The sequence below is a fragment of the Leuciscus leuciscus genome (assembly GCF_965113295.1).
Source record: "Leuciscus leuciscus genome assembly, chromosome: 10".
Lineage (NCBI taxonomy): Eukaryota > Metazoa > Chordata > Actinopteri > Cypriniformes > Leuciscidae > Leuciscus > Leuciscus leuciscus.
Genome location: NC_138734.1, coordinates 30,792,628 through 30,864,716, shown reverse-complemented (window position 1 = coordinate 30,864,716; position 72,089 = coordinate 30,792,628). Strand labels below are relative to the sequence as shown.

General features: G+C 35.6%; 2 protein-coding genes across 3 annotated transcripts; both read left to right on the top strand.

Moving 5' to 3' along the window:
- Positions 1 to 26,224: 26,224 nt before the first annotated feature.
- cracr2aa (calcium release activated channel regulator 2Aa) lies at positions 26,225 to 48,106 on the top strand. Its single transcript, XM_082182074.1, has 18 exons — positions 26,225 to 26,502; positions 30,662 to 30,916; positions 32,410 to 32,521; positions 32,667 to 32,856; positions 34,600 to 34,746; positions 35,746 to 35,836; positions 36,291 to 36,386; positions 37,435 to 37,622; positions 39,496 to 39,567; positions 39,644 to 39,689; positions 39,772 to 39,863; positions 40,132 to 40,483; positions 40,940 to 41,072; positions 43,530 to 43,611; positions 43,760 to 43,874; positions 44,984 to 45,085; positions 45,315 to 45,391; positions 46,849 to 48,106. Exons 2-18 carry the CDS (start codon positions 30,722 to 30,724, stop codon positions 46,931 to 46,933), a joined length of 2,175 nt encoding a protein of 724 aa, XP_082038200.1. The 5' UTR covers positions 26,225 to 26,502; positions 30,662 to 30,721; the 3' UTR covers positions 46,934 to 48,106.
- Positions 48,107 to 60,696: 12,590 nt separating this feature from the next.
- On the top strand, positions 60,697 to 64,206 carry LOC309507248 (uncharacterized protein C14orf93 homolog). Of its 2 annotated transcripts, XR_014209099.1 has the most exons (6): positions 60,697 to 61,556; positions 61,646 to 61,693; positions 61,943 to 62,272; positions 62,381 to 62,472; positions 62,561 to 62,676; positions 62,784 to 64,206. XR_014209099.1 is itself a non-coding variant. In XM_082181392.1 (3 exons), exons 1-3 carry the CDS (start codon positions 62,355 to 62,357, stop codon positions 63,018 to 63,020), a joined length of 471 nt encoding a protein of 156 aa, XP_082037518.1. In that variant the 5' UTR covers positions 62,284 to 62,354; the 3' UTR covers positions 63,021 to 64,206. The 2 variants fall into 2 exon arrangements, 1 of the variants encoding a protein (XP_082037518.1); XM_082181392.1 differs by lacking the exons at positions 60,697 to 61,556; positions 61,646 to 61,693; positions 61,943 to 62,272 and having other exon boundaries at positions 62,284 to 62,472.
- The last annotated feature ends 7,883 nt before the right edge of the window (positions 64,207 to 72,089 follow it).

The following is a 72,089-nucleotide window of genomic DNA, read 5'->3' as shown; positions in this document are numbered from 1 at the left end:
TGCATATGTTTAAGAATGGGCATATACTGATTGGTCATACAGAAATGCCCTATAGGGAATGAATGGATATGTACAATGGCCCTGAAATGTATTTGGACTCTTAGGCCACACTTAAATTGTATGAAATAGAAATATCAAACCACGTCTGCAAATGATTTCTCACATAACTAACTTTTAATCAACTGGTCCCAAGAACCAAACTTTTTTCTGCATGCTATTCAAAATTTAGGTCAATGTGCTTTTTTTTTTAAAGAAACTAATATTTTTATTCAGCATGGACACATTCAATTCATAGAACAAATCAGTTAAGACATTTATGATGTCACAAAATATATTTTTATTTTCAAATAAATGCTCTTTTGACATTTCTAATCATGAAATAATCCTGAAACAAATATATGAATAATAAATGAGAAATTAATAAGAAATGTTTCTTGACTGCTGAAGGATCATGTGACACTTACAAATAGAAACTAAAATAGAAAAGTTATTTTAAATATTTCGCAATATTTCTTCATTTTTTGATCAAATAAATGCCTTTGAGCTTATTTTTCAAAAACATACAAAATTCGTACTGACCAAAAACCTTTGAATGGTAGTGTACAGTATATACATATTTTTTAACCTAAAAAACTCTTTGTGTTTTTGAGTTTGTGCTTTCTTTAAAATAAATGGGGTCCACTGACCTGTATTATTTTTTACTCAAGGCTTCACAAAGATGAAAACCCTTCAATGGCTAAGATTGTGGTCTAGATAAGGAAAATCAAAAGCAGCTCAAGTCTCAGCCAAACCTCAGGGTTGTAAAATTGGACCCGCACATAATCAACCAAATCTGAGGTAGCACTAAAATAATATGGGAGGAAAACTGCAAGAATTTGAGCCAAACGGGTAAAACCTTATGTGTACCGTCACATTTTGTCGTTAAAGGAATAGTTCCCCTAAAATGAAAATTCTGTCATTATTTACTCAACCTCACATTGTTCCAAACCTCAATGTCCAGGCAGGGACCTCTTTTGTCCTTTTTGGAGCTTGACAGACCCTAGTCACTATATACTTTTTTCTCATTATTCAAAAATAGAAGTGTGCATTCAGCAAAATTAATCATACTGTATTCATTGGAAGAAAGAAAGTCATACAGGTTTGGAACGACATGAGTGTGAGGAAATGATGACAGAATTTACACCACTTCCCAGCATGCACTCTTGACAGTCTATAAATGAGTGTGTGGAAAAGCATGTCAGTAGTAAATAAATCAGAGGACAGATCACAGCATATTTACATTGAGCCCCGAGCGTGTGTGTCGAGCTCACACGGCTTGATGTTGACTGATTCTGGTCTGCGACTCTAGTGTATATGAGTGTTTATGTGACTCAGTGTCCGTTTCTACGCGTGCATGTGCTCTGGCATTGTCTGCCCATCTATATGAAGCACAGATTTGCCTGGGAACGTATTTCTACAAGTGGAAGGAGCAGCTGAGAAGTCTCCGCCACAGGATTAGAGCCTGTGAAGGAAACACGGTGGGTTTCCAAAAGTTCCGTGCTGATGTAAAATGGATCGATCCTTCATGTTAATCCCAGTATTTACCCAACACACTCCAGTAACTATAAACACTGGCCGGCACACACAGCGAAACGGATATGTGTGATCAATCAGTGAACAACTGTGGGGGAAAAAAACGGGTTTGTTGATAGGTACTGTAAAAATGGCGATTCTATAGAGCTTCATATGGTAGAGGACTTGAATGAGGCTATTTGTCTTGCCAAATCAGCATTACCACCTGATCCATCTCGTTCTCAAATCTGTGACGGTTTCTTAGTAATGCTTGACAGATTTGCATTACAGAATTTTATGTAGGAATAGATCTTACATAGAGAAATCAATCCATGTTTAGTTAATAAATCAAGGAGTGGTTTGTACAACAAAGGATTTTATCTCACCAAATAAAATAAAAAATGAAAAAAATAATACTGCACAGAGGTTGCTCTCTCATAGCTTAGGAGACTTAACAGGGTTCTCATTGTCTTTTAAGTATAATTTGTTTTATTAGATTTTTTACTTAAAATTTTAGTTTAAAAGTTTTGGGTCGGTAATATTTTTAAAATGCTTTTGAAGTCTCTTTTGTTTCAAAAATACAGTAAAAATAGTAATATTGTGAAATATTAAAATATAAAATCAGCATTTTCTGTTTTAGTATATTCATTCCTCTGATGGCAAAGCTGAATTTTCAGCAGCCATTACTCCAGTCTTCAGTGTCCCATGATTCTTTAGAAATCATTCTAATATGCTGATTTGAAACATTTCTTATGATAATCAATGTTGAAAACAGCGCTGCTTAGCCTAATATTTCAGGATTCTTTGATGAATAGAAAGTTAAAGAAGACAGTATGTATTTTGTAACATTGAAAATATCTTTACTGTCACTTTTGATCAATTTAACACATCATTACTGAATAAATAATTTATGTAATAAAATAATAAAATCTTACTGATATGATCTCAAATAGTGAATAGTGTATTGGTCCTAAAAAAGGAAAATAAAAGTGATACAGTGAAACATTTGTTAACATACTTTATAGTAAAACATAAATATTAATGTGAATGGCATATAGTAACCTAGATTTTTGGAAAATTTGATTTACAGACTTTCAGATTGCAAATATGAGCTAAATGTGTGATATTTGTGACATCTCTTCTGAAACTTGTGAGGAGACGTAAGTGTTTCTAAAGAGAAACATCTGAGAAGCAAATTGCCCGTCTAGTCTTGGAGAAATGATTGAGATTTTAAAGAGACCTCATTAGTGATTCTTCTTTCTTACGGGCTATCATAGAACCATCAAGAACTACTACAAAACACGTTATTTTTTATTTCAGCATTCTGAACGGATCCACTCACCAAAGAACTGTTCATTTAAACGCAGCGCCACAGGGATCTCTCAAGGGAAATTATTTCATATGGAAATCAGAGAGGGCAAAGGAAGCCCACCTTGCCTTCATCTTCTCTTATGCTTGTATTTGAATGGATCTGTCAGAGAACAGCAAACGATATGTAATGCATATGCCCTCTGGTCCAATCAAAATGACAACATCATTAATCCATCATTTGCAGGGCTAAAATAAATGTCCACAGGCATAACTTGAAAAGAAAAACAGTGGACACACTTAAACCTTCTAAACAGAACGTCAATGCGATTTTAAGCACACATTAAACACTGACAGAAAATGAAATATTTTCATAGAACTCAAATTCAAATAATTAATAGCATTTTAAGCATTTTAGGGCATGTGTGCAAAAAAAAAAAAAACTAAAATCCACACTACACAGTGTTTGACTAACTCTAGATTTTGACTAGATTTTGTCTCCTTAATTATCAGTGCACTGTAAAAAATATTTTCATGATTTGTTATCACATCTTTTTTTCTTCAGTCAAATCAACTTAGATAATTAATGTGGTTCAGATAACATAATATCTTGAGTTTTGATTAAACCAATCTCCTACATTGCAATAAATCAAAATTCTAAAGCAACCAGGTAACTAAACTTACTTTTTAAGTTAAACCAACAATATTTTTTAACAGTGTGATATATTAAACTTTGGCATACAACTCAACCGAAATTGTTTCTGCAAAAGAAATGATCAAATTAAGCAACTGCTATGCAGATACTGCACTATTGTTCAGCAAGCACTGAAAAGTAGCATTTCAAGCAGAAAGTTTTCTTTGGAACAAAGAAAAAAGAGATTTCCTGCTTACCTTTTCAACATAACCCTTGCTTCATTAATAACATCTTAAAAGACATTTGGCATGTGAAAAAAACAAACACCATCTTTGACTTTGTGAGCTGAACCTCTGCTGTCAGTGGCATTTGTATAAGATGACTAGTGTGATGTTTTCAGCACTCATTTATCATTTGTTCACTCTGGAAGCGATTCAAATTCGACTTTACTTGCTCTCGCATGGCCAATGCTATACGGCCGAGCATCCAATAAAACGGGGTCAGGACTTTCCATAGGTCACGACAAGTCAGACAAAAACATTCCATCGCCTCGGCTGTAATACAACTGTTGATGGATGTGTACAATCTGGCATTATATGCATAGTTTCATACTTAATGCTTATATGAGACAAAGGTAGCACTTTAATTTACAGTCATGTTCCCCATCCCATGTACATATGTACTTATTATAATAATTACAACAACTGGGTAATAATTAGGTACTAACCGAACCTAACCCTATACCTAACCTTAACCAGTTATATTACCCGTTACTTTCTAAGGTAAGTACACTGTAAGTACACATAAGTGCACATACTGTAAAATAAAGTGTAACTGAGAAAAATAGAACAGAAAATAAATACCGCCACACATGGTTTATCTAATGGTGTAGTAAGGGAATAATGCAGTTTATGTTGAGGATATTTAGCAATGTGATTATGCCTGGAGTGGTGCAAAGGGTTTGGGTCTGGTTCACATTAAATTGCCCTGATATTTAAGTCTGTTATCAGACAAAAGTGTCCAATTCAGACCAAACGATTAGTCATCATTTGCGTAAATGCATTGAACGTGAATAACATTAATGACAGAAGTTTTAGTTTTTTGGTCACTTACTGTAATTACATATTTTGTGTTTGTCAGAGCTATCATTGCCCACTGATACTGTTACTGATGTGCATGGGGCAGTGTAATCCAAAGGTTCAAATCCTTGGGATTCCTAACGACCCAGATAAAGATTAGTTTAATGAGAACTGTATGATAAATGCATATTCTTTTAACATATTAACATACATATGTGTATATATAATACTATATATATATACTGTATATATATATATATATATATATATATATATATATATATATATATAAAATCAAAAAATATGTAGCTTCTCTTGCGCTTACGATATTATGAAAACCACACTGTTATCCACACTATAACAGATTCAAAGGTGACCTATGTGAAGGTGAACTCAATGTAATGAGACAGCCGTATTAAAATGTGAATACGCAGAAGTGTGATATACGGAAAAGCCGAAAAATGCTGCTAATGCTACCATCCAATGTAGCTGGATGACAAAATACTATTTGAGGTTCATCCTGTTGGGCATTTTATTATAAGGGTGTGCTTGGCCAAGACAAGTCACATTTCAGCAATTAGCTAGACTCCAGTCCATGCCTTCTCAACATTGCATAAGTGGAAGTGAAAATTAAACCACATTTGCGCACGCATATGCTCAGAAAATCTGGTGGCAAACCGAAGTTGCTGACTCTTTATTTGTTTGTGAAAAGCATCTTTCCTCATAATACAGTAAGGCTTTTGTCTTCCAGTAAACCACAGAAGATTGGAAACACTTATCTATATTGTCCATGAAGCCAGCTTCCATCACAACAGCATGATTAAACGCAAGCAACACAGTTGAATTGTGCAAAACCAGATGTGAACTTGTCATAATGTTGTCACCACTTGAAACAAGCACAGAAACTTGTTCTCCACTCCTAAACCTTTTGCACTTTAATTTAGAACTGTTGTGAAACCCAAAAATCCACACTAGCCATTATCACAAGACATTGTTATGTGATGCTTCATCAATATAGCCATAGCACTGCCATTATGAAATCTTGTTTTGTTCTTTGTAAAATTTCTTATTTTAGCTTAAGAGATCTTCCCTCCCACATTCCTTGGCTCTGAAACAGAGAAAAACAGCGTGATAGAGAGAAAGATGTGTGAAAGCGCAGTATCATGTCATATGAGCAAGGTATAGGATTTATCACCCATGTGGTGACCACAAATCTACCTTTCAGAGGAGGACATTTGATTCATGCTTGTTCACTCAGTCTGATTGACTTTATCTGCTTCGGCAGCTTTCTTCATTCCATAAAATAGATGAAAAAAATGACCTGAAAGCACATGGGTGAACTGGAATATACTCAAGATAACCTGGTGTGATTGTTTGAGGGTTATAAAACCATCTTTGTTGAGTTCTCATTATTTATTAGTAGGGCTGCCAATCGACTAAAACAAATAACGCCAATACACTGATTGATTAAAGGTACACTATGTAACTTTTTTGTTCAAAATTAACAACATTTAAAGGACAAGTTCGGTATTTTACACTTAAAGCCCTGTTTACAGATCGTATCTGATGAAATAGAACGGTTAAGATTAAAATTTGGACACATGCTGCTGTCCCGAGAATTTTAGGTTTATTTCGCTTCCCACCCCCACCCCCACAATGGTTGTCTATATGCACTGGAAGATTCCGTCCTAAAAACACATTAAACTTTCGTTTACAAAGACGTGAAACTCACCGAGTGGTCAGGGGGTGTTCACTGATATGTTCCATCAAAAATCGCTGAAAAAGATGCATTCCAACAGGTTTTATCGTAGTTTTTGTCCAACTCCATTGACTTAATAGGACGTGCTGTGAGACCGCAGCACCTTTACGGTATTACTCCGCCGCTTCTTCTTCTGCTTCTTCTGTGTATTCAATGAAATGCCCGTGGTTTGCTTGCAATTGGCAAAGGTGCATTATCGCCACCAACTGGGCTGGAGTGTCTATTATTCAAGCTCTCAACGGAAGAATCACGGGTGTGACGCGTTTGGCAAAATAGGTCCACAAAAGCGAAATAAACCTAAAATTCTCGGGACAGGAGCATGTGTCCAAATTTTTATCTTAACCGTTCTATTTCATCAGATACGATCTGTAAACAGGGCTTTAAGTGTAAAATACCGAACTTGTCCTTTAAATACAATGTCAATACATCATAAATCCTTCTTCTAAAACATGTTTTTGTCTTACCCTGATTCACTAGTAAGCCTATTATAAGAGTTTATATTTTAGACCTGAAGGGATGGTTTTCACAGGAAATTGCGTACACAATTCACTTTTCCATGTGTGCTTTGTCATATCCGTAAATAGGGAAATGTTGCTCCGGCTACTATGATGCGCGTGTATGGTGTTGGAATATGGAGTTTCCTTTGCGTCTTTTTTATTCAATCAAACATGTGTTTGAGAGTAAAATGTATTATTTTGTTATTAAAAAATTTTTAAGATTGCAAAAAAGTCATCTTAAGGCTCAAAAATCAAGAAGTTGATAACAAAATTATTTGCAGTGCATGTAAATCTTTGAAAACCTTTTTTTTTCTTTGTGCATTTCGAACACTTTTCATCACAAACACACACATTTTGCTGTCTTTTTTGAGGGTCTAAATCCTTTGCTTGCAAGTTGAAAAGTTTTGCTTGCAAGTTGAAAAGTTTTGCTTGCGAGTTGAAAAGTTTTGCTTGCGAATGAAGCTGTGTCTGAATGGGCGGTCTCTACCAACCAGGATGGAAGGCCCTTTTCTATTGGTCACCCTGGATCGAAGTGACACGAATTTGTAACATGGACAGGTTCTTTACTGGGTAAGATAACTGATTTAATACCACTGTGGTGAGCAGGACGAGGCCGGTGGCGTGATTATTGATCAGTGAAGATGGAGAGAGGACAGGCCTGGATTTTACATTGTGTTGTGTTTTGTTTTATTATGTGTGGCGGCAGTCGTCCGTGAGGGGCTGACCAAATGTTGAACCTCCGGGGAATCACCCGTAAAAAAAAAAAAAAACACAGAACAGAATGTGACAGAATGTGAGAATGTGACAGAGCTCGTAATAAAACAAGAATCAACATTGGCTTGGCTTTTCAGAGATGGCGAGAACTGAGGGATCTGAAATGATGTAAAAGCGTCACAGAGATGGAGTTTTTATTATTTAACAGGTGAGTAAGGTATTTTATTGAGCAGATAAATTGCCATATGTAGCTCTAAAAGAATTAATTGTAAAGCATTATATATTGTGAAGGGTCATTTCATTATGTTTGTTGTAGCGCTGTGCTGGAATTTATTTTTAAGGAAATACCATGTATATTAATGTATATAGCTAATCAGTTAAGTAATTATCATTCAGTGCCAGGAAAAAAAACAGGACAGGAAAAGAGGATGAGAACATGCAACATCTACAGTACATGCATTTTATTGGTAACTGCCAGAGGAACTCAGTTTAGTGCTGAATTTCGGTGCCAACACATTTTAGTGTGGATTATTTCCAGGTCTGAGACATCACAGTACTGATGAGGCAGGAAATTGGACTGTAGTGCAGCATGGTGCAATGACCACAGACTCCCATAGGACATTACAGGTGGAGTGACATCATCCTTACAAATAGCCAGCAGAAAAGCAAAACATACTGCAAGTATGGGCTACTTAGAAGGATCTGGCTGAACTTCTTAACGTTCTCTGCAAGAAAGTAGTGGGAACCCTAAGGCACTAAAGGGAAACTAAAGGGCTATTCGTGCCAAATGTGAAGCAAAAAGTGCAAAACTAACTGAGGAAAGGTTTATTCACACAACTGAATATTCATCTGGCTAAATGGAAACCAAATTCATACTTGCAGTAGGTGGAGCGGATCAATAAACAAATATATTTAATATATCATTTTGGCAAAAAGCACAGTCTATCTGGTTTCTTTGCTGAATTATGATACGCATAAAAATACAATTACCAGACTTTTAAAAGTTTATGTCTGTGCAGTACAGAAAAAAAAAAAAAGTAAAGAAAAAATATGATAGAAATAGTAATATGAAAAAAAGCTGTTTGTAAAAAACTGTGATTGCGAATCCATTGTTTTTAAAGAGCCCATATTATGCTATTTTAAAAGTTCCTCATTTTGTTTTAGAGGTCTCATTCAATTATGCATCTCGGTTCAAAAAGACCTTTAATTTTCTCATAATATATTGCTGAAACACCTTAAAGGATTCGGTGTCTTAAAGGATTCGGCCTCTAAACCCTCCTTTCCAAGAACCTACTCTGCTCTGATTGGTCAGATCTGTTGCCAAGTCTGTTGTGATTGGTCTACTGCTTACAGCGTGTGTCGTAAACAAAAAGCCCATTACCACATCTGAATATCAGCTCCGGATCTTCCTCAGCACTTGTATAAAAAGTGATACGAACAGTAACAATGACGTCGGTTTTACTATATCAGTTCGAGCCTGAGTTCTTTTCGCAGCGCAGAAATGTCGACAACACAAACCAAAGTCTTCCAGCCCTTAGCAACAACTACAATATTTGAGCGCAGGTCAAAGTAGACGTTGTTCGTGGGCAACCAATAAACACCATACTATTTGCATTATGCAAATTTTTTACAAACCTACATAGATTTGTGCAGGAAGTAAGACTGGAATTATTGAGGACTTGTTTCAGGCAGTCCAGAAACGGTTCTTTCTTTTGGGAGACAATAACTCCATTTGTCTTGCACTTTAATCTTTCAAATGCTGCAGAACTTTTACATTCACAAACAGATAATTACATGAAAGGAAATATCCACTTTAAACAAAATATTGTTCACAACAAACATTTGCAACAAATATTCATTCTTTGTGTGAATAGACCATAATACTTGAGGTTTTAGTTGTCATAATCATACTTTAAAACTATAGCAGACTTCACACAAGGAACCCATCAACTCAATGAGACGAATTAGAGACTCTCTGCACCCAATCAGGCAGCATCTGATTCGTATATATAAAAAATTGTTTAACTGACTTAAAATAAAGAGGGTTATATAGTCATCCAAGAAACACATAATTAGAAACCTCTTGCACACTGACAACTGGAATAAGCCATCCAGAGTAACAGCACAACAACAGCAGGGTTTATCATATGCACAGATTGGCAGTTCATTTTAGTTTTGGCTTTGCATAAGAAAGTTATAAACAACCAATTTATGATGCCGCAGTCCAAGACATGTCTCCCACCAACACCTATAAAGAATCTTCAGTCCGAGATTTATTTCCTCAGAGTTTATGTATAATCTGCCAGAGTTTGTGTTTCCAAAATATTTCTTTTTCCATTGTTTTTTGGCTGCTCCCAGCAGCTGCCAGGATCTAAAGCATATTCATGTTTTTCTTGACCTCACAACACCTTTGACGAACACACAGGCAGAATTACAATGTTCACCTTCAACTAGGATTTTGAATGAGCTATCCATCACAACTAAAATTCAATAATATGTTTGGAGACTCGGGTTTGAGGGTCTGTCTGAGACATATTAGTTTGTCTTTCCCAGCAAATGTCATAATATCCAGCTCACTGCTAATGTAGTATTGTGAATAAAGTGTAATTTCCCAAAGTGAATTCTGCTTGAATAGACATTTACCTTCAACCCACAAACCACTGCAACAATATTCAGTTCAATCTTATTTTTAAGAGTATCTCACGGGACTCTAAAAATAATTATAGGGAATAACAGAATTAATTTGTGTAAGTTCATCATAAGTTTGGATATCAAAATACATAGACTTTTTGCACAAAAAAAGGAGGGTTCTATTTCTGTCATTTCACATTAAACTGCACGGAATCATTGTGGTGTTTTTTTTTTTACAGTAAATGAGAGAGTATCCTCTCCTAAGTCCTCGGCTCAACTCGAGTAAAAACGTCAATTGAAGCGTGGGAAGCAAACGATTCTCAGCCAAACATTTGTTTTCACTTTAGTCTGCTAATCTTTTTTTTTTCTTTCAGTGTTAAAATACTTTCTATCCTAGTTTCATATGCAGAGTCAACCATAAAGAATTCAGAGGTTGGTTTCGTGAAGAGAGTACAAACTGTGGCACAACAACGTTGGTTTGTGGGCGGGACTATCTGCTTGTCCGACCAATGGAAAAGTGGGAGGCATTATTTTCTGCAATTCCTTTAGTGGAACATACTTTTTTAATTTTTTTTATTATTACGTTTAATTCTGAAATACATTATGTCATATAATGGGAAAAAAGGGGTTGCAAATGTTGTTTTATGTTTACTTCTACAGTAGCACTGATTCTTGAGATAAGGGACAAAACATGTTCTACACACAAAAGCCCTCTTTACGTTAAAACTTAAGAAATTAGTTAAAATAAAAATACTTATAAAGTTACATCTAAAGGAAATCTGTATACTCAGGACATTTTTTTTTTGGGCTTTTATTTTTAAATAATTAATTTTTATAGTATTATTTTTAAATACATGTTGTTGAAAAATACATGTAATTTAAAGGTACAATATATAAGAATTTGGTATCAAAATATCCAAAAACCACTAGCACAGTGTTATATATTTCTTTCAATTGTGTACTTCCAATATCCTAAATGTTTCCAAGAATTTGTAAATTCAGAGAAATTCACAGTTTTAAAAAGTGCCCATCCCTGTTCACTTGTCGCCTATCAATGACGTAATATCCGCGTTATTCCTGCATGGTTTCCGCTTGTACTGCCATAGTAACCATGGCGACATACGTGGACAACTGCGTAGTGCGTTACGTCTAGCAGCACACTGTTGTTGTTTCGTTCAAACATTATGGATCATGGTAAGCAGACTTTGGGACAAAAGGAGAACTAAAACGAGGATCAATGTCGGCGTGGCGTTTTCGAGATGCCGAGAGCTCCACATCCGCGACTAACTTGGACTTGACAGAGCTTCACGACTCACGACTAGACAGGGCTAGACTAGGACACGACTAGACTATCGCTCTTGCATGTACTTTATTAGACAGGTGAGCAAATGTACATAAAACAAATCAGTGTTATATAGCTCAACATGATGAAATGTTAGAATATGATCAGTATGTTATTCTAATGTTGATCTAGTTTACTGCTAGTCTCATATAGCAAACAAACTAACACACAGAATAACATTATAACTTCAACACACTGGATTTTTAACACACATATTTTGTTGATCCAGGAACAACATTCCTGTCCAACAATTTAGTCCTAACTTATCCCTACCGCTAAACCTTACAGGGTGGCTGATCTGACCATTTTAAATGGTCATCGATCTTGAAGACGTCCACAATCTACTTTTCAGGCGAGTCGCAGAGATTGTGGTCTTTTATGTCAGCGTAATAATGTTAAAATACAGCAATGACTGCCACCTAGATGGCTGTGCTGACTGGTCAAATTATATCATGTGCCTTTCATGTGTGGTGACACATTTGAAAAAAATTTTAAAAATTCAACAGCAGAATGAGGCACTGATCATGGCAAAATAAAATAATAGTAAAATAATGAACTTTTACATTTTAATGAACACCATTCTATTCATTTGCAATCCTCTGAATATATCTTCTTGTCATTTATAGACCACAAAATCACCTCCAAGACACCATTAGTAATATAGAGAGAAAACTAAAAAAAGAGCTCTCCATTCTAAGCGTCATATTCTCCATTAAACTCTGTCCAGAAATCTATGTGAGTTACAGCCCATGTCCTGACATTTACAGAATCATCCCTTGAAGCCAAAATTTTGTACGTCCAATTGTTTTAAATTATCTTTAAAGCTTGCCTAAAGACAAAAGGCCAGTCATCTAAATCAAGACTGGCGTGAGAGCAAGAAATGTCTCATAGACAGCCATCTTTTCCAAAAAAAGGGGGGTGCGGTTACCTTTTTTTAAGTGTTAGTATATATAAACCCAATCCAAAATAATAATTTACAAAAATATAGGATGTGCTACCATGGCGGCTTTTCATGAACATCACAAGCCGATAAAATAATCATGTCTGCAAAGTATGCGCTAACTCCACACACAGTTACCATACTTCACTGATAATCCTTACAACCTTGAAGGTCTCTCCTTCACGTCTGCGGGGCTCGAAATTACAAGGGGTTTTTCCACTTCTGTCTGAATGACAGCTTGGCGTTCACCAACCTCAAACCAAAACAGGGTTTTCAATGGATCGTGGTGTCTGACTGTCGGCGAAAGCAGGGAATTTACCCAATGTGCCACCCATGGAACCAGCAATGCCCACTCAGCACAGCCATGGGTGGTCCAACATCATCTGGGAGGGCTTGAATCAAGTTTTATCTAAGATAAAGCACGTCCCGAAGCACGGACTAGAGGAAGAGCTTGTGAGACAATGAGACAACCTGAGCATTTTGGTCAAGGTTTAAAGGTCTGACAATTTTTCTTTGCCTGGATTACGTGAAACGGCAACATCCTTTTGGCTCAGGCACAGATCTAAAACCAGCAATGGAAAGAATTGTTTCAAGCTGAGAGAGAGAGAGAGAGAGAGAGAGAGAAAGTCCAAGATTTTAAACAACCATCACCCACCCTCCGTTTCTGGGGATATATGCTTCTCAACGCACTTGCACTTCGTTAAGTTTCAGCAAGACACAAAACCTTTTGTGACACTGAGGAATCCAACTGAATTTAATACCTCCAGGAGCTGAACGAAAGCACGATTTACCACTTCTGGCAAGGAAAATAGAAGGTGCAGATAAACCACAGCATAAATGCTGGCCAACAGGTACTGCCCTCAGAGAGCAAGAGGGGAAAAAGACAAATGAAAATAAAAACATTGCTAAGATTAAGGCTTCAGGGGAGACAGAGAGAAACAGAACAAAACAGTGGCTCACATTCCAGCAGCAACCAAGAATCCAAAATATGTTTGTGCTCCTGAAGAGAGAGAAAAAAGGAAGGGGAAAAAAAGCACTAAAGCTGTCAATCAAGATGATGCCTGTACACTAGAGACAAAATGTTTATTAATTTCAAAACCAATTTAATATTTCACTTTAAAGGCAAAGTGTCTATTTTTTGTCGCTAAGGCAAGACACTCCAGATGGACAGGGAAGATTTTTAGGAATAAAATGTTGTATAAAATCAGGCAAATTATGCCTTTAAAGATGTATTGTAATGTCTATCGTTTTATTTCTAGTCTGAAATAACATGTTATGAATAGCAAAACAGCCCCAAAAAAAAGTGCCTGTAGTGTCATAGTTGATGAATAAGATAAAAAAATTCTGTCATAATTCACTCACCACCTATGTTGTTCCAAACCTGCATGACTTTTTTCCTCTGTGGAACACAGTGTGTAGATGTAGACTAATATAGTTTATATTTAGATTGGCGATTATAGAATTACCTGATGATGTCTGCACACCAGATCAGTCACACTGCTCTGCTCCGTAAGAATCCTCATGATGACCACCTGATGGGTGAATGTGGATATATGAGCCTGTTTATTATCCAGCACTCAACTGTTAGAAGTGCATTCCTGAGGAAAAATGAGCTCAGTTATGCTCATTCAAGGCAAAAGAAAAGTGATTTTCAAGATGGTGTACAGTTTGGGGAGAGAGAAAATAACAATGCAAGCCAAAGCTCGGTTTTACAGTAATGAACATTGAGAGGGTTGCACTTTTACCTCTGTGACACAAAGTTCTCCAACTGAGAGTTTTGCTTTACAGGTCAGGTGCATCTGATATTATATTTACATATTACCTTTATCATTTTATGTACAAAACATGCATTTACTTATACAATGTAGCACCCATGAAACCACACATACATACAGTATATAATCTATATATACAGTGTAATTGAAGTACTTGAGTAAAAGTACAGATAAAAAATTACTCCAGTTAAAGTAATAAGTAGCCCCTTTTCAAAAGTACTTGGTTTTTAATGTACTGAAGTATGACAAGTAAGAAGTATGATTGTTTATTTATTTAGGCCTAGCAATTCTATATACTCCATCCTGCTGCTCAAAATACGTGTGCAGGGGTGTAATGTACACTGAAAAAAAGTCAAATGTACTTCATTTTTCTTTCGCAAGTTTTTGCACGCATATTTTTTAAAGTAAATTTCACATATGGAATTAAGTCAACTCTACTTAACTAAGTTTAGTAAAATTAACAAAGAAAATAAGTCATTTTAACTTGGCTAGTGTTTTATTTACCTTTTTGGGAAACATCATTTACCCTTAGTTTCTAGACCCTCTTTAGGATTTTTTTGTGTTGACTCCTTAGAACAATTGGAGATTCTGTTTGGAATTACTTCATCATTTTTTGCCTTGATTTTTTGGAACTATTTGAATCTTCTGTTTTGGAATTACTTTCTAGACTAATTAAATGAGACATTATTCCTTGACTGAGCTCTCATTTCTGCAACTGGATTCTCAACCTTATCCTACATTCAGCCCTCACAGCCTTGGTCTAACCTTAGATTACATTCACTTTTTTCATCTAGAAATCAAATGAGTTTATTTATTTTTCTGTAGTATTTACTTCACCACAGGCTACTAGACACTAAATAGTTTATAGCTCAGTCTGACATCATTATGAATTGTCAAGTAGCCAGCACTATAGTTGTCTGACAGTCATGACCTGAATATGATTTTCATTTACGATAATAAATCATAAAATTCAGCATTTAGTAGGCCTAACTCTTTGTGCCATCAGTCGTACACTCAAACTTCGAGGATTTTCCGTTCGTGGCTCATTTTGTGTCAGACTTGTGAATTCAGTGAATTGTTATTATCTGGCGCCTTGCTCTGATTGGATCATTTGAATCAGTGAGTTGTTGACTTGAGAACAGATGCAATCGTATCGGTCCAATTCACAAATTAATCATTCAGTGCGAAATTGTAAATCGGACACAGCTACATGACAAAATACAACCTATATAGGCGTATTTCCATATTTGGAAAGCTGGCATGGCAACGAGAGGTCAGAAACACATTCGTGTGTAGTCTAGTCCCAAACAAAATACTTTTGTGTTTAAACTGATTTTAAGAATAGCGCAACATTGCTTTAGCAAAGATCTTAGCGAAATTTCTTTCTTCATTTATAATAACTCTGATTCTTCAACATCAAGAACGATAGTACCTACAAATGTGTGCGTGCACGCACCTGTTGTAAATACTGCAGACAATTTTGCGTGACAACTTTTTCTTCACATGTAAACGCAAGTTGTAAAAAAAGAAATTAGTGAACAAGGCCCAAAATAAGATGTGGAGTCACCACAGCATTGCTGAATCTACTCTACAATCCTAATAAATGTTTGAGTATAATTTACATGACAACCAATGTTTTCACAGCTGGTCTTAACACTTCAAATGAAACCAATGCAGTTGTTCATGTACTTATTAGGTTGTTGCTAGGTTACATTGGTTAACCCTTTGAACTGTTTTCAGAGGATTCAGTTATTTTTATAGACAGGACAAGAACTAATTTAAAAACTAATTATAGTGTGAGCATGAAATCACATAGCAAGTAAAGTTTGATCTTGCAAATACGCCTCTTCCCTGTGATTGTAAATCATGTAAGGATCTGACTATCATGTCAAAAACCTCTTTATATTAAAATTTCGCCTTTTGGTTAGACTGCAGACGTTTTAGCAAATAACTAGGTTGGTCACACCATGGTAGTAAATGTCATTTGGTGACTCAGCTACCATTTAAAAATATAATTATTAAATCAGTACAAAGTTCAATGCAGATTTTCTGTAATAAAACCCGACTCAGTCGTGGCACAAGGGACTTATGCTTTTAATTGGCCTGGGTTCTGCTGAGAAATGAGTTCTAAATCTGGATGTCCAACATTGGCGGTAACAAGCACACGCAAGGTAGTGATTACTTTTGCATTGTTGAACCAAATCCGCTGGAAAACAAACTGCCCTTGCATCTGACCTGCAGTATTCACAAACAAATATATTAAAAAAAACACTGCAGCAAATGCTGGCCTTATTTAGACACACGCAATAAGGCTTTTGTAAGTCTCCACAGACATTTTCAATGTTTTGTGAAGGAAAAAAGATCTGAAAAACTGTTTACATGACGGTTTATTCAAATAGCTGTAAATGACTGAAAACTCTATTTTTTGAAGGTTATATATATATATATGAAGAGTTCAGATGCAATCTGCCATCTTATAGAATGATCATTTTTATCAAGCTTGTGTATTTAAGTTCAGTAATTTCACTTAAATGACAATTAATAGGTAATCTTCATTGCCATTTAAGTGAAATTATTGAATTTAAATATACGAGCTTGATAAAAATGATAATTCTATAAGAAAATTGCAGATGGCATTTAGAGGTTTTTGCATCTGAACTCTTCATATATATATATATTTATATATATTTATTTATATATATAGCTGTAGCACTGAATAAAGAAGGCACATTAAAAAGATGAAACCTTCATTTAACAAAGAATATGGTTCTTTTTCTATGAGATGACTCCATAAAAGGGGACATAAGAGTGCCAATAGTTGAAGAAACACCTAACCATGAATTTTTGTGATATTGAAAGAAAAAAAAAACATAAAAAAGAAGCACAAAAGCATATAGAATGATTAGGAATGTAACAACATTGTATTTTTATTATTTTTTGTTTTTACATGTTACAACCATAACATTTCCTCAGTAAATTTGCATAGAAAAATATTTTTCTGAAACCTATAGATATGGTAAATCATTCAGAATGAGATTCAGAATTCAAATTAACATGAAATTGACTTGTGCTAGGCTATATATTGTTGTTCTGCTCTAATTTCATGGTTTATAATATCATTTCTCAATGAATTTGTTTCCCTGACTCTCTTTTCAACAAAATATACAATGCTGGGTCAAAATAACACACAATAAATACAAAACCGCAATAGTCTTTTGTTGTTGCCGCTATTGATGATGGGTTTTAAAAAGAAACTGCCTAATTTTCCATAAAAAGTGTCATTTGGATTGGCAATATGGCTTTCACTCATTGAAGACTGGCAGCACAGCTTGACAGAAAGACGACACACTGCGACTGCTTTTAGCTGCTCATCACAATGTCATCTGACTCCCTGTGGTATGTAATAATGGCACTGACTCTCACTTCTGACGAATTTGCACAGTCACTCCTACTATTATAGCACTGCCATGGGTGAATGCCTTCACAAAATGAAAGAAGACTGAGGTGTCTGACACATTTGAATTCTGAATCTCATTCTGAATGATTTACAATAACAATAGGTTTAAAAAAAATATACGTTCCAATGCAAATTTACTGAGGAAATGTTATGGTTGTAACATTTAAAAACAAAAAATAATAAAAAAATACAATGTTGTTACATTCCTAATCATTCTATATGCTTTTGTGCTTCTTTTTATGATTTTTTTTCTTGCAATACCACAAAAAATCATTGTTGGGTGTTTCTTCCACTCTTATGTCCCCTTTTATGGAATATTCTTTGTTATATGAAGGTTTCAACTTTTTAATGTGCCTTCTTTATTCAGTGCTAGCTATGGAATTAGTCTTAGCAAGACAAAGGTTGGCTATCATATTATTCCCCCCTAAAAAAGGCATTCAAAATTTAAATATTGAATTTATTTTCATAGGCCTCAAGACCTCTATTTAAAATGTATGCCTTACTGTCTGTCAAAAACACTGAATTATCATACAAACTAGTTTATCTTGAACATAAATGACGCTTACATGAAATTAATACATTTTTGCTGACACAAATATTCTTTCACTAATAACAGAGAGTGATAAATGACTCAAAGAGAAAACTCAGAGATTGATTAATACATTCATTTTATGATCATCATATCCAGGCAGCTTCCCTCCAAGTTAAATATTGCCTCTCAGACCAAGTATAATGAACTTAAGAAAAATATTATTAAAATGACATTTAAAGGGCAAGCTGACTAAAACCTATCAATCTATTATTTATTGCAGGGTCTGTAAGGCATATATTATGTCTGAAATTTCATTTCCGTGTTGGAACAACTTGTGAAAATCAAAGGCAGCGCACCTGTCCTGAGGGATTTGAAGAATTATAGGACAGATTAATTTAATATTTTTAGCTGACCTAGTCAGTAGGTTAAATACCACCATGGAACATTACTAAACATTTCATATGTGCAAGTCCAAGGGTAAATCTTTACAACATCAAATTGACTTGTTGACTGTTCTTGTCCACATTTTATGTATTGCATGCTTATATATCATATATATTATATAATAATATATATATATATATTTTTATTTTTACATAAAATCCAACATGCAGTGTAGTGGTAATGGTTTCAACAGATTTAAGTATTATAATAAATATATTTACAAAAATTATAAAATAATATAAATTGTTATTTTGAAAGGTGTTTTCTCTTTTCTGAGAGTAGAACTTTGATATTTCTGAATGACTCACCATCTACATTTACGAAACCTGGAATATTTATAGATTTGTAATTTAGAACAGCACCAAAACCAGCAGCGTAAGTATTTCCTATAGCTGTTTCGCGGTTTCAGCCTCAGATGTTTGTGGTCTTGGGATGACAGTGACTCACAAGCTGTTTGGAAGTGTTGGAGGAGAAATGTAGAGTGTGTGCAAAATAAGAGCAAGCCAAACTCAGGCCTGTTGGTGAGCTACGAAAGTAACTGATATGAAGACAAGTAGAAAAACAACAGTAAAATCTGAGTTTCACCTGTCGTTCACTTTATTCAGAGAGCCAAAACACATATACTGCATTCTGAACGGTTTAGCAAACGCTTTAAAATATTTACGTTAAAATACAGACCGTGAAATTCATTGAAATAACACCTGCTGTTCATTTATATGTGCAACATTTATATTTATGTAGTGCAGGTTAAACCATTCAGTCTCTTTCCTCTGTGGAGTCTTGGGTTCTGACTCCAGTGGGCTATAAAAAAGGTGATTTTTGAGGAACTAAGCCAACTAAAAGGTATAAGGATAATATTTAAGGTAAGAATTGGACCTGAAATTAAAAGGCAGGTGTTTAAAACTACACTCTTGGCGACAAACTGAACAAAACATGTGGATTTTTAATGCACCTCTGACATCAAGTGAAAACACCACACAAGAGAGAAGTTCTACAGCCACACAACTACTGTATGTCTTCAAATAAGATTTTGACATTTTTGCAGACATTGCAGAAAGGGGACGCCAATCAAAAGGTAGCTTGAAATAAAATTAAGTGTTTCGCTTTATTTTGATTTTAAGCTCTCTCTCTCTCACTCTCTCTCTCTGTCTCTCTCTGGTTAATTCATTTGAATTCATTAAAAATATATAAATATTGGGCTACTTTATTTCACTTCAGAATTCTAGATCTGAGTTATCATGTAGATAAACAAAAAATATTTTGTTTTAATTGACTATATCTGTTCTGTCAGATTTTGCGCTGCAAAACATTCATGAGTCATGACAGTTGTTATCTTGTCCCTGCTGGAAAATAATCATGACCACCCAACATGTCATATAAATAATTTTTATATCACGGCCATTCAAAACCAGGGTCTACCATGTGGATAGTAAAACAATCACCGAAAATCATATTGGGCGGGAATTAATGTAAACACAGTTATCGGATACCAGTCCTGTATGAAGTGAGTGTAAACAGTCGGGCCAAAAAAACGGATCTGGTGGATCTGTGCATTACATAAACCAATATTTTATGATAAAATAGTGAAGATGTCCATCATAATACAATGAATTGTTTTTTATGTAATGTATTGTATTATAGACCCTTTTCATGTTATATAATATATTCATATTTTTTTTGTGCTAGATAGATTAGATAGATTAATCCAGAGTATTACAGTATATTTAAATCCTTAAGGTTATAGGCCAATGCAGTGTTTTAACTTCCTCTTGTGCCAAGCTGCGTGTGTCCCTGAGTCTGCTCTTATTTCAGGTCTGCAAAAGATGTTGAAATTTGTTCCATGAATGTAAATGATATCGATAGAAAAGGAGCCTGAGTAATGCGTATGAAGTGTTATGCTGTAAAGTGAGAGAAGTGTCAACTTAAGAATTACCTGTAAATAGCCTGTAAGTGGAAAATGTGGGCAAGACCACATGAGTTGATGCTTACACAATCGCAGAAACTACTGCAGTCGTAGACATGAGAGCTTTTATGGAGCAGAATGTCATAAAATTATGAGAGGAGAAAATATATGTAATCTTTTATATGGTATTGTTTTTCTGGGTGACGCTGTCACTTACTATCTAAGCGTGTCCTGCCTCACTGCGCTGGACAAGGTAATTATACGCCCCATTTTCAAGCAAGCTGCTGGGGCGGGTTGCCAGATCCTTCTATGATAAGAAGTCTCAGTTGCCCCAACCAGCTGTCAGGGGTCCAAAACCTTGCCTGCTTCCAATTGAGATTAGCCACAGGCTTTTTACTAGTAATTAATTAGCCTGTGAAAGCACCACTGATCGAAAGGCACTTGTTATTCCAAAGAGCAGGATGGCACTTTCTTGGGCTGCTTGCAATAGGAGAAAGAGTCACTTTTTATACTTGGATGTAACATAATAACATATGGTTTCCATTGCAACCTTAAAATGTAATTAACATTGCATAAACCCAATAACCATTAGCTATATAGCACACATCAGGCTGAGTTTCATTTTTGGGCCTGCATGGGGTGCAGAATGGAAGCAGCCATATACCACAAAAGATGCATTTTTACAGATAAGTTTTATGCAATAAAATTGCATGCAATTTAAATTTTAAGGCAATTTAAAATTATAATTAATGATATGGCATTTGGTATAACAAATTAATGTAAATAACATTTGCTGTTGATGTAAATGCCAAAATTCAGTTGCTCAATTTGGTAACACTTTATTTTGATGGTCCCTTTTGAACATTCTTTTGACTATAAGTAACTTTGCAACTACTTGTCAACTAACTCTCATTAGAGTTTTAGTAGACTGTGCTTAATATCTGCTAACTCTTTATTGTGATGGTCCCAGACATTCTACTAACTATAACACTGTAAAAAATGTCTAACCTCTCCAAGTCAAAATTTTCAAGTGACTGGTCACATCTACATTTTTAAATTGGCCCAAGTGCAATTCTTGTTGCAATAGTCTGTTAACATTGTCTCAATGAGAAATAATACGTCAGACTAATTGAAAAATGTAGATGTTATCAGTCACTAGAAATTTTTGACTTGGGGATGTAATTTTTTTTACAGTGAAGTAACTTTGCAAGTACATGCCAACTTATTCTAACTAGGGATGCGGCTCCGATACCATTCTTGGCCGGATCGGGTATCGGTCAGACGAGACTGATCCAAATCCGATATTGTGTGTATACTCTACTATTCTGTGTTATTGTTAAGCCCCACAAAAGGCACAAAAACATTATAAAGCACCATAAAGTTTTTATGCACTATATTTTAAGTGTTCTGAAGCCATTCTATAATGTGAGATAGTAATGAATATTTAAGTCATTAAATTCAAGATCACATAAACCTTTCCCTCCGCTGCGGCGGTCAGTAATTCTCCATTCAACATTCAAACAGCACGTCGCGCTCGGTTACAACAGTCAACATGATGATACTATTATTAACCTTTTTTTGTAGATAAAGGTCTATGGTTTCGCATAAAATGACTTTATCTTGCTGGACTTTCTTGCTGTACCTTAATCACTTTCTACTGGGTGTCTGTTAGATCACAACACATGTAGAGAGCACTATAATTGTTCTTCACGCGCACAGTAACTGAAGTTTAAAACTGTTAAAAGAAAAGGCTTGATAAACTGTTGAATAGATAGACACTGTATAATACACTACGCATCAATATGGCTGCATTTACATTGAAAGTCTTACCGTAACAGCACTACACACAATGGGAAAATGTAATTTTTGACTATAAAAAGGGAAAGCTATTGCTGCTATTCCTAAACACGAAAATGTGTTCAATAGTGACCTTTCAATTTTAAAACGACAAAATGCAGGTATAGGCTATATCCGGGAACCTCAAAGGCCTCAACTAAGGTTGTGCTTCATTCAGAATTTATTTGAAAATGCCTTTACATAATTCACTACCTGCATTTGTATTGTATTTGAAATAAGGAAGCTTACAGTAAATAGCCTAGATTAAATATTAAATAAAGATTTTAAAGTTGGCTTCACAAAGCCTTTGTTTGACAGATTTAATAATGTTTAAAAAGTCTTAAGGTTTATAGACTAGACAGACAGACAGAGATACAGACAGATAGATAGATAGATAGATAGATAGATAGATAGATAGATAGATAGATAGATAGATAGATAGATAGATAGATAGATAGATAGATAGATAGATAGATAGATAGATAGATAGATAGATAGATAGATAGATAGATAGATAGATAGATAGATGGTGGAAGTATAAATCACTTTCATGTCGGACGGTAATTTCCTTCATCAGGCAAGCATTTATCAGTGAACAAGGATTGTCTAGCAAAGTATAGCCTAGCTAATATTTTCTATAAATCCATCGGTTGCTATAGTAACGACTTTAGCACAATGCCAAGAGACTTTCCTCTACAACATCTGAAATTAGCTGTCAGCATGGATAGAGAGGACAGAAAACTGGACTTTTTGCTTTTGTTTATCATGATATTTTTGTGTCGTGGTTCTCATATGCATATCATACAAAAGTAGGTCCTGTGTTTATTTACACAATCACCCATGCATCTGAAACCGCTGTCGTTCACTCATTCACCATTCAAAACACAGTTGATGCCTATCGTGAGCTAAAACAAGTGATTTCAAACACAGAGATATCCCTGACAACACTAACCACTTGAAAATCTAACTTCAGACTGAGTTCAATCGGAAATGCACGTATGAATTCCATGTGGTTTTTGCTGATCAGACAACAAACAACTAAACAGACTTTAGCTGAATAAAATATAAAAAAAACTACAGAAAAAAGCGTTTTTTTGCGGCCTGTCTGAACAAAGCCAAAGAAACCCATCTATTTTCTCAGAAGGACAGGCTAATGGCTTGTTAAAACCAACTCCTTTGTTCCTGTGCAGTCTGGCCTGTGATTACTCTCACTCTCTCTTCTTCTCACTGTTTCCATGCGCTTTCAGAACTTCTAGGCTTATGGAAATTGCTCCTACGGGTACAGTTTGACTCTTCTTCTTGTATATTTCATAAAGCAACATGATTCATAAAGTAAACAAGTGCTTTTCTGTAAAGTGCTTTTGTGTGAAGTATATTTAGACAGAATCAAATCTGAGTCCAGATTGTCACACTGCAACTTTTAAAGGAAAGGTAAACCTTTTCTTTCTGCCAAAATAAATCAGTGATTTTCCTCTTATTGTGAGTTGTGACCAATAACATATGAGGAGCTGATAAGGGTGAATAACCCTTTGTCTTTTGACAGCTTGAAAATAAACATCTGTAAGCATTTTCTTTCAAATCCGTCTTTGAATAATCTAATCGTTTAGCGCCATCAAGTGGAGGGTTAGTGTAAGGTCACGTGTGATTCTTAAAGAGATAGTTCACCCGTAAATGCTGTCACTGTCATTTGCTGTCACAAATAACTGTTTTTGTTAACATAATGAATGAAAATGGGGTCCAAAACAAAAACAACAAAATATTCTCTGCGTAAGAAAGGAAATCATGTACAGGTTTTTGGAACAACACCGCACGTTATACCAAAACAATACTAGAGAAACATTTTCAGATGTATGAACTTCCAAAATTTGCTAAATATTCTCCAACATAATCTGAACAGCAGCATGAGATGAAAATAAATTCAAATGTAAAGAGCCACAAACATGTCTGAATAAAACACAAGTAAAAAACAAAAAATAAACACAATCTGTACAATTTATTCTGATCGAGTGCATGCTGGGAACTCAAGTGGGCCTATAGCATAATTTAGGCTACATTATTAAAATCATTACAATTATCACAAGTTCCCAACTTCTCTGAATTTACCTACTTGTGATTAAACTAATAAAAATAATCAAGCTCACACTCTCCAAAAATAATGCCAATAAAGCAGAATGAGCGGGGGGACATGTTGATATAACAAAATGTATATATAATGCTAAATGATGCTATATATATGTGTGTATATATATACAGTATATGCATTTTTTTATATCAACATGTTTTTTACTCATTCTACTTTACATGCATCATCATGCATTATTCATAGAGCCCCCAATCACCACTTCCTGGTTAAAATATGTCCTTTGCACAACCACAACCCCCCACTAGCCAGTGTTCATTCTGTTTATCAATCATGCACAACCACAGATGCATGTGCATACAGTTTGCAACAGTGCAACTATTTGTCAAAGAGAGAACAGAAATCATATGTTTGGGAGAAGGGAAATGTTTGCATTGTGCTCCGACACAAAATGCTGATTTATGCTAAATAAGGGGTCAGACGTTCACAAGTATAGTGAAACATCTCTTGTATTCTTCAGGTAGGTAACCTTCTCTGATGCACATACCCCACATGTAGAGCACAGTCTGTGCTTTACAGACAAGAAAACCAACGTGGCCTTGGCGCTGCTAATAAATGAACGAATGTATTAGTGCATAAACATGGCTGGGGGTTCCAAACACTATACTTGTACTAACTAGCATACAACAACTACTACTGGTCCTAGTAACACACAATAATCTAAATACATGACATACAGCATTTCAATGTCAACATTTGCAATATTAACAACATAAGCTCAGCACAAAAGTATTATTTTAATTTACGTTCCCTTAATATGCGGTAAGTGTACAATTCATGCGTCTGTTTATTGCCTTGTGAATCTGCACTCAAAGAATCCACTAGGTGGCACTGTGCATTATACATTACCCTCATTCAACTTTCTAGAAATAAGTATATTCTGGTAACTGTGGTATTGGTAGAAAGAACGGCAATGATAACTTTTGTTAGAAGCACTCTATTTTTCATTCATGAACAGTACATTATATTTCTATTGTTGATTATTATGTAGCTATCTGTATTCTGTTAAGAAACAGCTAACTTATACGAGGAAAAATATTTGTATACAGCATAATGCAGTGAAGGAAATTCTAAGTTGGGAAATAACAATTTTGAAATATTTGCAAATAATATTTACATTAAAATATGAACACATAGCCTACTTTTATTTGTATGCCTAGATGTCGAAAGCGTAAACGTTTGTCTCGTCACACTCATTTCAATTCAAAACGGCCATATTTGAGAAAAAAGTAGAGTAGTTTGCATCACTTGATGTTACTGTCGTTCGTTTAATATTTATATCGTAAAACAGTTGACATGTATTAAATGTTTCGCTTTTTACATCTTACCTCTTTCAACGTTAAACTGACGCTTCGCGCTCTGCTTCTGCGACCAGTAAACCCCGCCTACTTTGATTTGATTGGTCATCTCAATCATATTGGCGAGCACTGTTGGACCGCTGATGTTGACCAGAATAAATGTAACTTTTAAACCTTTTTGTCATCCAAACAATATACAGAGCGCTGTGTAACGGAGTGCAGCAGAGCAGTATAATAAATTCAAATATTCAGTTCACTACTCTGTCATTTTATTACGTAACTTGTTAGTTCTATTTAGTAAGGCACACGACCAACTTCCGCGTGCGTTCCTCCGTTGCTATAGGAACAGACGGATGCAGGTCCACGTGGACGCGAGTGTCCCTCCCCGTGAACGCGCAGTAGTGAGTGTTTGATCAAACTTGTCGTCAGCTTTCTGTTCTCATGTGTCCTTAACGCGGTCAGCTTCCGTTTCAGGATCTTCTGGACGTGCAATTAAACTTCAGCCTCAGTCTTTGCTTTGCAGAAATTTTCTGCAGTCAATGTCACTTCAAGATTGTGAGAAAAAGTTTCACTCTTAATATTAGGTAGACTAATTTTCAATACGAGATTGTCGCTTCATGGGTGGATTTTATGAAGTAACATCAACGGCTGCCTGTTTAAAGGTAAAGTTGCTGTTGTTGTTTTTCCTAGATCTGCGTTTAACTTAACCATTTCTGCGTTCTGTGCTTTGGCAACTCTGAACAGGAAGTGTGAAAGAAAGAAAGTGTGTGAAGGAATCTCCTACTGAGAGGAGGAAACTAGTGTTCCTGTTTTCATCAACTGCTTGTAGAGTTGCATATTGTTTTTCATGTTGTACACGACTTTTCCACTTTGGTCCATCTGTGAAAGTGCAAAAAAAAAAAAACACTCTTTGACATTGCACTTCACTTTCTATGTGATAGGCAAGAACAGTGTAACAGTAACACTTAGTGAACTGTTTTGTTCTCTTTTAAATTTAGAGACCCTCTAGGCATCGTCTTTAGCTACTGTGTCAGTCCAGTGTTGTCTAACTAGACTGGCAAGAAAAACTTTCTTGATACAACATAATGTTTGCATAGTTTAAGATCTTTGTTGAACCTACAGGGACACACAAACTGTGGATGGTTTGTGCTAAACTAAAGAATCAGCTGATGATAGTGTTCCTGTAGGTGTACTGCTGTACTATATATATATATATATATATATATATATATATATATATATATATATATATATATATATATATTAGTCAACATTTGAAGTGGAACAAAACCTTAAATCAAAGTTATACATGCATTTTGAACAATACCCATTCTTTTCTTAGGACAACTTTGATGAACCTTTTTGATCCACTTCAAATGTTGACTACTGTATATCCAGTCTGTTTTTTAGACGTGATATTTAACTTTGTCCAAGAACTTAAACTGTTTGAACTTCATAGTACAGTACAGTGTTCTCTTCATTAACATGGCAGCATAGATAAAGGTTTCATGCAAAGCAGTAATGATATTCCTTCTGAAGGAAGTTCACAAAAGGATGAAGTAGCTCTGGTGAAAGGACAACTCAATAGGCTAAGATCAACTTATTTTCTTTTCCTGGAATGTTTACAAGTGATTCAAAGAAATGTCAATAGATAGACTGGGGTTCTTTAAACTTTATCAGGTCAGGTGACCATTTGGTATACAGTACATTACAATTCAGAAGTTTGAGGTCAGTAAGAATTTTAAAAATACCTTTATTCAGCAAAGATACATTAAATTGATCAAAAGTGCCGGTTAATATATGTTAAAATTCTATTTCAATTAAATACTGTTCTTTTTAAGTTTCTATTCTTCAAAGAATCCTGAAAATATTAACCATGTTTTCAACATTGATAACAATAAGAAATGTTTCTTTGGCACCAAATCAGCATATTAGAATGATTTCTGAAGGATCATGTGACACTGAAGACTGGAGTAATGATGCTGAAATTCAGCTTTGCCATCACAGGCATAAATTACACTTTAAAATATATTAAAATAGAAAACAGTTATTTTAAATTATGACTATATTTCACAATTTTACTGTTTTATTGTATTTTTGATCAATACAACAGCCTTGGTGAGCGTAAGAGATTTCTTTAAAAAATATTTACTGAATAATCCACTATTTTGTAGAGGGGGGTCAAAATAAAAAAATTTCACTTAAAATTTAAAGCCAAATTACAGGGGGAGAAAATGACTTTATAAAGATGGCAGCATCATTTTATTTTTACACAGATACGTAGGTCTATTAATAAATTCTGTTGTCCCAGTTATCCTTGTTGCCTGAATGTCTTAAGAATGAATAATGTTAAAAGTGAAAATGTCTTTATTTATTCACATAAAAACAACAATGTTAATATCTTGACTTTTTGGAGTCTAAAAATATACTGTTAAGAATAAGAAAAACATGGCAATTAAGATGGTGCAATACTTTTTTTCTCACTTTTGTGTTTCAGAAATGTCAAAAATCTCTGGAAGGAAGTTAATGTGCCTCTACTTGGCCATTTCGGTGTATTTTCGGTACTAAAATATTGTTAAAATTGGTAGGTTTAATGCAGTTGTTTTGATAAAAGGAAAAAGATGCAATCCTAGTTTCAACATTATTCATTCTTTAGACATTCCTCTTTAAATACAATAAGTATCATTTGTTTGAAAATTCATCCATATTTGGTTTTTGACCATTGAAAATGGGTAAGGTTAAACAATTTGCCCATGGAGCTGCATTGAAAACACTATATCTCTTGGAGTTAACCATATAGGGCCTTTTAAAATGAACTTACCAAAAGAAAAGTTTAAGGACCAGAATCTAAAAGGATATTTGCAGGTATGCACACTTTGAGGAAGAATGCTTTTTCCCATTTTTTTTAAATTGTCATTATTGGAATGTAATGAAACAAAGATTGCTAAAGTCAACATATTTAACTACTGACATGCCAATCTCCTTGAAAATAAAATAATGATGCTGCCATTTCTTTCTAAAGTCATTTTAGAAATGTAATTTGCCTCCATTTTGACCCTAAAGTCATTTTGGGTTACTCAAATATTCATCCAAATCCATCTATTATTTTGGTGTTCATCACTATTAATGTTTGTCTTATTTCAGAAAAAAATATGAACAAAATCAAAAATGTGGAAGGAAGCATTTATCTGAACTTTATCTGAACACTTTTTTTTTTTTTTTTTTTTTTTTTTTTTAAAAATGAGTTAGATCTAGTCTTGTTGAAGACCCTGTGACATAAATTCGCCTGTGGAGGACATGATTTTGGTCTTTCCTTAGTGGGCTATTTTGGAGTTTGTGATTATTGGTCAGGTTTATAAGGCCACTGAAAGTATCGTTCGGTTTCACAGCAAACTTGTGGATTTCCCAGTCAATACCCCAGACGAAATGCAAAGCACCACTCTGTGGCATGGCTTGTCAGCTTCCATCAATCCCAATAACGTTCAGCTTGTGGTCACTGAACAAATAACGTCTGTATTCCATTAATAAGAGAGACAGTCCTCTAGTTTCTGCTATTCTTGACAGCCAAGGACTGATTGCTTTTTTTGTCTCTCTAGATATTTTTATCCAACACATGCCACACATAGTTTGTAGGGGTTGTAGGAGACATCACTCTGTCTCCTCTCCGCCAATAAGCTGGTGTGTGGTGGGCGTTCTGGCGCAATACGGCTGCCGTCGCATCATCCAGGTGGATGCTGCACATTGGTGGTACATTTATATGACAACGATGTACTAAAAAGGAAACGTTTTTCTTGCCGTTTTTCGTGTACAGACAAACGAACAACCATGAAAACGACTAAAAACGCTGTATTATACATGCCAGGCCAGTAGTTGGCGACTTCACTTTGTAAAGAAACACCACACACCTAGATTGAACACAAGCAACAGCATAGCAACTTGTTTATAATAACAACCACTCAGAACATCTTAAAAGCCACATAGAAACACCCTGGCAACCACTCACAACATCCTAGAATTGTGGCAGCAAGTTTTAAAGAATGTGCACCACTAACAGACAATTATAGTTACCATTATAGTTTTTGTTTTTTGTAATATAACTGTTTTTAAAATAAGTTTCTTATGCTCACCATTGCTGCATTTATTTGACTAAATGCATAAAAAAACAAGTAAAAACAGTAACATTGTAAAAAATTATTACTATTATTACTTTTTTATGTGTATTGTACTTTTAAAAATGTAATTGATTCCTGTGATGGCAAAGCTGCATTTTCAGTCTCAGATGATCCTTCAGAAATCATTCTAGTATAAGGATTTGCTGATCAAGAAACATTCTTATTACTATCATCAATGTTGAAAACACTTGTGCTGATGTATTTATTCGTTTTTTTGTAACGTCTTACAGACCACAAACTTTTGGATACAGCTCTCTAGCAATTGAAAGCAGATCCATCTGTGGTTTCTCCTCTTAAGATCATTTACTGTAAATACAGCAATGTATGACAATCCAGCTCTAACATGCCAAATGGGCTGTAAATGCAATGATGCTTTCTCTGAATTCAGAAAATGGACAAGTGTATGACCCTCTTTACTCAAAAAACATAACCTGTCTAAATATAGGCCTACACCATGGCACTTTCTATCAATCTGCCGTTCTCTTTATTTTTAATGCTCTTTCTTTTCCTGTGCCCATCTCCGTGCCCTCGTTGTCTAATTAAAGAGGTGGTTGCTAAGAGATGGTGCTTGGCGGCACTCTTAGAGGATGTGATGTGGTGTAACTCAAAAGCTTTGTTCTCTCTCTCTCTGCTCTTCTCTTCTGTCAAGGGCTGACCCATGTGAAGAAGGAGAGTTCGCACACACATACGCACACACACACACACACACATGGACACCATGGCATCTTTCTCCACCTTCAACACCTGTGCCTCCAAGGTGGATCGGGCGTCCCATCGTAGGGGAGAAGACAGGCAGGGGACGCCCAGTGACAGCAACTGCAGTGCTGTGCTTGAGAAGACCAAAGAGTTCTTCCAGATTTGTGACATAGAGAGCAAAGGCTTCATTACACGACGGGATATGCAGGTAAGGATGTTGGGAAGGGAAAAAACTAGGCATCCATGTAATTTGTGATTAGGGAGTTTTATATGTAAAGAAGAATGACAACCCCCAAAATGTATAATCTGGTTTTCCTGGCATTCTTTCAGCTGCGAACCTTGAGCTAATTGAGCAAATTTGTGTTTGTTTACCCATTAAATTGTTTACTTGCAACAGAACATAAACGGCGATCTGAAGTAATTCACTGTAAAATAATAATAAAAAAATAATAAAAAAACATTAATGACACAGATTGTTAAATATGTAATTGGCAATTTGGTCTTGAAAAAGTACAAATTAAATCTATCTATCTATCTATCTATCTATAATTTTGTACATGTTATTTTAAACTCTAAAATATTTCATCAGCCAAAAATTGCTCTTTGTGAGTGAATTTTCTTCATCCATCCATCCATCCTACCTATCTATTCTATCTTTTACATGTTTATTTTAAGGTCTTATTCTAAGGTTGTGTATTTTATTTATATATATATATATATATATATATATATATATATATATATATATATATATATATAGGGTGGATTTTCAGCTTCTGATGTAAAAAATCGAAGGAACATGTGAGACCGTCCCGGAATTGGGGTAGGCGTTTTGAGACCACCCCTTCAGTTGTATTATTGTGCAGATTCGATCACCTCTTCCATTGATTGTACAGGCTTCCTTTGAAGTCCTGCTCTGAAGAGCCTCTTTCAAATGCATCACAGCTTTGATCCAGTGTCTGTGGAACATTCATTAATAAACATTGGTTCCTCATCTTTACTTAAATTATGGCTCTTATTATTTCGACCAGTTTGGAAATAGATCCCACGGTTTTAAATCTTTCTATTAAATCTTTGTGAACATGCTATGAAAACTGTGACAAAACATTTACGTCTTTGGCAAAGTAACTTGCATCATGGGTCTACCACATGTTGGGTCTGACAGAAAACGCTGACAACACTATTGGTGTTTCAAAGAGCAGCTTTTTTTCTAAACCTCCAAGCTGTTAAAAAAAAAAAAACCTACAGGAGGTTTATTACTGTTGTTAGAAGCTGTCACGTTGGTTTGCGGAGGAAAAGGGTGAGGGCTCACAGTTTGTGCGCATCTTTACGCAAATGTTTTCACACGTCTGTCAGCATTTACAACTGACTTCTACAAGTACAGAAAAAGCCAAAAGTTGTATGGGACAGCTGATACTAGTGCATATCTGAGCAAACATTTGTCAGGTTCCCACACAAGGGTGTGTTATTTGCTTCCTAAGAATAGCAATGTTCTTGCTGTGTGGTAACTGGGTTGATCACTGAAAGATACAGCGTGTTTGATTTTAAAGGTGTCAAACGTCAGCTTGTTTAAAACTTTGGTCATGACACAAATAACCTAGTAAAGAACTGGGGCTTATGTGGTTTGGTTTGTTTTTATAGTGAAATTCAAAATGCATTGTGCTTCTCATAACGTCTGTATCATTTGTCATGTTGTTGTAGAGGTTAAATGGAGAGCTTCCTCTGAGTGCTGACGAACTTGAGAATGTGTTTGACACTTTGGACACGGATGGAAACGGATATCTGACCTTTGAGGAGTTCTCTTCTGGCTTTAGTACGTTTGCATTGCATTGGCGGTTCAGATTTGAATCCATACAGCAGTCATTTATAAAGCACACACACTTTTTCCTTGATTTATACTATATGTTGTATTTTGGGTTGTCTATATAATTTACTTGCTAATGTGTTTGTCTATTCAGGTGAGTTCATGTTTGGCCCTGGTGTGGCGCCAGTAGAGCCGCATTCAGGTGAGGAGCCGGTCTCAAGAAAGTCTCCGGAAGTGCTCTACGAGAGCCAATGGGAGGAGAGAATCAGCAGGGCAGAGGATGATGAGGAGAAACACTTCTGCATGCTAATGGAGAACCTGGGGGCGAGCAACATCTTTGAAGAGTGAGTGTCATTTCAGTCAGCCACACTTACTGGAAAATCTACCGCCGTTGAAATGGATCCTATAATTGATTTTCTTTTTTAGGTTGTTAGATATTTTAGTTATTGTTTAATCGTTGGACGTTTTATTGCATGGGACTACACTAGCTAAGATACTGCTTTCATGTTTCAAACGCATTAGTTGTGTATTTCTATCTATAATAACTACAGTTATTGTAATTCTAAAGTCGTAATCATATCATTTAAATAGTGTATTTACTCTAAATGAACAAGCCATAGGAAGTTAACATATAGATATAAATTCCCCCCAAACAGTCAATAGTAAGAGATAACACACATTTTCCCCCTAATCCTGGGAATTGTTTTAGATTTTATATCAAATATCAAACTTAAAGAGCTTATATAATTTTTATATTGTTGTAAAAATTAATAATACATTGTTGTATAGAAATTTCTTCATTTTGTAAAGTTTTTCCTTTTGATGATATGATTATTTAAAAGTTTACTTTGAGTTTGTCATAAAATTAACCTTTCTTGTTGATTTGACGTTAAATAAATAAATAAGAGACAGCACATTCCCAAAGGAAGGCACCTTTGATAAGACCAAGGGATTTTAATACAAATCAATTATTGTCTTCTCATTCACCATCTGGTAAGTTGAGCCCATTTTTTTAACGCATGACCGGATGCACTTTCAGCAAACTACCGCCACTCCTAAAAGGCAAACGGTGATGGTGGAAGACATCAATTATAAAAGCTCATCCTTCTGACTGACTGTAATCCTTGTGTACGGTTATTGCTTTTTCAAAGGGGAGCTGACAGTTTGGATTAGATTCTGATATGCATTTCTAGTCTCAGCCTCAGACTTCGTGGCCACCGACCGTTTGCTGAACGTCTGATGCATATGGCACATCAGACACTTCAGGAGTTTTAGAGTCGTCATCTGATTGGTTGAATTCTCCTGGATTAACGGGAGACGTGTGTCACGTTCTTTGACGGTCCGTCTGGATACAAAGCCGTCATAATGCCAAACCCCCTTATGGAAGACGACAAACGTTGTGTTTACGAATGTGACAATAAGCACTTATCAGGATAAACTAAACGTTGGGATTTTCAAAAGTATGTGAAGTTACCAGCACCATTGTTGCAGTCTGTTATTGTGGGGACATCGACTTTACATTTCCACACCCCTAAACATGACGCGGAACAAAATTAAGTGATTGGTTGCTTTACATGTTGGTCAGATGTAGGGCAAATTCCTTTTGGAAGTGAGCTTCCCTATGCTTTACTCACTCCGAAGGGCAGAACATAACTATAATTAATTAAATTACTTCCTTGAAGGGCCCATAATCATGGGCGGTCCTTGTCCAATAAAAGCTGCTATGGAGTTCAGACATTCTGCTGTCAGTCTGAAGGTCTGGCTACGCGAGACTAATGCATATGATATATCATATCTGAAATATGAGATGGGAGGAAAAATAATAAGTGAAGTCAATGCTTTTGAGTTCCCCAGATAAACTTTGCGTTTGCTCGCAAAACATTTGCATTCCCCCGAGAATCTTTTCATTTGATTGTTGGAGCACATTGTTTGTGGAGTGTGATGCAAGATACTACAATAGATCAAACTTACTTTATGAAAAGATAAAACATACACAAACTTTAAAACTGAGTTGTTGTGGGGGGTTTTTTTTACAAACAATAATTTGATAAGATATATGATGCAGTAAGTGTGCTGTGATGTCTCAGTCCAGGAGAGGTGCGGAGTCTTTGGGCCCAGCTCAGAAGAGACGAGCCTCACCTCCTGTCCAATTTTGAGGAATTCCTTTCCAGGGTCACTTATCAGATCAAAGAGGCCAACCAGGAGAGGAAAGAGATGGAGACTGCCCTTAAAAGGTCAGATATCACTTTAGCACTTTTGTTCCTTTTAGAATGTTAACACATCATGCATTTTAAAAAGGATGTTATATTTGAAGTCATATACAACAAGACTTTACTACCATAAATTAACATTTTCTTAGGGTGTGTTCAGACTTGTAGTTCGGTTCTCTTGGTTCTTTGGTCTGGACCAAAAAAGGAAAATGATACTTTTAGTCCTAGTTCGCTTAGCTTTTAAACTGTCATTTTTAACACCGAACCTAAAGATACAAAACAAAAACAAAAAACCTGCTTTTATGACGTATGTACGCACATATGGTGGAGCAGACAACTCATAAAGAGCTTATAAAATGTGTAAATGAGTCAAAACAGCGCCAGGAAGTCCTCCGTTGCAAACAAATGAAGAAAGAGACGTGGTTCTGATGCCTGTACCAAACTGTGATGGGCAACATTGTGACTATGACGAGAAAAAACAGGTATGCTTGAGCATTCTGTTCTTTTTAGGGTCGCATCTTGTGACATCATGTCCTGTTTTTGGTTCATTTACATGTCTTTGGTCCGTGTTGCGTTCATATTTCCGTCGAACCGCACCAGAGTTTGTTTAAAAGCAGACCGAGACCCATCTTTTCAGCGTTTTCGGTCCACTTGTTTGGTGCACACCAGAGTTCGGATGACAGCAAGACTGCTGGCTTGATAGCAATGTCTACTGTAGCTTTTAAAGGCATATTTTTGAAATATGTCAGTCTGACCTGCCAGTTATCACATAGGCATGGCATTTATTGTAAATGAAAGATGATATCTTGCTGCTTTCTCTGGCTGCCTTTGTTTCTAACTTTAATATTCTCTCCCAGTAAACCGAGATAATACATGGGAACGAGTTAAAAATAGAGAAATCTTTCTCATTCCATGAATGCATTGAATAGTGTTTAATACTTTATATATATTATATTAATACTTTAACACTGATGTGACCAAATGACTTAAAAGCTTTTTGATTGATCCTGACATTTTTAATAGGAAAGCGATGACACATGATGATGAAATCCAGAGGCTGTATGAAGAAATGGAGCAACAGATCAAGAATGAGAAAGACAGGATACTCTTAGAGGTGAAGCTTTTATTACAATTGGCCATTTGAAATAATCCTAAACCCCGAGTATACAATATATTAACATTAACCTCAAATTGTGCACTTTAAGGTAAGCATAAAGGAGGACTATACAATGAAGAGAATAAATCTCATAGAACTGCATTGAAGGAGGGATCTGAGGCATATGTAGAGACCAGAATATCATAGAAATTTAGGAGAGGCGTCTTTTTACTTTGACCAATAAAGAACTATGTATGGTCTTTAGAAATCAAAACAGCTCTTGATGTTGCATTATATGTTCCTTTGATCAGATTGATATTTGGTTCCTGGGCTCTTGTAATCCTATTTGCTTTTGCTTTAAATTAAGTTATGATTATACAGGAGGAATAATAACTGTTACTATGTTTTTTGGTGGGAACTATAGTAAATTGTAAAAATTTGTCAATTTTCATGTGATCTTTATGTTCTCCAGGATTCTGATCGGTTCTTGTCTCGCAGTCAGGACTTGGAGCATCAACTTTCCACTAAGGAGAAAGAACTGGAAATTATTTCTAACAAACAGAAACGGGTTGGTCACAACTAATACCTTTGCTTGTTTACGTAGTCACCAAACCAGTTTAACTAGTTACATTTATCAGGTAATTGTTCATACATTCACTATTTGAATAATACAGTGTAGTTAAATAAAATTAAGAAAATTAATATATATATATATATATATATATATATATATATATATATATATATATATATATATATATATGAAGATATTTGAATAGGAATTACACAGAGAGTGAGATCTTTTCCAGAGAGAGTTTTAATTCTGAAGTAACTTTTACTCAAGAACAAATTAACATCTAAATTTTAAGAACTCTAACTCATATAAATCTTACTCAGGTTTGACATATTTTTCTCAGATTGTTTAACACAATCAGCAGGTATTGTAGATCATTTGCTGGAAATTTATGTTCAAATTGTAGAAAGCCATGTCTGACGCACACACAAATAAATGCTGATCTATACACACAATAAACAAAACCCAGCAAAGCCTTTCAGTGCTAATGAATGAACAGAAAGTAACAAGTCGTAATGCTTCCTTTGCTTCTCTCATTACAAGCTTCATTTTCTTCTCGTCTGTGAACAACTAAACCAAATTACTTTTCTTTATTGCTGCAATGCAACTTTGTGCAAAAGTGATTAAACTTGACTTTCTGTCTGCGCTAATGTGTTTGACTTTTATGTAAAGATCGAGCTAAAGTTTGGTACTGCATGTTTGGTTAAAGACATGGTATTGTGTCCTTTTTGTGTCTATATTTAGCAGCATAGCTGTGTGTAAAAGCATGAGTGCAAGAGCTTTCTTATCAATTCATTCCTCCCACAATGTCCCAGCCAAACATTCACTATAACACTTCCAAGGCCATCTCATTTCTTGATAGTGGTGTAAATATGCATGTCTGGCATGTATGCCAAACATTTGTGTAAAACCTGATGGTAATTTTATTCAGCAAGCATGATTTGAGACATTGTTTTAAATATCTTTTTGTGCTTCAGTTGTTTTCGATGATAGCTCAAATGTTTAATTTGTGTGTACACGTGTGATGTTTGATCTCCGTTAGCTGGAGAGTCAGTGTCGAGAGCTGCACAGTGAGCAACGAGAGACGGCCGTGGAGAACGTCAAACTCAAACAGTATAATGACGACTTAAGCCGTGAGCTGGAACACACCGCCCAGGAGCTGAGCCTGGCCCAGGAGCAACTCATGCTGCTGCAGGATCAGTCCTCACGCCTGCACGAGGAGCGAGAGATGTGAGAATGTTATGAAATTTTAGGATGTTGGATGTTAGGAAATGATCTAGAACAGTGGTTCTCAAACCTGTCCTGGAGTACCACCAGCCCTGCACATTTTGTATGTTTCCCTATATCTGACACACCCATTTCAGGTCTTACAGTGTATACATGTGTATATATAGTAAAGTATAGTACAGTACAGTATAGTGTGTATATATGTATGTATGTATATATATATATATATATATAGTTGTGCTTGTAATCAAAATTATTCAACCCCCATTGCAAATCAGGTTTATTGGGAAAATTGACAGACGTCCAGCTGTTTACAATGAAGAAATGAAACAAGAGTAATTGAAATAGCTCAACACAACAAATGTTTCTAGTGGTTTCCCTCAAATATATCTAACTGAAAATGCAACTTTTAATGACTTCTGCGGTCTCAAAATGATTCAGCCCCCTGAATAGAATCCCTCACAACAGCACAAATCTGCAAAACAGGTGTTGTCTCAAGCACACCTGATGCAACTAATCAAGGGTTCATTAGTTGCACCAGGCGTGCTTGAGCTAGAACACATTAAATATCTGAACTGGCTAGGTTTGTTGAGTGTCACGTTTAACTGCATGTTAGAAATATGGCTAAGTCAAAAGAAAGGTCCAAAAAGTTAAGAGAAAATATCATCGCACTTCACAAACAAGGAACAGAATGCAAAAAGATAGCGGAGGCATTAAATGTTTCTAGAGAAACAGTTGGAAGCATAGTTCGCAAGTTCACGGCTCCAATTTGCTAAAAATCATATAAATAAGCCACAGAAATTTTGGGATTCTGTTCTGTGGAGCGATGAAACAAAACTGGAAACTTTACAGCTTTTGTCTTGAGGAAAAAGAATGAAGCATATGCTTAAAAGAGCACACTGCCTACAGTTAAGCATAGTGGTGGTTCGGTGATGCTCTGGGGCTGCTTTGCGTTCTCTGGCACTGGATACCTGCAGTGTGTTGAAGGCAAGTTTGGATAAATTTTTGTATGTCAGGAAATCCTTGGAGAAAACTTGAAGAAGGCGGTTGCAGCACACGAACCCAATAATACTACTGAACTGGAGGCCATTGCTCATGAGGATGGGTTAAGATTCCTCAGAAACACTGCCAAAAGATGGTGTCTGGTTATACATCTGGTCATCTTGCAGCAGGTCATAACAGCAAAAGGGTGTTTCACTAAGTACTAAAGATGCTTGCCATGAAGGGGTTGAATCATTTTGAGACTGCAGAACTCATTAAAAGTTGCATTTTCAGTTGAATTTGGGGAAACCACTTGAAACATTTGTTGTGTTGAGCTATTTCAATTACTTTTGTTTGATTTGTTCATTGCAAACAGCTGCAAGTCTGTACATTTTGCCAATAAACCTGATTTGCAATTGGGGTTGAATAATTTTGTTTACAACTGTGTTGTAAAAAAATTTTTTTTTTATGATTTTGAAAGAAGTCTATTCTGCTCACCGCATTTATTACATCAAAAAATACAATAAAAACAGGAATCTTGCAAAATATTATTACAAATTAAAATAACTTTTATATTTGAATATATTTTAAAATGTGATTTATTCCTTTGATGACAGCTTAATTTTCAGCATCATTACTCCAGTCTTCAGTGTCTCATGATACTTCAGAAATCATTCTAAAATGCTGATTTATGCAGCATAAAGTAAAGTTAAATAATATATCACAATTTCGTTTCTTGATATTACAGTAATGAAAATGAGATTATTTACTTGTTTATTTAATGTTGGTTTCTCTTAATGTCAGTTCAATTAGCTTTTGCACATTATGTCTCTTGTTTTATTTTTTTTGTCAGTCTTGTTGCTAAACTCATTAAAAGAGTTTGTTTTCTCTTCAGGGAGGTTTATAGGGTTACAGAAAGCCTACAGAGAGAGAGGGCAAGTCTTCTCAAGCAGCTTGATTTACTAAGGTAAGAAATTACTATAAATGGAGAAGATCTTTATGTTTGGCCAGAATTGAAATGTGTTCTATTTAATTCCTCCTAGGGAAATGAACAAACACTTACGAGATGAAAGAGACATGTGCTATCAAGTAGGTTCATATAGACATTATATAAGATATTGTACTGATCTTGCATTTTGACTATTTCAAGTCATTGTTTGCTGTCTCTCAGAAACCAAAGACTACTGCTGCAAAACTCTCATGGACACAAAGGTCTGGATCAATTACTGTGAATCACGCTGAGCGGAAGCAGTCATTCAAGAGGTAAGGCTGTGTGAAAATGCTTTCTGTACACTCAACGGTACTCAAGATGAAAGGATACAGTGAACTTGCAAAATCAAAAAAGATTTGAGTCTCCTGAGATAAAAGAACTAGTCATTTTACCCAAGTTACATCAAAGCTTATTGTGAAGACGTCAATAAGAAGAGGTTTTCTTGATATTTATAGTTTGAGTTATCAAAAAAGATACTACTACATCTTGCTCATGTAATTTTGGTGAATAAATGTAAATATAGGCTGTTGTTGTCTCCAGCGACGAGGATGAAGAAGTTCTGCCGCATTCCAAGCAAAAGAACGTGAGTGGCGTAAATGGGCGCAGCCTGAACCTGGAGGACATGGTAGATGGGCGACCTCCTTCAAAACACCAGCTCCAGAGGATCATCTCAATTGAGGAGGACCACCTCCCCCAACTCCTTCAGCAGGGTTATCAGGCCCAGCTCAGAGAATGGAGTGAAGATGAGGAGTTTGAGGAGGGCATTGATCTCCAGATGAGCAATATTTACCCCACAACCAGCACTCCAACCTCTGTTTCACCCCCTCTAGGAGTCGCACACACGCCCACCTCACCCAGGGGACAGCCTGTGGGCAAAGAGACGGTCCACTCGGTGAGAATATGACTTGATTGGTCAAAACCTTGGACATTTGTTGAGGTTTCAAAAATAACCTTTAACCTTTTACCATACAGCCTCAATTTTGGCAATTTGACATACCCAAAATAAAAAGGTTGCTGCTCATAAGTAATTCTGAATAGACACATGACCAACATATATTTAGAATATATCCATTGGATCTTTACATTGCACAAAAAAGGTTCTATATAGTGGAAATGGGTTATTTAGATTAATAAAGTAACCTTTATTTAACCAGGCAAGTCACTTAAGAACAAGTTCTTATTTTCAACAACAGCTTGGCAGGAGAATTTAAATCTCCTGAAAAACATACAAACACACATAGCCTATATACATTCAATGAAAATAAAGTCTTTAATTTAATTTTGGACATTGGGTATAAAATATGAGCACTGCTGATAGAAGTCCCCTTCCATAATTTTTTTTTTTCAGGATGAAGGGTCCAGTTCAGGACCAGATCGTTTGTTTAAGATCATTCTGGTTGGGAATTCCAGCGTGGGAAAAACGTCTCTTTTACGTCGCTTCTGTGATGACTGTTTCCACACTGGTACATGTGCTACTGTAGGTCAGTGGCCTTCCATTTACTTGTTAATGTTTACTAGTGTATATAGGTATTTTTGATTTATTTAACCTAAATAGCCTCAATAAAGCACTAGTTCACCCAAAATGAAAATTGTCATGGTTGACTTACACTCATATTGCTTCAACCTATTTATTTGGGTGTGAATCCACAGCTTACTTCATAACTTGTCGCCATGTTGTTGCGTCTGTTAATCCTGCATATTCTAATGACAGTGAGACTGTCTATTGACTGTCTATAATATAAAATATATTTAATCTCACAAAACGAGGTTTTACGAACTCTTGGTTTCATCCTTTAAAGGAACCGTATGTAAGAAATGTATTTCAATTAATCATAAAAGGGCCCTGATATGTCTCTAGACATTAAGAAATCATGTTCATTTCAAATACTTATATCACTGACAACAGTAGTCCGGCCAGGATATTGTCATTTTAAAGTGAAGTTGCAGCCCTCAACTGATGTTGATGTTGTCATGTTGTGTTTTGGCCTGATGCTCCACCCTCCACCTATCTACCAATCACGAAGTCAGTAGTGTTTCGGCATCCGGGTTGCCAGCTCTGCTCTAGTTACCACAGCTGCAGCTAAAAAACGTGTCGGATAAAAAATGCCAGCCTATCTGGCAACCTCGAGTCAGGGGGGAGGGGGAGGGGATACAGTAATTTGAAAGTGATTGCAGTACCAGTTTTGGCCACAATCTTACATACGGCTCCTTTAACTCACTCAGGACTATTTCAAATATAACACTAAAGCTGTGTCTGAAACCGCTCACTCGTTCACTCATTCACTAATCCCTACATAGTGAATGGCAGTTGAGTGCACTACATCAGCAAAGAGTGAACGAAAATGAGTGAGCGTGAGCGAATTCGGACGCTGACATAATTATCACGCGCCAGAGAGCTCGGACAATTTCGTCATAAACATTACTTACCCATCTTTGATATTTCCTTTTTTGGCTGTATGAAATGTAACAATTGTATGTATGTATTTTTCACGTTTATTGCGTTATTTGATAAAAAAAAAAGAGACTTGCTTGTCATATTTATTTGCTTTTTACATTTATATGTGAAAATAAAAGAAAACAAAACACTACACAACACATTTGTTTATTCAAATATAGATATAACGGTATATATATAAATAAATAAATAAATACATACATAAAACTGTCAAAAAAAACCCTCCGTTATTTAAACATTACTTTCATTACTTTCGCGGGGTTTCCAGTCAGTCAAATGATTAAGTGTCCTTCAAATGATTGTTTTCTATCTCGCTGCGCCGTTGCCATGGTGACATTGTTGCCGTCCGTCATATTTATTTTTCATTCGCGCTCTATCGCCTTATCGTGTTGGATTGTGGGAAATAGTGTCTCAGCAAGTGTACATCGGATGTACACTCGAATTCAGAGAGGATTGTGGGTAAAAGTAGTGAACGAATGTAGGGAATGATGTCGTTCACTCAGAATTCGGACACCACTACAAAATGGCCGACACCCTAAATAGTGCACTATATAGTGGATAGGGAGCGATTTCAGACACAGCTTAAGTATAGATGTCATAGAATTTTGTCATTGCCTTTACTGGCCATTTCATTGGGTTTTTTTGCGTCAATAATAATAATTTTTCTTTTTATCTCTTATATTCACCATTAATTTAATAAGAATACTGTAAAAACATTAATATTTTGAAATATTTCCATTTAAAATAACTGTTTTCTATTTAAATATATTTTAAAATGTAATGTATTCCTGTGATGGTAAAGCTGAATCTTCAGTCTTCAGTGTCACATGATCCTTTAGAAATCAAAATGTTCCAGTTTCCCAAAAAAAATTTAGCAGCACAACAGTTTTCAACACTGATAATAAGAAACATTTCTTATTATCAGTGTTGAAAACTGTTGTGCTGCTTAATTTTTTTGTGGAAACTGGAACATTTTGATCAATAGAAACAGCATTTATTTGAATGATTTTTTTTTTTATACCATGTTAAAGTCACTGTTTTGATCAATAATGTGTCCTTTCTGAATAAAAGTAATGATTTCTTAAAAATAAAATTGTACTAACCTCAAACTTTAAAAAATAGCAATGTGGCAATACCATGATACAGTAATTCCACAGTATTTTGATATGTGCTATGATATTGATCGATTATCATATTCAGCACCATACTATTTACATGGCACTTATAAACAATAACATAAAAATAATGTGTCATAATGTGTCTCAATTTGCATGTTTCCTATATTGAGCTGGTTTTAAACATTTATCAATAACTTGGTATTGACTAAAACCTCAAATCAATTCCATCTGCCCTTTAGTCAGGGCTTGTGCATGTGGAGCTTCCTCAAAAAAAAAAAAAAAAAAAAAGCATGAAGACATTAAATGTCAGACCCCCTTCCTCCTCTTTCAGACTGACTTCTTTCATGTGTGTGACGTGTGTGCAGGTATTGACTTCAGTGTGAAGACTCTAACAGTGGACAACAGCCAGGTAGCTCTGCAAATGTGGGACACAGCTGGACAGGAGAGGCAAGTGATATTTTCTAATAGAAACAAGTTTAATTAGTCATAATTTGTATGTTATCAGTGGTCTAGTTGATTGTTGATCGTGCCATTGTGTCTGCTAACTAAGAAAACAGATGAATGCAAAAGTTTCATTGTGGGTTTCCACCGTCAGGTATCGCAGCATCACCAAGCAGTTTTTTCGCAAGGTCGATGGTGTGGTAGTGGTGTATGACATCACTAGTGAGCAGACTTTCACGGCAGTTAGGCAGTGGCTGGCCAGCGTGCAGGTGAGCGATTCCTTACCACTTTCTTTAGGAGTAAAAGAAGAAATGTGCTTATGTACACATAAACCTCTAAAATTAAGTTTGAGATATTGATTGGAATTTTAATGAAATAATTGGGTAACGATGTATTTTGTCCAATAAAATGCTCTCTAGTTATGAACATGTCTTTTCCACTTAAATTATAAATACGTCCTACTTCCGACTTGTAATAGCAAGTAGCAATTGGCTTTTTTGTTTGTTTTTATAGGTTATTATAGTTTAGCATTTTTAAATTAGTTTTTATTTTAATATTATTTTCAAATTTCCTATAAATTTCAGTTTAGTTTTAGTTAGGGGTGGTGTGGCACAATGGATAAGACACATGCCTTTGGTGTGAGAGACCCGGGTTCGAATCCACTGTGAGACACCAATGTGTCCCTGAGCAAGACACTTAACCCCTAGTTGCTCCAGAGGCGTGCGACCTCTGACATATATGACATGTAAGTCGCTTTGGATAAAAAGCGTCAGCTAAATGAATAAATGTAAATGTAGTTAGTTTCATGAATGGTTTTGTTAGTTTTAGTTTAGTTTTTATTTTGTGAACGCATTTCTATTTAGTTTTTATATATTTAATTTTAGTTTTAGTTTTTACATATTTAATTCAAATGTTCTATTCAGACCAGACATTTAGTTTACTTCTACTCTGACAAACGTGCGTCTATTTCTGGGCTATAGACATGCCATTTGTTTTTTCTGTTTAAAAAATAAATGGAATGGAAAAAGTGATTTTCCGGTACAGGATGAGAGCTTATTAATTACGAAAACGATTATTTATATTTGCTAATTATTATTTTGTTTCAGTTAGTTTTTCAGTAACTGTTGTTAGTTTCATTTAGTTTTAGAAATTTTTATTTTATTTCAGTTTACGAAAATGTTTTTTGACCAATAATTTTAGTCTTAGTTTCAGTTTTCATGATTTCTGAAGGATCATATGACACTAAAGACTGGAGTAATAATGCTCATATATATCTTATATATCTTAACCAAAAAAACGTATTTCAAGTAAGCAAACGGTATCATCACTGCAGTTTTTAATAGTTGATGGGAAGGGGTTGTCATTTTTCATACTACAGGAGGGAGCAGGTGAGGACATTCCCATCATGCTCTTGGGGAATAAGACAGATCTAGACGGCCAGAGAGTAATTCCGCTGGGAACGGGAGAGAAACTAGCCAAGGTGAGTGAATCTGGGCCCTGGAGTGGCACTAATGGATCACCATTAATCATGTTAAGCATGGCACTCTTGAAATGAACAAGTCACGAATCATTGTGTAGTTTGATGAGATATATGAAGTGGTTTCCTGTCAGTTACTGTTGCCTGTACTCAGTCGACATTAAGAACCACACTGAATGACATAAGAATGACTCTTTATTCTTAACATAAGTCATTCTGTTCACTCTTTCAGGACTTTCAATTGATCTTTTATGAGTGCAGTGCTTTTTCAAGCCACAATGTGACAGAAGCTATGATTCACATGGCAAGGTAAGAGTTTATGGTCACACTGTATTTTACAGTGTTACATGCACTAACTGTACATTACATGTTGCACATTACATTTTACTTGCTACATGTACTTACTGTAGTAATAACAGTAAATTATACATAATTACAAGCAACTTTCTATTCCTAACTCTACCCTATAGTAAGTACAGTACATGTTGTTAATTGATATTACTCAGTACGTAATTTAATAATTACACTGTAACACGGACACATGAGTTTATTAACAAATTTATTAAATGACTAATTTCTTTTAAAATCTGAATATGGAAGAGTGTTTTTATGTTCTGGGTATATTCTGTGGTTCACTTTGCAGTTTAATCTGACCAAGAACCTCCCTATTCAAACTAAACACATTTTTGCTTTTCACTGTGTAGAATTGCCATGTTTTTTCTGTTTAAATATGTGCTAGACGAATGTATTTGACATTTGTGTTCATTTTTCGTGCGTGACATGCTTGTTCTGAAAATGCAGAGCTCAAGGCTTAAAGAAGTTCAACATTTAAAAAATGCATCTCTATTCCACTGCCCTTGAATGCAAAAATGCATTCTGTGTGAACGGGCCGACAGGAAATGACTGCCTGACAACCACAAAACAAACCACGGATTGTTTCATTTTGACATGTTTAGTGCCGGGTTTATCTGTAATCTATGATACCACAATAATAGATCGGCATTAAAAAATGGCGCAGTGGTCCCAGTTGTCAAACAGTTTTATAGAAAAGATTGAAAAATAAGAAATGTTGAAGATGAATTTCTGTCCATGCTAAACAAATAAATACAGATTATTCCACTTGCATAAACATGATGGAATATACACTTCTACTCATGACTTTTTAGTTTGCTTTGCTTGCTCTGAAGTGAATCTTAAACAAAATTTTATGCCACCAACCTTAGTTTACAAGCTTAAAATCCAGTGATTAGTTAGATTACTTTTTTTTTTATAAAAAAAAATTCTAGCAGTTTGTGCCTTGTAACCATGTTTGTTTCTGTATTGTTGTTATTATTAATACAATATAAATATTAAATGAAAAACAAGAAAAAATTGTCTTAGCAACTAACAGAAATAAGTTTAAGTTGAAGGATACATTGTTTTTTTAAACGTAAATAAAAAAATGTAAGCGATTTTATAAAAAAATATAATATTTGCATAAAAAATGCATGACAAAAATACTAAAACAAAAATTTTGATAAACATTGATAAATACTATAATTATATATTGATAATACTAATACTAATAATAAGCTTCAGTAAGTGAATAGACTGTTAGCATAACAATTCTTAATATCTGGAAAAGTCAATTGCATATGCAACTGCAAAAATGATCTGATTTTCACCACTAATGTTTCAGCCAGCTCATAATTCACACATTATTATTTAGTTACATTGTACTGTACTGCACCTCATACGATATGACACTTTTTTTCCCTCTCTGCCAGAGTTCTGAAAGAACAAGAGGACAGAGAAAAAGAGAAAACCGTGTCACTAGTAGACAGCGCAGCTAAGAAGAAGTCCTGCTGCTAGTAGAAAGCCATCCATAAACACTCACGGAAACCTTGGTGTTAATGCTGATCTGGTTTGTCTTGCTCTTATCTTCCTGTTTTCTTTAATGTGTCAGCATTTTTGTATGACCACTGTAGAGTTAAAAATGTTTGGTCTTTTTTTTTATATAAACCACAACCTCTTTACAGTGTGAAACGGACGAGTTTTCAGTTAGATGTAGGGCTTTAGTGCACTATAGTTTTGTACACACTAGAATTCATCAAACGTGTCCCTATTAAGTTAATTTCAAACACCCATCACACTATTGAAGTATACAAAGTTGTATTTTCGTATTGGCTGTTGTTGTACTTCATCTTTTTAATATGAAGGTCTAGGAAAGTGTATTTTAAATGAGCAAAACAAGCTCCTACAGATGCTAGTTTGTTTACAGTCGTTTGCACAAATGTATTATTTATTACTTATGCGATGGATTGAACATCTTGAATTATTCCTTTAGTATTCCTAGCAAGGAATCATGGAAAAATGGAAAAATGTCTCTATTTGCTCTCACCAGCATGAATATTTTTAACACACTGCCATGAAGCAAGCAGATGGTTTGCATGAGGATTCGGTTTTAACAGGGTTCAGTGTTGTTGTTTTTTAACTACATTGAAACGATTGATCTATTGAAATAGATTTTGTCTAACATTGATTTTCAGAACACTTTTTGATTGTATTTTATGTATTGTGCCAACAGTAATATATATATTTGTAATGCCTGTATTTGTAATTTAATGTAGTCAGTGTTAAATCAGTGCATAAAGTCTCGCAGAATTTATTACTCTTCACACTTACCATAAATAACAATTTCCTCACATTTTTAAGGAAGCATTAATTGTCCACCAGACAGTGGACTTATGCACATCTAAGATGAACAATAAGGCTTATACTGTGTTTTATCAAGTCGTTCAGTTTTTCAGTAATCACAATATGAGTCTTGACCTGTAAATTGAGTTTTCATGTGGATTCACATATTGATTCTCTATCACAGCTGTTCAGAATGCACTAAGTTTAAACACCATGTGAACGTTTTAGATGATTTCACACTCATGGAGTCTTGTAAATGTTCCTGCTTTATTATATACATGTGTAAATATTAAATAGAAATGTATTTTGAGTGAAATGTTGGAATAAAGAATACTATGTTTGCATTCATTCTGGTTCGTGCTTTCAAGGAAATAGCAAGAGGAGGCATTACATGCCAGCTAACAATGAACACTAAAAAATAAGAATTCAGATATTGAAAAGGCATTGTTCTTAAAGCTTAGCCTGAGGTTAAACCGGTTAATCCGGTTTTACCCGTTTAAATAAAGTATTTAAATGTTTAAAATGCATAGACATTTCATGTGTTTTTTTTTTTCTTGGAAATATTTTTATTTATTTTTTTAATCTTGCAGATACTCTTTACACTGTGGGATGGTTTCCAAAACCCCCTTTAAATAATACAAATAATTGTTTATTTATTTATGATATACACAACGGCTATGTTCTATATAGCGTACCGTATCTCTTAGTATGTAGTGTATATAATGTACACAGTATGGACATTTCCTGTATGCAAAGATTACCTGAAAAATCTGCAATATTTTCCAAAATGAGCAATACACAACCATAACACACTGTGTGGAAGAATGTATGCCACAATGCAAAGCATTTAACTTTAGTATATCAAGATGAATGAAATGGAAGTAATATCAACTGCAATTTTTTAAAGTGTCTTTTTAGACTAATTATTTCCAAGAAGTTAAGCCAATTACCCACACGTTGGATTATAAATGCAGTATTGCTGTATTTATTTTTATTTTTTATTTTTGAACTGGCCATACTAAAGGAAATATTGAACGTGATGAATTCATGTGACCAATAGAGCCTACTGAAACATTTAGTGCTGCATATTGCATGTTTCCCATACTAATAAGTATATGTGACCCTGGACCACAAAACCAGTCATAAGGGTACATTTAGGGTAGATTTATACATCACATGAAACCTGAATAAATAAGCTTTTCATTGATGTGTGGTTTGTTAGGATAGGACAATATTTTGCCGAGATACAACTTTCTGAAAATCTGGAATCTAAGGGGGCAAAAAAAATTAAATATTGAGAAAATCGCCTTTAAAGTTATCCAAAATGAAGTCCTTAGCAACGCATATTACTAATGAAGGGAAATAAATGAAATTTACACCATTGATTTAACACAACTAAACCTTTACACAAAAATTTTCATTAAAATATTTCACCAGGAACATATACAATAAGGACCGAGTCCTTAAGGTGGCCGTGGCACAGCGACACGCTTCACTGACCTGTCGCAAATCCCTCCGCCCATAGCCAAAGCATGGCTGAGGGGCCACGTATAAAGGGCATACAGTAACAGAACTCTGGGCGCCTCTGACTGCATTGGCATTCATTGCCTCGAGTTGCGTTCAGTTCCTCGCTTCGAGACACCGCTGCTCAACGAGCTTGTACTGTTCCAACAACATTGCGACCTTCGAGCCGGCTCCCTTCGTATGTTGCAACTCGCCCGCCACCTCCTCCTTGAAGTCAGAAGCTTCTAAGGTCTCTTCATTCCACCAATTTTTTTTGGCCTGCTCACTCGTGCCGCTCACAAGCCTCACGACAGCCTCCGATCCAGATACAGTGGAGACTCCATCCCCAGCTGGCCAGCTGTTCGGACCACTTCGGGGCCGCTCAGCCACGTCTGTTGCCCCTCCGAACATCCTACGTCAGTTGTTTCTTTTCTTGTCTGAGCGGATAACCCTCAACAAAAACTCTGGCTACAGCTGGCCCTGGGCTCCACAGAAATGTGTTCCCCAGTGAGCCGCCTTGCACTATGGTGCTTAAATCAGGAAGAGAACAAGTTCAGTGATCTTCGTCACACCAGCTGTTGATCAGAAATGCTCCTGATGCTCAGTGATACCCTTCACATCTGGTGTTGAGCATTGCTCCTGTCTTGTATGGAGCTTATAATATGACAAAACGATTTGAATTTGAATTGTGTAAATTTGAATTATTTGCAAGTGAAATCTAACAAAATTGAATTTTAGGTGGTAGTTTAAATAGTTCTGAATTTGATTTTTTTAAAACGAATATTGAACATTTGAAATTTAACAAACTGAAATGTTTTTATGGCTGAATTTTATAGACATGTATTTTCAAACAGCTAGTTTTTTTGTTCTGAATTCGTATACTGCAAATATTCAGTTTAAAAAAATACAGATTCAAGTTTTCAAGATGAAGAAATTCGGAACTTCAAATTCAGTTTTCTAAAATTCAATCTCAAAAATTCAAGTTCAAAAATTCAGATCTTACAGAAAGTAGGTCACAGGTCATCCACAGGGAAGAGTAAAGGATCTCAGATAAGTCGAACAGAGCATTTTGGCTGCACTGCAGTAGTTTTCTGCCGCAAACGCGGTGGTGGTTCAAGAGAATCCGTGTATCTTTCGTTCAGTCGTTTTTTTATTTAATATTAAGAGTAGAAAAATGAGAAAACAGCTTGAGTATTAGATTTCTAATATTCTAGTAATAATAGTCCGCTGTTGCACGGAGCTTACAAAAACTGTGTACTATAGGCTATATTTCATTTCCTCATCAAACAACTAGACTAACGAATGGCTCGGTACAACAGAAGAGCCCAGAAAGGGCTTTCTCTCTGTGTAGACCAGCAGTTGGTCTGAATTTGCTATAGCCTATTTTCCGGACTGTATAGGCCAAGTCACGTTTTATGAAACACGCTGTGATTTATTCCAAAGTGACTCTGGCATATATTTAACATTAAATAATATAAATGTTGACTTTCAAAAGTAGGCGCGCCAAGAAGGCTATTCTCTGTATTTTGGTTCATTTTTGGTGAGCGCCAGAAAGATCTAAAGAGACCGAGACGCGCTAAAGCAGCGCATCATGTTGTTTTATTTATTTTTCAATGGCATTATATTTTGTAGTCATTTTGAATGTATACAAATAAAAATATATATTTTACTGTTTCGAATTATGTCATATTATCTGTATGACTATAAATAACAGAGTATTAAGTTATTTCCCAGCAGTGGAACAAATCCAAGTGATGGCGCTCGCGCATCGCGTTCTCACACAACTTTCAGACCTGACGTTACTAGGCTACTTCATATCGCAGACTGTTCATTATCAAAATGAAACACAGTCAACCAAACATATAAAAAGTTATTCTGCCTAATTTTATTGGTCTGTTGTACAATATAAAGGGCAAGCTGTGCCGCACACAGTCCTACTCAGAGCCGGCTCTCCCTATAAGCGAACTAAGCGGCTGCTTAGGGCCCCGCCGCCACTAGGGGGCCCCCTAACTACAGATGGTACTCGCCGGTGTCGCTGCGGTTTAACAGTCAACCAACCGTGTAAAATCGTTGTCTTCCCTGGACTTGGAAATTTGACTGCAAAAATGAAATCGGGTGCAGAAAAAAGGAGACAAAAAATACCATTATAGTAGAGCTACTACTCTAACGAAATCCAAATTTTAAGAAGTTTTTACTGTAGAATTCTTTTTGTATGAATTTTTGAACTTGGCACATTACACAATGCACAAATAACCGCTTATTGCACCTTCAGCCCAATTCGCGGTGCTATTTCACGGCAGCCTCGGAGGGTGCGTTAAATTGGACATTATCCCATTATAGTAGAGCTGCTTCTCTAACGAAATCCAAATTTTAAGCAGTTTTTACTGTAGAATTCTTTTTGTATGAATTTTTGAACTTGGCACATTACACGATGCACAAAGAGCGGCCTAATTGCATTTTCTGCACAATTCGCGGCGCTGTTTCTCTGCAACCAGAGGGTGCGTTAAAGTGGACATTATCCCATAGTAGAGGCACTATACTCCAACGAAATCCACATTTTAAGCAGTTTTAATTGTAGAATTATTTTTGTATGAACTACATGTAATGTGCAACAATGCCTCTGTAAAATGTAAAAAGTGTTACCTAGAGTTTTTATTAGATTTATGTATTTATTTTATAACTAAACATTTTATATACACATTTGGCTAATGCTTGTTCGCTGAAGTAGTGTTTTTGTAGTTGGAATATATTAAAAATAAATACCAACTCAAACTAGAATCTTTTGCAGAATTTTTAATCTCTTTTATTACGGAAGCGTATTGCATTCACTTGAGAAAAAAAAATAATTCTCTGTTTTTCTGAATTAATGAGTTAATTATCTCAGAATTACGAGATAATTTTTCATGAAAAAAAGTTTTTGCTCTGTTTTTCGGAATTAATGACTTAATTATCTCAAAATTATGAGATGTTTTCTTGAAATAAAAATATTTGTTCTGTTTTTCTGAATTAATGACTTAATTATCTCAGAATTTGTGTAAGGGTTAGATTTTATACAGTTGCTGGTTTGCGGTGGCAATACTCACGGGAAAACGTACAAATTCTACGAGGTGGCTTATTCGTACGAATTCATACGAACTGACTCGTACGAATTACGTTCTAACGTAATTCGTATTTTTTGCAAAATAGATTTTTTGCAAAATCGTACATATTTTACGACTTGGCCAATTCGTATGAATTCATACGAATGACCTACCCCTGACCCCGCCCCTAAACCTACCCATCACGTGGGTTTAGACAAATCGTACAAATTGAGGTCGTACGAATTAGCCAACTTTTTATCATTGTACGAATTCGTACGAATTGGTCGTGAGATAGCGTTGATTATTCACTGCAAGGCAGGGCCCCAAAATTATCCTGCTTAGGGCCCCCAGATTTACAGAGCCGGCCCTGGTCCTACTCCAAACATTTCCCTTGCTGTGAAGACGCTGATTTAGCCTATAGCCTACGTGTATTTTGGGATTCGACTGAAGTATGACGCCTTCTTCATGTTACATTGCAAATATGAAAACTTTTGACTGAATGAGAGATGCGCGACCGTTTCGATTTAAATAAATTTGTTTAGGCTTGGCGTTTAAAATAGGCTAAATGTTGTTTGTAATAAAGGGCACAATATAGCCCATTTTATAGGCTATGTAGCCTATATAATTTTATTAGGCCTATACATGGCTACTTATTTTTCATTCTTGTTGTTTTTTCTTGGTGGAGACCATTTGGGCAAAAAAAACAAAAAAAACATATTGTGTTCATTACCCCCACCCACATTTGGGCTTAATCACTGTTATTATTAGGGGTTCCTTGGAAATGTATTTAGGTGTAGACAATTTAGGTCAGTTATGTTTATTTCATAAATATGAACGCATCTTAGTCGTTAGCCGTTAGTCTACTTCCTTGGCCTATTTTTTTAGCTGGCCAATTCTCAAAATCTGTGTGGAAAAGCTGCGGAGCTTCTTTTTTTTTTTTTTTTTATTCTTTTTTATTATTATTTATTTTGGAAGTTTAGTTGCCATAGAAAATAACACCGTTTTGTTTAACATCAATTGATACTCAATATTAATGGAATAAATAAATGTAATGTCAGAGAATGCACAAAGCGCATCCTTTTGAGATGTAAATTACAATAGCCTACATTTTAATTTAAATAAAACACAAAAGGCCTAGCTACATCATAAAACTCAGAAGATGATGTATTTTAATATATTATATTATAATACAAATAAAAAGGCGTCATACTTCAGTCGAGTCCCAAAATACACGTAGCAGGCTATAGGCTAAATCAGCGTCTTCAAGGGAAATGTTTGGACTGTAGGCTACTGTGTGCGGCACAGCTTGCCTTTTATATTGTACAACAGACCAATTAAATTAGGCAGAATACCTTTTTATATGTTTGTTTGACTGTGTTTCATTTTGATAATGAGCAGTTTGCGATATGAAGCAACGCCAGGTCTGATAGTAGGCTATGTTGTGTGAGAGCGCGATGCGCTGGCGCCATCACTTGGATTTGTTCCACTGCTGGGAAATAACTTAATACTCTGTTATTTATAGTCAATTTGTGTACATTCAAAATGACTACAAAATATAATGCCATTGAAAAATAAATAAAACAACATGATGCGCTGCTTTAGCGCGTCTCGGTCTCTTTAGATCTTTCTGGCGCTCACCAAAAATGAACCAAAATACAGAGAATAGCCTTCTTGGCGCGCCTACTTTTGAAAGTCAACATTTATATTATTTAATGTTAAATATATGCCAGAGTCACTTTGGAATAAATCACAGCGTGTTTCATAAAACGTGACTTGGCCTATACAGTCCGGAAAATAGGCTATAGCAAATTCAGACCAACTGCTGGTCTACACAGAGAGAAAGCCCTTTCTGGGCTCTTCTGTTGTACCGAGCCATTCGTTAGTCTAGTTGTTTGATGAGGAAATGAAATATAGCCTATAGTACACAGTTTTTGTAAGCTCCGTGCAACAGCGGACTATTATTACTAGAATATTAGAAATCTAATACTCAAGCTGTTTTCTCATTTTTCTACTCTTAATATTAAATAAAAAAACGACTGAACGAAAGATACACGGATTCTCTTGAACCACCACCGCGTTTGCGGCAGAAAACTACTGCAGTGCAGCCAAAATGCTCTGTTCGACTTATCTGAGATCCTTTACTCTTCCCTGTGGATGACCTGTGACCTACTTTCTGTAAGATCTGAATTTTTGAACTTGAATTTTTGAGATTGAATTTTAGAAAACTGAATTTGAAGTTCCGAATTTCTTCATCTTGAAAACTTGAATCTGTATTTTTTTAAACTGAATATTTGCAGTATACGAATTCAGAACAAAAAAACTAGCTGTTTGAAAATACATGTCTATAAAATTCAGCCATAAAAACATTTCAGTTTGTTAAATTTCAAATGTTCAATATTCGTTTTAAAAAAATCAAATTCAGAACTATTTAAACTACCACCTAAAATTCAATTTTGTTAGATTTCACTTGCAAATAATTCAAATTTACACAATTCAAATTCAAATCGTTTTGTCATATTATAAGCTCCATAGTCTTGTGCAATGAAGCAGGTCTTGTTAGTTGCCGCTTATTGCAACCAACCTCCTCCTCTCGACAGCCTTCCTGACACCTTCCTCTGAGCATGTTCTCAGGGATGGGGCAAGATGGCACCCGCGTCTAGACCTTAGAAAGTCCCAGGTCTCGTACAGGAATTCTGAATTCTGTTAGGAAAATCCTTGATAACGTTTGGCATACTGTGGCAGAAAAACATGTCTTCAAACTACAGTTGAATTTTGATGGACTACCACCCTTCAAGAGTACTAGTACACAGTTTTGGCCGATTCTTGGTTTGCTGCAAGGTCACACTAAGGCACCAGTGTTGATTGGACTCTTTTGTGGTACTTCAAAGCCAAATTCTTTGGCTGATTATCTTCATGATCTGGTTCACGAGCTAAAAATGTTGAGGGATGGGTTTCTGTTCAAGCAGAAAACGCTTTTTTTTTTTTTTTATTGTTGTTTCTGTTGTGTGCGATACCCCTGCCTGAGCCTTCATCAGAGGTGTGAAGTCACACACTGCATATCATGGATGTGACAAGTACCAAACAGGTGTCTGGAAATCAAATCGAATGACATTTCCTGAGGTGAATGCAAAGCGCAGAACTGATGAGAGTTTTAGGCAAGCAACTGATGAAGAACACCACATTCAGCACTCACCTCTTACAGACATTGGCATTGACATGGTCACTTGTTTCCCTCATGATTACATGCACTTGGTTTGTCTGGGTGTAATGCGGCGTCTTTTAGACTTGTGGATCAGCACCATCGGTCCCTTGCACTGTCGCATATCATCCATTCAAGCTTCCATGGTGTCAGATAGACTTCTTGCACTGAGAAGTTACATTCCAAGTGAGTTTGCTCGAAGGCCTCGGGCACTGGCAGATCGATGTAGGTGGAAAGCAACAGAGCTACGCCAATTTTTGTTATACACTGGTCCAGTTGTGCTGAATGGTGTTTTACAGCCTCAAATCTATGACAACTTCATTGCTTTTGTCTGTAGCTGTGTACATTTTGGCAAGTCCAGAATTTTGTATGGAGATGAATGACTTTGCAAATACTCTGTTGCGTTCATTTGTTGAACACTTTGGCCAGCTTTATGGTGTAGAGTTTTTGGTTTACAATATTCATGGCCTGGTGCACCTCAGTGAAGATGTCAAAATCCATGGCAATCTAGATCTAATATCAGGATTTCCCTTTGAAAATTTCTTAGGAAAACTAAAAAAAACTGGTACGAGGGCCATGCAATCCTTTGACTCAGGTGATGCGTAGATTGTCAGAGATCTACAGAGAAAATAGCAACTACAGTTGTGATGTAGAAGAGGCAATTCAAAAATTGGATAAAGAACATACGGATGGGCCAGTACCAGAGTGCTTCTCGCAACAAGCTCATCAATTTAAAGTTCTTGCGATTGATGATGTAGTTGTGAAGCTCAATGAGAGAGATTATTGTGTCAGAATCGACAATAAGTTGGTTTTAGTCCAAAACATTGTTGAGGATAAAGGTGCAGTATACCTTGTGGGCAATGAATATAAACAGGTGGAACACTTCTTTAAATATCCTATTGATTCAAAAGAGTTGGGAATTTATGTGGTTTCCAACCTCTCCACAAGTGTTTCATGACAGGAAAGAAGCTGCAGAAGTATGTGAGATTGCCATTCCGAAACAGATTTGTTGTTGTTCCACTCCTGCATCAAGAGAAATAACTCTGAAGTGTATAATAGTTGGCTGAGGTCTGAGGAATATCATTCTTGTCTCTTTAGATGTTTCACATTGTTGTCTTTGACAAGACAAATGAGGTTGAAGTTGTGCCTTCAGTCTGGATTAAAAATGGAGAGTGCATGTGGCCTCCAAATAAGATTGATATAACAAAAGCTGTGAAATCACAGGAGAGTCCAGGAGATGACGCCCCATAAGGCCAGAATTATTTTCACGTCACGTGAGTTGTTTTGCCACCACTTTCTTCAAATTGAATAGTTATAAGTAATAAGTTAAAAGTAATAAGTAATAGTTAAAATCACAGTTTTACTTTGTAAATTTATTTTTATGATGCTGTTTTTCCAGATGACTACAAGGAAGCTAGACGTAAACTACCTCTAGCTGTTGATCACACAGACATTGATCAGACCGATGGAGGAGACTCACCAATTACATTTCAAAGAAAAAGAATGTAGGGTTTTGGTTTGTTTGTTTAATGTTTTGCACCACATTTACAAATAAAAGCCTATCTTGAAATTGATAAATGTGATGTTAGACCCAAGAACATTCTTTTCCCTGGAGAAGAAGACGAGTATAGTATTCTATACCTGATGCTCCGAAAATTGCTAGACATGCCAACAAATTAGACCCAGGAAAGCCAAACTGCCCTAAGCTCTTCCACAGTACTCCTGACCTCCGCAATGATGAGATGGAAGGCATTAAAGGAACAAAGTAAAAAAAAAAAGTAAGAAGCATCAGCCTTTTTAAATTACAGTGCATTTTATCACAGCTGTTAAAGGACTAAGATGTTTTGTACTTTGCAGGAGGTGCCTTACCTAATGCTCCAGTGATCTCTAGGGAACAGTTTTCTCCTGCAGTAGACAGCCTCCACCTTAGTGGCCAAGGCAGAACTGACCTTCGTTCACGCGATCAAAGCAGTCCTGACCTTCATTCACATGGCCAAAGAAGTCCTGATGTCAGCCCACATGGCCAAAGCAGTCCTCACCTTCGTCCACATGGCCAAAAGAGTCCCAATCTTCTCCCAAGTTGCTACAGTCCTGACTTGTATGCAGATTGCCACAGCACTCCTGAGATCCACTCAAGTCAGCAGACCAGCATTGCTATGTTATCCTCAGGCTGGAATGTTCTCTCAGAGAGTTGTACATCAAGTAAATCAAGCACTGAGACCCTTTTAAGCCATGCCAACGTTGAGGTCAGAAGACCAGCCCACAAAAGTAAAGAGATCCATAAAAAAACTCAGAACCTTCAAGGCTCCCTGAGCCACACCAGACCACGGACATCGAGCAAACATCCAGTCACCAAATTTGTGAGTATATTAGTGTTTAGCTCTTTTCACACAGAGAATGCACTGATAGTGTGTCATGGGATTAGCCTCAGGATCGTCTGATTTTGGTTAATTCACATTGCCAGCGATTTTCCGCAATCTGTGCTAGAGATGTGCAACAGCGATCGAGTACTCGAGTACTCGGCCGTGACAGCGATGATCGATCATGAAAACGTTCTGATTAGTTACAGCAACACTTTGGGCGGCACCATGAGCTCTTATTGTTTAGCTTGCAATAGCATGAGGTTCAAAGTATAGACGTGAGAAGAGAGCAATGCATGGCTTCGAAGTCACATAGTGATGTCTGGGTTGGCTACATCTAATTAATCTAATATAGGATGCGGTGTGATATTAACATTTATTAACATGCTGAATGTGCTGCATATTACATGTTTAGTTTCATGCTCAAGTGTAATGCCCGACAATGATTGAGTTATTTGAGACGGTCATATTGCTCTCTCTCTCTCTTGCATCTCTCACTCTCTCTCGCTAGTGCATAACTTAGTTCACTGGCATATGCATCCTTTTGTACAGATACAAGTTGTAATGTTAACGTCAATGTTATGTATCCAAGTTATCTGATTAATATCATAGGAAGTGTCATAGAACGGGTTTCAGTTTATTGGCATAAAGTCAGCTTTACCTCAGGCAGCTATTATTTTTTAGATGCTTCTTTTTTAATAACAACATTGCTGCATCATAATCATCATCTAACTGTTATAATCAGTTATAAATGTGTTATAAATGTGTTCCTGTTTGATAGACATGTTTGCATGTCATATTTTTATATTTAACATCCATTTTCATAACAGATTTTAACTACACTGAACGAACAAACGTATCCATGAGTACATTGGGGCCTTAATGAAAGCCATCTTCCTTAATTCATTTGCATCTCTGCTCTACTTTTTCCCACAGTAAAATGGCAGTGACGCACAAAGGAAATGGTTTACAGTAGAAATGGTTTACAGTGACCTAAACAATAAGTTTCTTAAAGGGATAGTTCACTTTGAAATTAAATTTTGGTATGTTTTAGCTTACCTCAAGGGCATCCAAGATGTAGGTGTCTTTTTTTCCACAGTAGTTTCAATTTTGATATTTTTAGGTCAAACCGTTCTTGTCTGTCAGTCATATAATGCAGGTCGATGGTCACCACCTCAAAGAGCATGCACAGAGTCCAAATTAAAACAATTCCCCATCGTCCAAATTAAACAATTCCCCATCGTAAGTACACATTGATGGCCTAAGACACGAAACGAGCGGTTTGTGTGAGAAAACGAACAGTATTTATATAGTTTTTACCTCTTGTACACAGCCACGTCCAAGTGATCTGAGAGCGCGGGCGGGTATAGATATATACACTAGATGTCGCCTTGGCTACGGTTTCGTTCCAATGAACTGCCGTAGCCAAGGCGACTTCTATTGTATATTTCTATACCCGCCCGCGCTCTCAGATCACTTGGACGGGGCTGTGTACAAGAGGTAAAAACGATATAAATACTGTTCGTTAGACAGTGAAATTGAAGCACCAAATTTAATACACAATATAGGCCTACCTTATTAATAAAGCATACTTTGTAGAGGCAAACAGATTATGAACAACACCAATAGAACCACAAAGAAAACTGGAAGTACTTGGAAAGAAGTAGAATAAATGAACAGAATGTGTTTTTCCCCCTTTTTGCTTATTACAACATCTATTCTGTTTACTTGATTAATAATAATAATAATGATGATGATGATGTATATGGCACCTTCTGAACTGATACATGTAAATAAAGAATATTAATCTTGTTACTGATGATGGCAATGATGAACCAATAACAGCCACGGAATGTGATGGATAAGGCACATTTAAACTATTTTACAGATTGTTTGGGTCGATTTCCATCCTTTGCCATCAATATTTAAACGATTATAAATTGTAGGGTATAAAAATATCCTGAGAACAGAATTAGGTTCACAGCACCAGAGAATAATCTTGACGGCACTCGCAAGAAAATGGATAAGTAGGCTACATAATCAAATTGACAAATATTACACCATTTAAACATTATTAAATATACATAGGCTACTGAGTTATTAAAACAATCTTTGTCAAAGATGTTACGAACCCCTGTTTTTAAAATGCTCGTTGGAAAAGGGGTAAGCAACATAAAAGGACACGCGAGGCAAAGTGCAGTTTAAACATTTATTATACGGCTATAATAGTGTTTCACACTCGCTTGTACCCTCAACAGGAGCCATTAGAGCAACGGGGGACAGGTGCGCAGGGGCGGAGCCTAACAAGAGAAAGAAGAGAAAGAAACTAATCAGAGCACAGAAACAGATACACAAAAAAATACAAATACAACACTCATAAGGCTTAGGCCGTATAGAATATACTTGTTTGTTCACAGTTTAAACGTTCTTGTTTCCATTGGTTTAATTTCAAGATCTGAGGTGAATTATCCATTGTTGCTTTTACAGCTACAAAGCTGGAGCACTAAATGGTATTCAAAGTCACATTGCATGCTTTTAACATTAAATAAAGCACATAAACAGTACTTGTGAATATCATTGCCACACTTTGTGTTTGTTGTTCCAGAAAAAAAGAAACTGTTTCTAAAATAGAATCGTCGCGTGTCGCCATCGCGGCTGGTTAGGACAAAAACTCTGATTAACATGGAAAAGATACCTTTTATCGCGCGTCGCGGCATTGCATGTAGTTAGGACACGGTGTAATATGACTCGGGTCCGAGTCTTTCGTTCTTCCTGTCAGTCCCAGAGGCTTTGCTGTCGGTACCGGAAAGAGAAATGATTAGTTCACCTCTCGAGTCTTCGGGTCTGATTCTTCTGAGTCTTTCGTTCTTCTGTCACGTGATGACCGAATGACTCGAACCCGAAGTCGATAGACTCGAAACATGAACTAATCAATTCTGTATCCGGTACTACCGACTGCAAAGCTCAGTTTATGACGATGTTACAGGATGAACGAACAGCTTCGGGAGGTGAGGTAAACTAACAGACTGCATAGCCTGAAGACCAAGATCAATTAATTAATCGTTTCTGTTTCTCATAATTTGGCCTTTTCCTTGCATTGCAATTTTTTTCTTATTCTAAATGCGATCAACATTTGATGTGTTCAGGGAATTTGGCTAACATGTAACATTTTAAATACATTCTGCTGAAAAGAACGAAATGACTCGAAAAAAAGATTCGTTCATTTTGATGAACGAGATTCAAAGATCCGAGTTCGTAAAATGATCCGAACTTCCCACAACTAGGATGCGTTAGCTCGACAAAATGATCTCGTAAGTTAATGTGTCATGGCCACGACAAAACTAAGTGAACCGAACATATCCTCTCCCGATGACCGTACAAAGCAACTCATAATGCAAGACTTACTTTCTAGACCATTTTTGAGCCGTTGAGCTGCTCCCCTCAGTTCGTTCCCAACATGTGGGAACTCTTCCACAATCTCCTGAAACTCTTGCATGTTAATTTAGGCTGTAGCAGCTAACCATTTTTCACCATTTCTTTTATTTGGAGCCTAATTCATTAGCATCAATCAAAAGTCTCTTAAAAATTAAATATCTTGCTGTCTGTTTTTGTGTGCATGTGCAGACCTACATTGTCACCAGAGAGCAACTTTATCGGTAAGTTACATTAACTTGAAATTTTGTATTTGTAAAGAGGTTGATTGCATAATTTGACTGGTTTCATATTGATTGTTTTATCTGTGCAGGTGAAGGACTTCTTGGGGAAATGGCCGGCTCTTCGGATTGAATCACAGGTAAAACAGACTCACTTCTCTTTTCTGCCACTCTTCACACATATTTCTATGCCAAATTTTTTATATGTATCACATTCAAATGGAACAGCAAATGCCACTATTCACTGTGTGTAAGAACTATCACTTTGCATGTGACCATGTTGCTCAACAATGTTTTAACTGAACATGTTGCATCACAAATGTGTTTTCTGTTGCAAATCGAGTATTAGTCTTTTTATAGGCTATCATTATTTTTGTTTGTTTTTGTAGCTTTGTGCTGAGTTCCAACGCATCACAAATGTCAACATACGGAACCAGTTCTATGCTGTGCTTGACCAACATACTGCACTGGTGGCCTTGTATAGGCAGAAGGCGGCACGAACCGGAAAGATATCAGAGGCGCTGCATGACATCTTAAAGATTTATGAACGGATATGTGTTTTGTCTCTTATGTTTACTGTGATGGCCAACTTATGGAACTTGTGGTTCTTGCAGATTGTGAATCCACTTAAACGCTTTTTAATTTCAAACTTTACAGGAATCTGTAAGGTGCCTCCATAATTCAGAGAACAACCCACACAAATACGATCCACAAACCGGGTAAGACTGCGTATTGTATACTGTAAACGTTAGTTTAATCTACTACTATATGGATTTGAAATACCAAAACTGAATTTCATTAATGATGCCTGCAACTTTTTCCCCCAGAATAAATTCATCACATAACCTGGCTGTGACCACTTATCTCTTCGAAGAATTAAGGACAACTTTTACAGACGTTGACCCTGAATGTGTAAAAGGTAATCTTAAAGGTGTTGTAATCATTTTAATGTCCTCTGTTTTACTTAGTTGTATTGGCATTACATTTATTTATGATTTATTTAACAGGTTGCAAGACGTATTTTGAGACTTTGCGGAGGAAGTATTCTTTGGCTCAGCCTGAAAAGGCCCAGAAAAGAAACACGATGAAGAACATTGCAAAGAACCGTCAAAGAAAGAGACAGGTAAGTTAAGAAACTGGTTAAGCAGTTTTTTTAAAATTTATTTATTTTAAGATGTAACTATCCTCCTCTTTGTGTTTTAGTGGTTAAATTACTGTCATGTTTTGCAGTTGCTGGAGACCAGGTCCAGGGTTGTACAAACCAACACAGAAAGGGAACTGTGGAAGACTGCAACAATAGAACTGATGTCTGATGAAGATGCTATTGTTGATGGAAGGCCAGTGTGGATGGTGAGGTCTCCACCAAACAGAACCACAGAGTTATCTGCTCTCTGCCAGGTACTACAAACCAGACTAGAGGCTGACCCACGCTACATGTCACACCACCAGTGCATCATGGCAGTTTGAAAAATGAATATTTACATATATTTTATATACACTTTAATTTCTATATTTATTATTTATTGATCTCGTTTTATATTGTATACTTTGTATATTTGTTCCTTTTTTGATGTGCATGTTGCTTATCTCCACGTTTTGTATTTTATTCCTTTACACCTTTGTTCACATTTCTTTTTCCCCATTCATTTTAATGTATGTTTATAATGTTCTTTGGAATGTTCATGTTATATTTGTTTTTGTTCCTTTACATTTTCATCCCTTCAAATATTTTTTTTTCTTGTTTCTTGTTTTTGTGGGCTAAGTTTTAAAAGTAACCAATAAAGTCACTTTACTGCGTTTTCAATGTGTCCTGTCCTCCAATAGTGGTCTGGGTTTTGGGAGTGGTTTTAAATGAACAACCAATCCAGTTTGAGATGAAGGACCAATAGGGGATGGAAGGCAAAAAGGTGCACACAGGTGTGAAAATGTCTCCTGAAAAAAACTTTAATGGGATTACTTGCCATGGCAACAAATGGCTGTATATACATACGATTTGGTATCATTTCTGGTTGTATACAGATATATACGGACCCATGGAATTTGACCCATCCAGCCAGTATACTCCTGGATTCTTCCGAATTTCAACAGTGTATACAGGAGTAAACTGGTCCGGATACACCTCTTTTCATGCAGTGATTGTTATAATACTTTACAATATTACTGTTTGTTGTTGTATTTTCCAAAACTTGAAACTTGTGTGTGTGTCAGTTGGATTTTTAAATGTTTTTGAAATAAGTCTCTTATGCTCACCCAGCCTGCATTTATTTGATTAAAATATATAGTAGGCTATAAACAACAGTATTGTGATTTATTATTACAATTTTAAATATCAGTTTTTATTTGGACATAAGTAGGCTATTGTTTTTTTTTTCCTGATTTCTAATTTTAACGATCTCATAGCTTTATTTATGCAAATGTAAATGCAGTGAAAATATATTAATGCCAGATCTGATGCCACTTCTGTGTATGCACTGCAAAGATGGATTTTCATTTAATGATTTAATTTGACTGGTAACAGTGGTATTGTGTAATTATTCTAATAGAATTTAGTCTTTTCTCTCTGTTTTGCATGCATAATCATTATTGTTATTATTATTTTTTGCCTCTGTCACAGTGTATTCTTAACCTGAATTAGCACTGTTCATAGAGGTACGGTATAGGCAACACCAATAGGTATCATGTAACACAAAATAAACATATTTTTTCTTCATGATACAGGGCATAGTCTTAGTTTCGTTTTTATTTTGTTACCATTAGACATCACTGGGTTTTAATTTGAGGTATAAAAACCTGACGATACCACATATTGAAACATAAATTCATATAGCATAAATTGCCTGTCATTTTCTTCATTTCTAAGTCAATAAAGTGTATGTTAAATGAATAAATGTAGTGTAAATGTAGTAATGAAACAAACTATACCATTCAAAAGTATGGGGTCAGTATTTTTCAAAACAAATTAATACTTTCATTCAACAAGGAAGCATTAAATTGATCAAAATTGACAGTAAAGACTTTAACCAGACTTCAGTGTCACATGATCCTTCAGAAATCATTCTAATATGATATATGAATAATGGTCAAAAAGCATTCATTGTTATTCTCAATGTTGAAAACAGTTATTTACATTTTTAGGATTCTTTGATGAATAGAAAGATCTTTTTATTTTTTGTAGAAAGCCTTTCTTTAAAGTGAATTTCGTTTTGTATAAATTGTATCTTAATTTTAATCAGTGTTTCATCAAGTTGCCTGGATTTAATAAATTAAAAGGCAAATATTGCAGATAAGCGTTGCTTGTGAACTGAAGAACTGAAGAACTGAAGCTCGTGAACTGAAGCTCGTCTCGACGTGCAGATTCTAAATATTTTAAATTATTGAATGGTTTTATTGTGTTTTAATGTTATATGAAATGTTACCAATAGTTATTTTCTCATTTTATGTCATTATCATGAAAAAAAAAAAAAAAATGAAAGATTACAATTCAGGCTGTTTACAGAACGTGCTCGGCGGGCGACTCAGAGACTCCATGCGGGCTACCAGGTGCCCGCGGGCACCCACCATGTTGGAAACCACTGGTGTACAGTATACATTTCTTGGACTATTTAAATAAAAATAAATAAAAAAAGATCGTTGAGCTACGATGGCAGTATATGGTACACTTATTTAAAAATAAAAAAGACATAGGCCTACATTTTCCACTCTCAAATATTTATTTTTTAATCGGTTTGCTTTTGAATTATTTCGACATGAATAAAATTGCTGCCCTCAAATGTTAACCTGGAGTCTTGCAAACTTAAAATAAAACTAAAATAAAATAAACCTTTGTTTATAATAGGCTAGGCTACTACAATAATAGCCTACATTTCATTTTTTTATAAGGAGCGGTTTTTGTTTTATATGCTGCTAAGAAGACACCCCAGAAGATGGGTCATAGCTCCATCATTGTTCAAAGTAAAAAAAGATCATACTTTATGATGTTAGTTTGAATTGTAAAAAATCTTTAAAAAAAAGAAATAAATAAAAATCAAGGGAATTTCTCTGGCATTTCTTTATTTTTATTTTATTTGTATCGAAAACGTACCGAACCGTGTCTGTCACCACTGTATCGTATTGAACCGAACCGTGAATTACATGCCTAATATATAATTATAAATTCAATTGTTATAATATTTTCCAATATTACTGTTTGTTGTTGTATTTTTCAAAACTTGAAACTTATATTTTCACTGCATTTACAATTGCATAAATAAAGCTATATGAGATCGTTAAAATTAGAAATCAGGAAAACAAAACAAAACAATACTTCTGTCCAAATAGAAACTGTTATTTACAATTGTAATAATATATCACAATACTGTTGTTTATAGCCTAGGCTACTATATTTTCTTCTTTTTTTTTCCCCCCCAAATATTTTTATTAAGATTTTCTTCATGTAAATACAATCACAATCTTGTCAATACAAATTTGTCCATGTGAACATAATGACTGCATTACATGAATTTAAACCCATTAAAAGGCAAGAATTAAGCAGGAAAGAACTAATACAGTGAACAACGGTTCTCTCTTCAACATAGGTCATTAAGCATAGAAAATAAAAACATATTATAACATATAATCTTATCTCAAAGTGTACATTCTTCCACTTTTATTTAAAGTGAAATTTTAACTTAAGCTTAAATTGTGGAACTACAGGTGTCCTTGTCTCAAAAATCCAAAAAATCATCTGTCAAATCTAAGTCCTTAATAAAGTCTATGAAAGGTTCCCAAATCCTATCGAATAAATGTTGTTTAGATTTCCTAATGGGCTGGACATCATCTGCTTTAACCACTGGGTGGCGCTGGGTCTGTTCACATTCTTCCAAGACAAAGCTATACATTTCTTTGCAGACAACAAACTTATATTCATAAAAGTACATTCAGTTTTGCTATAATTATGTTTGTCTGGGTATAAAGCTAATAAAAACAATTTTGGGTCCAATACTATCTGTTTAGAAGTAATTTTTTCAATTAAATTTTTTACCTCCTCCCAGAAGATTTTTATTTGTCTGCATTCCCACATGCAATGTATTAGAGTCCCTCTGGAGCCACACTTTATGCATACATCCGGTATATTATTATTATATTTATTTAGTTGTACAGGTGTAATATATACACACATGAGCCATTTATATTGTAGCATTCTAAGACGGCTATTATGGTATGGGGTTTAACACAAGCCCTTTCCCACTCCTGCTCTCCAAGCGATAGTGACAGATCCACATTCCATGACATAAGTTTATCCCTCGAATTCTCTGCTACAGTGGAGATCAACAGATTATAAATACAGAAATAATGCCTTTTCCGAATTTATTTTTAACCAACAACTTTTCCAGCGATGTAAGGGAGATTACTATGATTTGCTTTCACAAAACTTCTCAACTGAAGGGATTTAAAATAGTGTTTTTTATCAAGCTTAAATTTGGATTGTGACTCTTCAAAGGACATAAATATATCAGACTCTGATGGATAAAGGTCATTCATTGTTTTAAGTCCTACAGATGCCCATCGTTTGAAAGTTGCATCTGCCCTTCCTGGTATAAAGAGCTGGTTGCCCCACATTGGGCTAAATTGTGACAAAATGTTTGATTCTTTGAACGATTCACTTACATCATACCAGACTTTAATAGGCTACTATATTTTAATCAAATAAATGCAGGCTGGGTGAGCATAAGAGACTTATTTCAAAAACATTTCAAAATCCAACTGACCCCAAACTTTTGAACGTTAGTGTACACTCGCAGGGGTCTCCAACCTTTTTGTGAGTGAGGGCTCCCCAAGGGCTATACTTGCTTGATATAGGCTACTAACACTCTCTCTCTCTCTCTCTCTCTCTCTCTCTCTCTCTCTCTCTCTCTCTCTCTCTCTCTCTCTCTCTCACACACATACACACAAGTTTCAAGTTTTGAAAAATACAACAACAAACAGTAATATTGTAAAATATTATAACAATTGAATTTATAATTATATATTAGGCATGTAACGGTTCACAAAATTCACGGTTCGGTTCAATACTTTTCGATACAGCAAAAAGAAAGAAATGCCAGAGAAATTCCCTTGACTTTTTTGATTTATTTATTTTTTTTAAAGATTTTTTTAAAATTAAAACTAACATCATAAAGTATGATCTTTTTTTACTTTGAACAATGATGGAGCTATACTTGACCCATCTTCTGGGGTGTCTTCTTAGCAGCATATAAAACAAAACCCACTCCTTATAAAAAATGAAATGTAGGCTATTATTGTAGTAGCCTAGTTATAAACAAAGGTTTATTTTATTTTAGTTTTAAGTTTGCAAGACTCCAGGTTAACATTTGAGGGCAGCAATTTTATTCATGTCAAAATAATTCAAAAGCAAAAAAAAAAAAAAAAAAAAAAAAAAATTGAGAGTGGAAATTATTGTCTTTTTTATTTTTAAATAAGGTTGACTTTATTGTGGTTTGGCTAGAGTAGGTAGTTCGAGATGGACAACGTCCATGTCACTCCTGCAGGCTGCTTCTTAAACCAACCCTACATGGAAGGAACAAGCCAAAAGTGAGGTGTCAGGTTGGTGGAGGGATGCTGATAACTGTCAAGGAATGTATAGGTGAGTCGACTGACTGAATATATATATATGCTTCCTCTCATGCTGATGGGATAGCATGATGATTGTTGATGACGAGTTAATTGGATTGATTATTTGAGCGTGCTCCTCCCAAACTTTGTTAAATGAAACATCATTTATTGGCCTCTGTGAACATGTTATTGTACAGGGACATCTCAGTTTTAACAATCAATAGATGCTTCTAAAATTTGGTCCCCTGAAAATGAAACAGCAAACTAGCAAAAATGTTATAGATCTGGATTTTGCCAGAGGAAGGCTTACATTATTGTATTTCATTGTTTTTCACTGGACAATGACAAATAACTTCTATTCTTCTATTCGATATTCCTGACATCATACTTGTTAATGAAGGAACAGTTAGAAAACCGATTAAACTGGTTGAAATATTAGCAAGCAAGTTAACATGACGATTTATAAACTTGTCGTGGTAGTGACCTGTCTGTACAGTTTTCATGAATTCTTTTTTTTTTTACTCCTGGCATAGCCTACTAACTGGATGTCAATTATCTCATGGCTGCTCTCCTATCATTCCCTCTGGGGTGAAGAGGCGATAGCATGGCTGCCCATCATTGTACTGACAATTACAGCTGAAAACAAAACAATATCACTTTGTTAAATATAGGAGCTGGCTATGGCAAACAATCATCATACACACTTACATGACATCATCAGCTAAGCTTATGTTTTGTAATTTTATAGTAAGCAGTATACTGTGCAAAATGCCATAACCAGTGTGTCCGTTTTTCATAATCTTTTCACGCCCCCTTGTGGACTACAAGTCGTACTACATTTAGAGCACAATCAAGTATTACACCAGATAATTGAGAAGGAGCAAGGATCTTTGATATTACTGTACTGAAATCGTAGCCAGCTAACGTTAGCTAGGCAATGTTTACTGCACCAGCCGGTGTTCACCTGGCATGGAGAGGTGGGGTAAAGTAATAATTACAAGAGCTTCTCGGTTATTTTAGTCCCGTCCGAATGTGCATCTCAGTAATCATTACGGACAATGTCAGTAAAGATTACGGCCACTTTTACCTTCTGTAAAAAGGTCCAGGAAAATTACCTCAGGTAACGTTAATAGACGTGCGCATAGACCATCTGTAAATCAAGTAATTTCGTGTTTAAAAGTAGTTTCCTGTGGTTTTTCCAAGTAAAGTTACTGAGACGCTTGAAAATGCATTCAGTTGCGTTCTAGACACTAGGAGAAGTCTCCCACAAGTGTTTTCTCCCTCCCTCAACTCAAGTGTTTTCCACACACCATTCAGATCAGAAAGAAGTTCGAAAGCACTTGTAAGAGGCACGAAACTTACTTTTAGCGCAATCCAATCTGAAGTTAATTCACACATTTTTCGACCGGACATAACTGTTTTATATATATATAGGTTATTTGTGTTTGCGCACGTGATATCAGGAAGCAATGTAAATGTAAAACACACACGTTTCTTCAACTTATTAAAAATCTTACTCTATTGCAACTATCTGTTTCTGCTTCTTTATCATATTTATAGTGTGTGATTTATAAAATACCTTATATCCTACATCACATATTTTGATTTTGGACGTCTGGTCACTTTATATCTTATATCAGAATATTATATTACTGTTAAGCCTACTATGAATATTATAGAAAACATACAGATTACACTGAGTGGAGCGGGTGACCGGTCTAAGATGGCGGCCCCACGGCTCACCCGCGCCAGTAGGCAGTAGCGGTCGAAAACCATAGACAGTATAAGAAGATTACAGCGCAGTCTTGCCCTCCGCAAAATGGCGGACGCGTTGACGTATCGCAGCAACGTTCCAAAGCGGCCAATAGGGCGTCTATGTATTTATTATGTCTATGTGTCCGATCTGATTGGTTAATAATAATCCTATTTCAGTATCTTGCCGCACTATTGGCTCGACTTATATAGTAGGCAACCGCGTTTGCCTGCATATTTACGGGTCGTGCAATATAATTTCGGGGGGAAATGTGCAATAAATGGGAGTGGCAACACTTTTCATATCGTTGAGAATAAAACAACCGTCCCAACTTTACAAATCCAGGTTCTCCCTCCATGGGGATCATCCATTTCGAAAAGTAAAGCAGATACGGACCCACGCAAGATGCAATGCGATTGGTTGCTGGACCAGCCAATGGAATTAATCTGTGTAAATCCTATTATTTTAATAATAAAAAATCCTATTATTTTAATAGGATTTAAAATTGCCTAGTCATTAGATTTGTGAATTCTCTTTCTGAAAAACAAAATTATATCATTAATCTTTTAATTATTTTGGCGAAGTTTTATATTCATTAGACAAAAATAACTCAAAAGAAACCCTCCTATATTACCTTTTATAACACTGATCTCACAATATACTTAGAATATCTTTTAAACATGAGATCACAAAACAAAAAGCTTATAAAAACAATACAACTTTTAAAGCTTTTCAAATACATATAACTGCCCTGATATTATAAACTTTCATTTCTGTATTTATTATTTATTTTATTATTATTATGTACATTTATACTTTAGTTGTTGTTGTTATTAATACATTTTGAATTGTATTTACAGTGCCTTGTATTCATTTTGTTTTTTGTTGCATTGTACTTGAAATGTTTGTAATTTAACTAAATAAATAAAAAGCCAAATATGTTATGTATACCGTACGTAATAAGATATATTTCTAAAATCAATACTTTCAAGCAAATCTGGAGGCTAATGAAATGAAACAGATGAGAATCATTTTCCCATCTAAATACAGTTGATTTTATTGTAATGTGATGAATCAGAAAAATAAAAAAATATAACATTCGCTTAGGCTGTTTTTTAAATGGAACAAAATAAAGTGAAACCAAAGTAACAATTTGAAGTGACCAGACCACTGACATTGATAATGAATATTATAAACAAATATATAAGATGGCACCACAAGACGACTTTCACTTGCAGAGCAAATTTAGCACGTTTATAGTTAACTGGGTAGCAATTGTGAACAATTTTAATAGAGAATTCAAAAATAATTTGGATTTCTTCACCACTACGGTTGGATGGCGTATTAGTGATACTGAAAGCTGATTGGCCTTGATATATATGCGGAAAAGGGACAATTTAATTATTAATTTATATGATGTCCGTTTATTTGATGTTTTTGCGCGCATTTTCCACGGGTTTTAATAATAAAACTGGTCTGAAAGAATGAATATCATATTAAAGAAAACGTCAACATTAAGGTTGCAATTATTTAATAAATCAGAGTCGATGTGCGCGTGCATGCATGATTCGAATTTTAGTTGCTAATAGCGACGCATTTTATGAATCTGAACAATCTGCATATATCTAGCTACTCCGCGATCGACCGCTGTCTGTTGGTTGAGAGACGAGGCGAATTGACAGACTGACTTTTGCAGAGCGAAACTTGAGACTTTTAACCTGTTTTTTGGATTTGTGAGAGGAGACTTAACGTTATATTCTTGAAGGACATCGGAGGATATATCCTTTTTGAAAGCGTCATTGAATTTTCTGATAATACTTTTGTTTGATATTTTTTTTCAGAGGAGTATCTTAACGTTAACGTTATTTCTGAGGAGATTTCGATTGTATTGTGTTGTGTTGTGTTGTCTTGTTTGTTTTTTTTACCGATTTTATTGCAGTTTGGGGAGGTTGGCGATGGCTCGTCGTAACCACATGATGGGTGAAAGAGGAAGTGAGTGCTTTAATTTTTCATTTATTTGTTATGGTGTGTTGTACAATGACTGACTGATCCCATTTGATCCCATTTATTTGATTCATTGCATGTGAAATAAACTTGAATTGAATTTGAGTAACTTAACTGAAGTAAAAATCAGTAATTGACCACAGACATTGATTATTGATTATTATGATTAAATTAACGTTATGTGATAT

Excerpts from the sequence above, each read along its gene's own strand:
- cracr2aa (XM_082182074.1), top strand. The coding sequence starts at position 30,722 with ATGGACACCATGGCATCTTTCTCCACCTTCAACACCTGTGCCTCCAAG. Across the intron at positions 35,837-36,290 it reads AAGACAGGATACTCTTAGAG|GATTCTGATCGGTTCTTGTC; the intron begins GTGAAGCTTTTA and ends TATGTTCTCCAG. Across the intron at positions 39,864-40,131 it reads CGGAAGCAGTCATTCAAGAG|CGACGAGGATGAAGAAGTTC; the intron begins GTAAGGCTGTGT and ends TGTTGTCTCCAG.
- LOC309507248 (XM_082181392.1), top strand. The coding sequence starts at position 62,355 with ATGATGCCTGCAACTTTTTCCCCCAGAATAAATTCATCACATAACCTG. Across the intron at positions 62,473-62,560 it reads TGACCCTGAATGTGTAAAAG|GTTGCAAGACGTATTTTGAG; the intron begins GTAATCTTAAAG and ends TTTATTTAACAG. Across the intron at positions 62,677-62,783 it reads ACCGTCAAAGAAAGAGACAG|TTGCTGGAGACCAGGTCCAG; the intron begins GTAAGTTAAGAA and ends CATGTTTTGCAG.